The 70986-nt window shown below is 44.9% G+C and overlaps 3 protein-coding genes across 4 annotated transcripts; 1 reads left to right on the top strand and 2 right to left on the bottom strand.

The window, feature by feature from the left end:
• The first annotated feature begins 15714 nt into the window (after positions 1–15714).
• LOC115459151 (G patch domain-containing protein 4-like) lies at positions 15715–26841 on the top strand. 2 transcript variants are annotated; one of them, XM_030189024.1, is made up of 8 exons: positions 15715–15910; positions 19036–19192; positions 19736–19809; positions 20631–20723; positions 21596–21703; positions 23581–23684; positions 24089–24139; positions 25192–26841. In XM_030189024.1, exons 2-8 carry the CDS (start codon positions 19114–19116, stop codon positions 25619–25621), a joined length of 939 nt encoding a protein of 312 aa, XP_030044884.1. In that variant the 5' UTR covers positions 15715–15910; positions 19036–19113; the 3' UTR covers positions 25622–26841. The 2 variants fall into 2 exon arrangements, with proteins under 2 accessions (XP_030044884.1, XP_030044885.1); XM_030189025.1 differs by lacking the exon at positions 15715–15910 and adding an exon at positions 17627–17726.
• An 853-nt stretch (positions 26842–27694) lies between these two features.
• On the bottom strand, positions 27695–45742 carry LOC115459150 (NAD(P)H-hydrate epimerase-like). The gene is made up of 6 exons (XM_030189023.1): positions 45370–45742; positions 41889–41997; positions 38615–38725; positions 38116–38229; positions 30214–30361; positions 27695–29273 (listed from the first exon to the last, which is right to left on the bottom strand). The coding sequence occupies exons 1-6, from the start codon at positions 45645–45647 to the stop codon at positions 29071–29073; spliced, it is 963 nt and encodes a 320-aa protein (XP_030044883.1). The 5' UTR covers positions 45648–45742; the 3' UTR covers positions 27695–29070.
• Positions 45743–50682: 4940 nt separating this feature from the next.
• Positions 50683–69842, bottom strand: LOC115459152 (tetratricopeptide repeat protein 24-like). Its single transcript, XM_030189026.1, has 12 exons — positions 69708–69842; positions 65620–66416; positions 62900–63115; positions 58931–59059; positions 58283–58404; positions 57638–57766; positions 57241–57329; positions 56459–56625; positions 55825–55954; positions 55357–55439; positions 53028–53076; positions 50683–51047 (listed from the first exon to the last, which is right to left on the bottom strand). The coding sequence occupies exons 2-12, from the start codon at positions 66383–66385 to the stop codon at positions 50957–50959; spliced, it is 1971 nt and encodes a 656-aa protein (XP_030044886.1). The 5' UTR covers positions 66386–66416; positions 69708–69842; the 3' UTR covers positions 50683–50956.
• Positions 69843–70986: the final 1144 nt, after the last annotated feature.

Raw genomic sequence — 70986 nt, 5'->3', positions numbered from 1 at the left:
GGCGAGATATGATAGAGACATACTTCTGTGGCACAAATGCTCAGGAGGTGAGTCTCTTTCAATTGAAAGGAAGCTCTGGAATCAGGGGGCATAGGGTGAAGGTGAAAGGGGACATACTCAGAAGTAACCTGAGGAATATATCACAGAAAGGGTGGTGGATGCATGGAATGGCATCCCAGTGGCGGTGGTGGAGAAGAAAATTGTATCTGAATTCAAGAAAGCTTGGGATAAGTACCAACAGTAGCATCTGTAGGGGACAGGAAGAGAGAGTAGACGGCAGGGATGGGCAGACTGGATAGACCATATGGTCTTTATCTGCCGTCAGTTTCTATATGTCTAATAACTGGAAATGTATCTTGACCGTCCTACATACCTGAACTTCCAGCCCGAATGTAATTTGCTCGGACCTACTCTCTGGTCTTTACGTTGGGAGGGGCAGGTGAGATCTGAAGATGTGCCATTTGCATTCATGGGTGGGCACAGTCTATTTTCTCTCTTTATCATCTTCACAATCTGCCCCCTCCCCAAATTCTCTATAGCGACATCCTTGATATATGGCTACAAACCAGGGGCGTAGCCAGACAGCCAATTTTGGGTGGGCCTGAGCCCAAAATGGATGGGCACAGAATTCAGTCCCACCTGGCCTCCCCCCCCCCCCCCCTCCACCATCAAACACAAAATATTCAATACCTGAGTGGTGGAGATCCCCAGACTGCACCAGCGAAAGATTTCCTCCTCCTCGGGCAGCCACTGCCAAACAACAGCTGCACATGCTCAGTGCTTCCGCATGGGCGAAAACTGAGCATGTGCAGAGGGGCTGGTGTGTGGTGCCAGCTGCCGTTTGAAAGAGCATTGGCTGACTGAGGAGGAGGAAATCTTTAGCTGGTGGGGTTTGGTGATTCCCACCAGCCACAGCAAGAGTGCCACAATTTTGGGTGGGCCTGAGTCCAAATTGGATGGGCTCTGGCCCACCCAGGCCCACCTGTAGCTACGCCACTGCTTCAAATCACATACGTCCTGGTGTTAGACTCCCCCCACCCCAGACAGCTATGAATATTGCTTCTCTCTAGCACCCCGGTAGTTAAAATACAGAAAGACATTTAAAATAAAGTGTTGCTTCATTTTCATTATCTTCTGACTCTCCTAAGTCCTCAGGTCCTGGTGCGCAAGACTAGGAGGAGAAGTTATAATTTAGATAAGACACAAGCTACTTCCTGTGTCGCAAAGACAGGTTCCTACTGAAGGCACCTGCTCTGGAGTCTGCAGTATCTGGAAATGTACTGACAGGAGCAGCAGCCCAGGCCTAAAGGATTAAACCTTAATTACTCTAACAAGGCATTGGGTGCTGGGGTTTGCATTTCCAGGTCTGTTGTTAACCTCTTCTATAATGTAACAGAGAGAGGGAACAACGTACATAAAAAGTCCAAGCAGAAAAACAGCACAAAGGGCCTTTAAAAACAAAGGGAACACAGTTCTTTCATCAAAAGAGTCCTTTAATAGTAAAATTTGATTGGAGCAAGACCCGACACGGGCCGTGTTTCGGTGCTACCGCACCTGCGTCAGGGGTCACACCAATGACAAAAGAGGCTTCAACAGACTAATTTCAACCGTCTGATGTTTTCCAAAGTGTTCCTCCCAATGTCATGTAATGCAATGTTCACGAGCACCATAAGTGTGAGTCTCAAAAAGACTTATGGTATGCCCGTGTCGGGTCTTCCGCCAATCAAATTTTACTATTAAAGGACTCTTTTGATGAAAGAACTGTGTTCCCTTTGTTTTTAAAGGCCCTTTGTGCTGTTTTTCTGCTTGCCTTAACCTCTTCTATACCAGGTGCCAGAGGTCTTAGAAAGTCATAATGGCTCTTAGGCAGAGTCTGCACAGTGGCTCCATTTGGGTGGCAGAGCTGGTGGTTGGAGGCGGGGCTGGTGGTTGGGAGGTGGGGATAGTGCTGGGCAGACTTATACGGTCTGTGCCAGAGCCGGTGGTGGGAGGCGGGGATAGTGTTGGGCAGACTTATACGGTCTGTGCCAGAGCCGGTGGTGGGAGGTGGGACTGGTGGTTGGGAGGCGGGGATAGTGCTGGGCAGACTTATACGGTCTGTGCCCTGAAGAGGACAGGTACAAATCAAGGTAAGCTATACACAAAAACTAGCACATATGAGTTTGTCTTGTTGGGCAGGCTGGATGGACCGTGCAGGTCTTTTTCTGCCGTCATCTACTATGTTACTATGTTACTATTTGTCGGAAAAAGGCTGATCCAGTCCTGGGTTTAGCCCCAGTGCATGCTGGGACTTGTAGATATATTTTTTTTAATGATTCCTTTAACACATAGCGTTTACAGAAACACATAAGAAACAGTTCCTTCTCTTTAGAGCTTAGAATCTAGTCAAGACAGACAAGTCACACAACAACGATATGCCATAAAAGCAGAGATGTGCATGGGAACATAATTTGTTCCCCATCGCCATTGTCCTCAGTCAGTTTGGACCCATCCCCACCCCATCATATGCTACACTCCTCGAGTCATCCCCCCAGTTTTCTTTCCCATTCCTAATCTCAACCAGCATTTGACTGATCTTGTAAATAATCTGGTCCCCATCCCCAGACAATTCTTTCCCAGCATAAATGGATTTTTGGTCACCAATACCGCTGTTTCCTGCGGACACCATTGCTGTGCACACCTCTACTGCCAAGTTCCCCAGTTCGGGGGGGGGGGGGGGGGTGGAGAAGATTTTTTGGACAGTCCTAGGTTTGAACTCACATCCCAAAAGCTGTGTGGTATTTGTAGTCCCCAATTCTACCCATTGAAATCAGTGCTGCAGGTCCCATAATGCATCAGGATGAGGCCAAAAAGTCTCCCTCCCGGAACTGGGTAACTTGGCAGCTCTGTATATGGAGCTTTCACTGAGAGCAGCATGACAGTGACTGAGCAGAATTAAGGTAGGTGGTTCTAGGAGGGACTAATCTGAGGATATTAATTTGCTATCATGAAATATGATATTGGGGTCTGTAAATATTTAGAGAATTCTGGTAATGTATAATTTAGCACACAGCCTTTGCAGTACTGTAAATAAGTGTAGGATGTCCAGCCCTGCTCTATGTAAGAGCTGCGAAATGAACTCCCAATCCAGAGCACAGTTTCCATGAGCAGGAAGAATTAAGGTTCAACTATTAAATGCTAGGTTGCATTAAGCTGTAGCGGGGGTGGAAGCTGTGACTGATGGAAAGGGAGCCGGCTGATTATATGTAGCTGAGATGATGTTGAACACCCATCGGGCCTGGGGAAAATTTAGCATAATCCAAAAAAAAAGAGTTTTATAGGTCTCTGGCAGGGTTGATATAAGAGTATTGGGCCTCTAGGCAAATCTTCAGGTTTATGGCCCCCCATTAACTATCAGGCCTCTAGCTAATCCAATTTCCACCTTCCCCCCTCCCCCACACACACTATACTACCATCACAAGGTTTTGATAATGATCATCCTACAACAGTCCATTCATTGGCTTCACCTCACACACGCCATCAAAAAAACTCAGCACAAGGGCTAGCTGAAGGTAAAGTTGTCTCCTGTATTTACAAATCATTCAACAATTCCTTTTTCCAGACTAACGAAGGAACTAATACAGTTTGGGAGACAGATCTTAGTCGACAAAGTCAGAATATTAACTGGAAACACTTTAGAGTCATTAGGCCCAAGCAATCGGCAAGCCAACTCCAATCTTTATATTTATAGAGCACATGGGACTCCAGCTACAAAATGGAGAGTATGAATAGATATCTCTGATATCTGAATGTTCTAACGTGTACTTATTAGGTGTTTCATTGAACTATATATAGCCGGGAGATACGTGTGAATGTTTCTAATAGTTGTATATTCTTTCTTTGGATGGTTTGCTGTGCTTTCCTTTCATATATGGATTTCAGAGTATGCGTATTTTAATTGTTTTTAATGTTATATTTTATTGTAAACCGTTCTGATTTACTCTGTAATAAGTAACGGTCTAGTAAATAAATAAACGATAAACGATATTATGCCGACATTGTATTATATCTGTGTTATTTCAATATTTGAATGCATTGCCTTATTAGTTGTTTCATTCTGAGCCTGCCTCCAATTAGAGGGCTGGCTACACCCCTGGTCTCTATGATGCACTAAAGGCTTGGCCTTCACTCCAAGGGACACCAACAGGTCAGGCTCAAAGGCTGGGAGTGAAGGCCTAAGGCACTAGCAGGGTTTTCTTATTTTCACTCTCTGGGGTCTTTGTACATCTGGGGGGGGGGAGGATAGGAAGTGAGGGGTAAAGCTGGGACAAGCATAGAGGCTCCTTGGTGGTGAGAGGTAAAGAGGGTGTCTGTTTTCTGCAGTTGGAAATAAAATCGGTCTGATGAGCATGCCATCATGTCCCCCATTTTCTCCCTCTTTCCACACTGACCCTATTTCCTCCTCTGTAAGGGCCATCCTGAAAGCACCTGCATCCATGCACAACATTTCTCTATGCAGGCCCATGGTGCTCTGCCCCACAACCCCCTTGGGGTGAAAGCCCCCAGGCATAAAATCAACATCTGCATGCCCCCCCCCCCCTCCCAGGCAGACTGAGCTGCAAGAATTAACTCAACTCCGGCTCTGAGCTCTGGTTCTCAAAGGGTTTCTCACAGGTCCAGGCTCTTCTCAGCTCGCTAACTATTATCCCTGGTGTCCAAGGAACCTGTCGCTATGACAGCAAAGAGGACTGAATATTCATGGCCAGCTTAAAAGGAATGAGGTAGACTAATGGTGATGATGGACTCCCCTTCAGGCTGCGTCAGGCTTGATTAGGACTAAGAGATTTAAATTTCCTGCTTGTAACAAGGAGCAAATGAATTACTAAGAGTGGAATAATGTTCTGAAGACCAGGGAGAAAGGTAGAGGTGGGGGCAATAGGAGAGAGGAGTCAACAATGACTGGTTATAGACCAGATAAAAGGATAAGGCAACTTCCCCCCCCCCCCCCATCCCCAATTAAAGGGGGCATAAAACCTGCAATTTTGAAAGAGTGTATTGTTTTCCCTAAATCTTATTTCTTTCAATTTATGGAAGTTGGGGGGGGGGGGGGTGAGAGGGAAAATTCCACAGCAAAATGTGTGGAAGATTTGTGCAAAAAAAAACCAAACACGGCAGGGTTGTTGCTCCTGTCCATAAATACACCGTAGACCTCACATAAACAGGCGCCATACAATCTGAGTCACTTACAGTGTGTTCAAAGGTTGAATCATTTCACAAATTGCTTTTGTTGTTTTGGACCGATTATAACGTAGATTCACTTTATAACATTGGCAAATATTTTGGCCCAGTATCAGTGTTCAGGGTGGGTGACTGTACTGCTTTCCACGATTTTCTGCAATATATCGACAGGCTGAGAAATCACTGTCTCAATTCTTAAAGCTGCCATTATTTGAATGTTCCCCTCTATAGGGGATTGAATAGAATGTGTGTGTGTGTGTTTGGACTTGTGCGATACAGCTTTCTATCATTTACTGCCATTCACTTCCTATCTTCTTGTTTAATTGTTGTTATAATTATTGATCTTGTCTTATAGCCAGGCGGTAAAGCAAATTTAATAAACTGGAACTGTCTCTGCCCTGCTATGTAGCCAATTTGAATTTGAGAATGGCTTTCAAAAAATTGGCTTTTTCATCAACCTTTTAGCGGCATCCGACACTGGCAACCATCAAACACTGCTTTAGAAGATCTACCAGCTAGTCCAAAGCTTCCCAGACCTGTCTTGAACGCCCGGACACAGGTCAAAAATGAAATTACCGCACCGGGCCACGCGGTAGCCAGGCATTGGTGTGCGTAGGTGCCTACGCAGCTGAGTAAAAGGGCCCTAAATAGGGGACGGGCACATGGCCAACTGTTTGCCTAGGGTACCTAATATCCTTGCACCGGCCCTGTTGCCTCATGTAATTCCAGAGCTTAGCATGCTTGCCTGGCATGGGAAAACTCTACCCATGCACGAGAAATCAACCCAGTGTTAAGTGACAGTGGCCAAATTTTCATAGGGTGCCTGTCATCCACTGAGATCCACAATGTTTATACCCTCACTGAAGCTTCATGGGCGGTCAGTGAGAAGATCCTTCACACCTGAAGTTCTGCAAGGAACATCCTCGTGACCACAGAGAAAAATTTACACCGTACCTGTCACCCGCCCACGGAGAAGATGGGTGGTAGCTGTGATTTGGAGAACTTCTCACAGATATTAGACGTAACTGAGCAGCTTTCAGCAGAGACAGAGGAATGGACCGCCTGGACATGTCTTACATCACCCCCATACTGAAAGTCAAAAGGATGAAACTGACGGGGCAGACTAGGGATGTTCTACCAGCCCTGACATCTGGGACTATGACAGGACATCAATGAGGCTACATCCTTTATGTCTCATACAACTGACCCTGCATGGTGTGAGATCTCGCTGAGGTCTTTGCACTAGCTCTGAAACCTGCTTGCTACTGGAGACCAAAAGGACTTAGATACATTAAGAATGAGAAGCCAATAGGAACTAATTTTCTACAGGATAGCAGGAGAGGTGGGACTCCAACTGGAGAACTGGGGGGTCGTATTTACACTGGACCCTGAAAAATTATTCTCATTTACTACAGATTCAGAGAAGCCAGGGAGAGAAAACAGCTCTGATCCCTAACCAGATGGCTACAAGGACACCGTACAAGGGGAAGATTTGCCAGAGGAGTGCACACTGCACTGATATGTTAACAAAGACCAGGTCATCAAAGGAGCATGCATGATGTCAAAAACACCAAGAAGGGTCCAGTTTATTAGAGTTCCACTGCACCAGGTATGCCTAAAAGGAGCAGAAGATAAGGACCACCAATCAGTTGGGTTTGGGCTACCACATGGCTTCTGATTCTTGAGTCCAGGGATGCGTGTTTGGTTTTCAGGTTTCTAGCCTTTTTATTTATTTATTTATTGCATTTGTATCCCACATTTTCCCACCTTTTTGCAGGCTCAAAGTGGCTTACAATACATCATGGATAGCGGAAATGAGAGGGGAGTAAACATTTGGTGTTACAGAAGGATTTGGGTGGCATGGTAATGGAATACACGATAGTAATAACCGAAGGCATTATTAGCATTTCTGGATATATGCGGGAGTTTCACATGTTTAGTCTTTGTGGTATATCTTGTCGAAGAGATGGTCTTTAGTAGTGTGGCGGAAGGAAGTTGGTCAGTTCATAGGTCGCTTTTAGATTACGTGGCAGTGCGTTCCAGAATTGCGTGCTCATATAGGAAAAGGTTGATGCATGCATTCATCTGTATTTTCAGACCTTTACAGTTGGGGAAATGAAGATGAAGGAACGTACGAGATGATTTTTTTGGCATTCCTGGATGGCATTATTGCGTTGGAAATAAATCCAGTGCATTGTCAAGTCCTAAAAAGAAACCCTGCTCCTGGGTGCTTTTGTCGGCTACTTTCTACTACACATCTCACTGGGGAAGGTGAACTGGAAATTGATCACTTGTAATGGGGCTGCCTCCTTAGGTCTGTGCCTTCAGCTTTCAAGTGCAAACATCTTGTATATTTAGGATTTAAAAAAAAAAATGTTTGCCTTGATTTCTGAGAAACACTGACGCTCAGCTTGCCCCGGGGCCAACATGGAACAGTTGCCAGGGAGACAGAAGCTTTCCCCGGTGACTCTTAAGGAGGTGCATTGGGGGGGGGGTGTGGGGGGGGGGTTAATCTGTCTCTCGACACACAGGCACAACATACACAATTTACAAGTTACAGATGGAGGCAGGCAGGACATGCTTGAACTGTTGCCATTTTGCACTGGTCAATAGCTTTCTTCCTTTTGAGATGCTGCTTCTCAGGTCCCATTCTCAGGCCCTGCTTGGGGTTTCCAGATATCCTCAACAAGTATGCAAGAGGTGTAGTTGGCATATGGAGAAGCAGGTGAATGCAAATCGCTCTCAAACATATGCATTAAGGGCATCCTGAAAACCAGGCCGGCCAGGACAGTTCGCAATGGCTCAGGCTGAGTACGGCTGGTTTTAGGGTACTTGTACAGAGAGTGGAAGGAGTAGGAGGATGGAGATTATGGATAGGGCCAGATTTGTGTAGGAGCTACCTCCTCCCGGGTGACATTCTCTCACCTCAGACCCCCCCTGCCCCCCCCCTCTCTAGACCAGTGTGTTTTTTTTCTAGCGAAAAAGTGCCAGTACTCCAAATGCCAGGCCACCCCTTCAGGGGTGGGGTGATCACTGAGGGACCCACCCCACAATAGCCAGGCCCCCTGCAACCACTCACAGAATCTATGACAAGGCAGAATTGGTGTGTAGGGCCTGAGCTCTTTCATTAAACTTGGGTCCATAGGTCAATTTTAGCAGACAATGGAAAAGGAGCCGGTACTCAGTACCCCCAAGTACCCCCTCAAAAATGCCCTGCTCAAGACACAAGACACCCTTAGTCACATGCCTACTCTCCTTAATGGAAATCTTGACCCTACCAGTGACATCCATAAGACCATATCAGTAAGTGCCTCTACACTTCAGGACGTACCTAGCAGAGGACTTGAGAAGCTGAACTGGAAAGAGAATTAGAATGATCCCCTATCTCCCCCCCCCCCCCCCCGGAAATATTTTTTCACCTCCCAGTTAATCAGATCAACAATAAAAATAGAATCACGACTAGAGGGACCCGGCCAGTCTTCCCGTCTCTTTTCCTACTACAGACCCACCCTGAGATTTTGACTTTATCCCTCATTTCCCCACCATTCTGGATCCCCGTCGCCCATCTCATTTATTTAATGAATTTTGTTACGTCTTTTTCTGCTTCCATTATCCTTTTTCTGTAGATTTATATTTCTGTGTTTCACTCCTGCCCCTCCCACTCTCCAATCTCGTATCACAATTCCCTGGTTGTAGAATAAATATTTCCCCCATCACAGAGTTTCTGCACCCTTCTGCATTTATGGATGTCTTTCTGGGACTTAACTAATACAAAAACAAACAAACAAAAAAACCCAGCTCAAATGTATATAATTAGAAATTTATTTATTTAGAAAGAGACCCAGACAAGACAGAATGGGTTTGACAAGAAAGATGTTAAAAGACTGGAAGCGGTGCAAAGAAAAGCTACAAAAATGGTATGGGATTTGCGTTACAAACCGTACGAGGAGAGACTTGCTGACCTGAACGTGCATACCTTGGAGGAAAGGAGAAACAGAGGTGATATGATACAGACGTTCAAATATTTGAAAGGTATTAATCCGCAAATGAACCTTTTCCGAAGACGGGAAGGTGGTAGGACATGAATTGAGGTTGAAAGGGGACTAATGTCAGGAAGTATTTTTTCACGGAGAGGGTGGTGGATACGTGGAATACCCTCCCATGAGAGGTGGTGGAGATGAAAACTGTAATGGAATTCAAACGTGCGTGGGATAAACACAAAGGAATCCTGTTTAGAAGGAATGGATCCGCGGAATCTTAGCAGAGCTTGGGTGGTAACGCCGCTAATTGGGAAGCAAAACCAGTGCTGGGCAGACTTCTAGGGTCTACGCCCTGATTGTAACTGAATAGATAGGGATAGGCTTGAGTGTAAATTTTAAGGGGCTTTGACGTTAGGTTCAGAACTTAGAACAAGAACAGTGCTGGGCAAACTTCTACAGTCTCTGTCGTGAGAAAGGCAAGGACAAATCAAACTCAGGTATAAAGTATCACATACCACGTAAAATGAGTTTATCTTGTTGGGCAGGCTGGATGGACCGTACAGGTCTTTATCTGCCATCACTTATGATGTTATTATGTTCAGGCACTGCCGGTTTTCAAGTGTGGAAACTGAGAGGTAGAGCAGCAGAGGATAGGAGCTGGAAAGTTGGTTTTGTCACATGTTTCTAGGTTTATCCTGAGTCCTTTAACCAAAACAGCGGTAAAAGGGGCCCTGCGGCTGCATCGGCGTGTGGGTTTTCCGCACGCCGTGGCCGCCTTTTACTGCTGCCAGTAAAAGCTGTTTGTTTTTCCAGAAGGAAATGGCCGCGTGCTAAGCCAAGACATTGGCGTGCAGCCATTTTCTGGCAATTACCACCGGACGCACCCTCTGTACTAAAAAATATTTTCTAGCGCTGTAATCACCGGGCTCTCGAGCGAGCCTAGCAGTAGGGCCAATTTGGCACATGGTGTAAAAGGGTTCCTTTATTTGCTATCGAAACACAGGAGCTTACGGGACTAGCTGATTTTATATATAAGGTTATTTAAGTGTTTGGAGGTTTTTTTTAAATACTTGTTTTATTTACTGGTGAGAATGAAATTTAATTGTCTTGGTGAGTGTTTACTATCCTATCAAGGTTGGCGTTCAAAGTCTATAAAATGATTACTGTACCTCACTCTGATTGGTAAAGAAGAGTGGTTTAATCAAGATTTTTAAACTACTATATTAAACTATTAAACTGACCAAGAGAAACAAAAAATGCCTTTGCGTCAATGTTGTACCGGGGCACCTGCTCTTGAATTAGACTATGGAATATGAAATGTTGCAATGCTGAAAAAAAGTCAGGCCCCATTGTGCCAAAACTCATTTCATGAATACAGTACGTTTGTGAAGGCTGCACAGCGCAGGGTCCTTCCTGCTGAGTTCTCGTTCAAGCTGTTACACGGTGGGGTGGATTCAAGCTTCAGAAAAAAATAATGAGCTTATTAAAATGAAGTGTGAGGACTAATGAAGGCAAGTGAGAGAGTGGCCCGGTATCACCGAGATCACAGACCTGGGAAGGGGCCAGCAACCAGATTACTGAGCTATGGGAACGTTCCCTCAAGTGGTTACCTGTGGACCGAGGAGCCCAAAGAAGAGGAAGTAATCAGCCACTGATCACACGGGCCGCAGAGCTGCCAAGTTACCCATTCCAGGAGGGAGACTTTTTGGCCAGTCCTGGATTTCTGTCAACCTCATCCGGTGCATTATGGAACCTGCAGCACTGATTTCAACGGATAGAATCATGGACTACCAATACTACACTGCTTTGGGATGTAAGTGCTTTTATTGGGACATCCGATGGGAGAATTAGAACTACTAGTCCCTACATGCAATGGGGTAAAACAAGGACTGGATTACCCAGTTCCTTCTGACATGGAGTCAGATGGCAACCCAAGGTATCACCCGCCCTCTCTCTCTTGTGGTTAACTCTCACATAGGACGGTGGGGGGTGATAATCCCTTATTTCACCTCCTCAGGGATAAGCAATCCATAGAGAGATTTTCTGCTGTTTTCATTTTTTAACACAATCCCATCAAAGCTGCTATATCTAAGGCTACCAACTGGATCCAGTTTCGCAGGACTTGTAGTCTTGCTTTTCTTAGGGAATGCAACGGGGTAAATCCAGGACTGGATCAGTCCTGTCCTACAAATCTGGACCAGTTGGCAGCCTTATGTTTTATCCCGTTCAAAATAACGCACACACTATCATTTTAATCTTTTACGCTAATCTTTACAAAGCACAGACTTTTTTTAAAATCAAGGACCTCTAAGAAACGTTTAGGAGGGATTTGATTGAGGTCTATAAAATCCTGAGAGGTGTAGAACAGGTAGAAGTGAATCGATTTTTCACTTCTTTCAAAAAGTACAAAGACCAGGGGACACTTAATGATGTTACATGGAAATATTTTTATTTATTTATTTATTATCTCATTTGTACCCCACAGTTTCCCAACAGTGTGAGGCTCAATGTGGCTTACAATGCACCACAGAGGCAGACGCCAATGTAGTAAAATGAAGCTAATACAGCAGAAAAACCTACAAGAGTTAATGGGGAAGGACAGGAAAGGAGGGAAGGAGAAGGGAAGCTTTGAGGGAAGAGGGAAGGGGGATATGTCCAAATGTCTTCTAGATCGGTGTGCTTCCAGCAGTGGAGACACTGGAAGAGTCCGCAGGGTAGGCACTTCCGAATAACAAAACAAATAGGAGGAAATATTTTTTTATTCAAAGAATAGTTATGCTCTGGAATTCGCTGCCAGAAGATGTGGTAACAGCAGTTAGCGTATCTGGGTTTTAAAAAGGTTTGGACAAGTTCCTGGAGGAAAAGTTCATAGTCTGTTATTGAGATGGACATGGGGGAAGCCACTGCTTGCCTTGGGATTGGTAGCATGGAATGGTGCTACTAATTGGGTTTCAGCTGGATTGGCTACTGTTGGAAGCAGGATACTGGGCTAGATGGTCATTGGTCTGACTGAGTATGGCTATTCTTATGTTCTTATGATCTTGAAGTCGCTGGAGAACACTAATGTGGGGAGGAGAAAACCTTCTTTGATACCATCATATCACTGGAGACCTCATGGTGGTTTACAAAAAGAAAGCATAACAAAATTCAGAGACACTACATAGTCAAGAAAAACAAAACAACCAAAATGGACAAAAAACCATAAGGGCTGGAGATGTAAGTAGAACAACAGTGATTTCCTATAACAGCATTTGTGTGAGGTGCAGAAGCAACACGAGGGCATAGAAACAGGAAGACTTTCCCAGAAGAATCAACTAACTTTCTTCACATTCCCTGCCCCCTCTGCACTTCTTGCCAGTCCTGGCTCAGTAGTGAAACTCTCCCTGTCCCAATGGCAACGAGCCAACCTTGCCAGGAATTTAAGTGGAGAGGAGCTCTTCCCCCCCCCCATGACACAGAATGATAAAAGTGGACAGGATCCCCCGCCCCCAATCCATGATCCAGAGGGATAAAAATGAAGATTCCTTCCCCCACCCTTTAATCCAGAGGGATTAAAGTGGAAATTATTCCTCCCCCACCAATGTGTCCATGATCCAGAGGGATAAAATTGATGTTCCCTCCCTCCATTCTGTCCACGATGTAGAGCAGTGATTCTCAAACTTTTTACTATGGTGGGACCCCTAAAATATTTTTTCATACACTGAGGAACCCTCAATTTATTTAAACATATATATGTTCATACAAACAGATTCCATAATCTAATTTCTCGAAGAACCCAGTTTGAAAATTGCTGATCGAGAGGGATCAAAATGTGGAATATTCCTCCCTCTGCCCCCCCTCAACATTTTGTCCATGATCTAGAGGGATAAAATTGTGGAAACTTCCCCAGCCTCGGTCCTGTCCAGGATCCAGAGGGCTTTGAGTGGAGATGATTCCTCCCTCCATGCCTATGAACCTGAGAGATAAGTGCTGAGACGATAAAAGAGTTTTATTATTATTATTATTTCTGATGGATTGGGAATAATGGCTTGCTCTCAATTGGAAGGACAGCACTGAAAGCACTGTTCCTCCCTACCATCTCCAATCTGACCCACTTAACATATCTTCCATTAACTGTTTAGAGGACCAGGCCAAGAAAATTCAGTCCGCTGTTAACACTGCAGTAAATGAGCCGCAATTCAATATAATTAAGGCCTGAAGATAGTGCAGCCACTGATTGGTACTGACAGTGAAAAATTATGTGATGATTTCTGTACTAAACTCCACAACCAGCAATTTACAATTGTAATTCTCCAGAACGCTAGTCAGCTATTGAAAGATAGGGTTCAAATTCCTCGCCACAGCTCTCCATTACAGAGCAATTGGGATTAATCTAAACCTATCTGAAGAAATACTTTTGTATGGTAATACCTTCTCTGCCACACCTCCTTTACTTTCTTCCCCTCCCCCCACCCCCATGAGTAAAATCACAGTATTCTCTTTAAATTAATAATATTCCAAGGGGTAACAGGATTACATGTTCTCATAGGCTTCTGTGGCTGGTTTCATGGTTTTTGCAGCTGTTTGGGTGGTACCGCATCTGAGTTTGTTTAATCAATGTGACAAGAAACCACATGGTGGCTTGCTGATCGGTTGGCTGTTCTTTTGTTCTCTCTGTGGATTAACTTGCATACATAAAGGAATTATTCAAGCCTATCAGCTTCTTCTCAGAGAAAGTTGATTGTGACCCCTGAGGCAGGCGCTTTGGCGCCGAAACACGGACCGTGTCGGGTCCTCGATATGAATATTCTGAATAAACTGTTTTTTTAAATATCATCTCCCTGTTGGTTTGCGCATTTGTCAGCCTCTACTTTTGCTGTTTTGCTAGTCTTCAGCAAAAACATCAGACAACTCTCTTAAACCTACCACATGATCCATCCTACCATAACATCTCCTTGTATTTGCTTACCCCGGTGGGAAAGCGAATAGAATGTTGGGTATTATTAGGAAAGGTATGGAAAACAGGTGTGAGGATGTTATAATGCCTTTGTATCGCTCCATGGTGCGACCGCACCTTCAGTATTGTGTTCAATTCTGGTCGCCACATCTCAAGAAAGATATAGTAGAATTGGAAAAAGGTGCAGCGAAAGGAGACTAAAATGATAGCGGGGATGGGACGACTTCCCTATGAAGAAAGACTAAGGAGGCTAGGGCTTTTCAGCTTGGAGAAGAGACGGCTGAGGGGAGACATGATAGAGGTATATAAAATATTGAGTGGAGTGGAACAGGTGGATGTGAAGCATCTGTTCACGCTTTCCAAAAATACTAGGACTAGGGGGCATGCGATTAAACTACAGTGTAGTAAATTTAAAACAAATCGCAGAAAATGTTTCTTCATCCAACGTGTAATTAAACTCTGGAATTCATTGCCGGAAAATGTGGTGAAGGTGGTTAGCTTAGCAGAGTTTAAAAAGGGGTTGGACTGTTTCTTAAAGGACAAGTCCATAAACCGCTACTAAACGGACTTGGAAAAATCCACAATTCCAGGAATAACATGTATAGAATGTTTGTACGTTTGGGAAGCTTGCCAGGTGCCCTTGGCCTGGATTGGCCGCTGTCGTGGACAAGATGCTGGGCTCGATGGACCCTTGGTCTTTTCCCAGTATGGCATTACTTATGTACTTATGAAAATGTGGGATACAAATGTAACAAATAAATAAAATAGTTTGTGCTATGCATTGTTCTGTGACTCTCTTCAAAGGTGGAATAGTTGGCCAAACCTAACTAACACAACCCCTACAATCCAAGTTTCCACAGGGGATGGTAAGTCGTCATGGTTTTTGACACCTCTTACTCCTCATGGGGGCATAAACAGGTAGTACAAATCCCACCCTGATGCTAGGGGATACACATTCAAGCTGACTGTGGCTTTGATCCTAATTCAAGCAAATGGATGCAGTAACTGTTTTTTCTTGGGGGAACAGAACTATGTCCTTATGTGCACCCTGGGACCTGGATCAGCCAACAAGCAACCTTAGTTTACCTTAGTCTCCGAATACATACAAAATTGTATGCCAGTAAAGCTCCTAATCTGCATGTCTGCCGTCACAACAGAAGCAGCAGCAACAAAATCAATAAATATCTAGGGATGCCACTTCCCATACAATGCTCCAGTTGTGGCTCGTCACATTGCATCAGGATTTAAAGTTCTGATTTTTCCCCCTAAGGTGGCAGAAGATCAGATCCATCAAGGGAGGAGGAATCAGGGTTGGCTCACTTTATTCTGTAAACCTGGGTTGAGTTTGCAATTGCATCACCAGATTTTTATTAGACATTGTGTTTTTGTTTAGACATCCTGAGACTCCACAGGATCAAGCTTTAAAAGCACTACTAATGCACTGCAGGTACTTTCTAGCCCTCTCGGTGGCCGTGGCTGCCGCTCTGCCTTCAGTTTGCTTCTCTATGGGCGTTAAGGAGGCGGGGCCGGGGTGAAAAGAAAAGGTCGAAGGGCGTCAAGATGGCGGCTTCCATGCAGCGCTGCACGCCTGGGTGGTTAATGTAGCCTTCCTCTCCTCGCTGGACATTCCGTGTCTTGATCACTAATTTTATATTTATGCCAGGCTAGGGGGGTTGTCAAATAATTTGCTTAGAGTTTATTTTTAATTCGAACTGAGAAATTAAATCCTCTTTAATTGGAACGTACCGGTTTTGTGTATTGGGAAATCAAAAGCCAGGTTTGTAAAGTGCTTTATAAAAATCAGTTATGTCTGCACATAATTTGGAGGGCTTTGAAAGCAGAAAGCTCTCTTTTAATGCTGATCATGACTGCCTCTTCATGTGCCACTTTGTTCAGTAGTGAAGATGGGGTTTAAAGGGGGAGATATATATATATATATATATATATATATATATATATATATATACATACAGTGGTGTGCTGGAGCAGGCTCGCAAGAGCCGGTTAAGTTTTTAAGAATTTTGGGAGCCGGTTGTTAAAGTAGGGCCCTCCATGGCTACTTTAACAACTGGCTCCCAAAATGTGGGCTTGGGCCCCCTGATGAATTCTCTTTTACTTTGCTGGTGGGGATGCTGAGCCCTGCCAGCCAAGTAAATAGACTACTGCTGCTGCTCCCCGCTCCTTGTTTCCAGCTCTGAGCAGCAGGCTAGGACTTCTCCAGCATGTGTGAGAAGTTCCAGCATGCTGCTCAGAGCAAGACGTTGGGAGTGGTGGCAGTCCATTTATTGGTTGCCAGCAAAGGTACGCCTAGCGTGCCCGCACGAAGGGAGGGAGGAGAGAGAGGCAAGTGTTGCTCCCCCCTCTTCCCCCCCCCCCCCCCCCCCGGCCACCCCTGGCCCTTCCAACTACAGAGCTGGCTATGTCCGGAGAAAGAGCCTGTTAAAAAATTTACCAGCACACCCCTGTGTGTATGTATGTGTGTGTGTATATATATATATATATATATATACATACATACATACATACATACACACACACACACCATGATCGTCTCTTCAGGGCATTGGCTTTCTCCCCCATTATCAGATACTAGTAAAACATGCCCGTTTCTTGCGCAAATGAAACAGGCGCTAGCACGGTTTCCTTCCGAACCTCCCCCCCTCCCTACTCACCCCTTTGGCGTTCTGAAGGCACTGACCGTCATTGTTGCAGACCTCTGCACGCCACCTTCAATCTGCTGATTCGTTGGTTGTGAAGCCACTGACGCCATTGCTTTGCCCTCGACGTCATCAAGTTTGACACGAGGGCGGGGCCCCAACACAGTGTTTTCAGTGGCTTCACCACCACGAAGGCTTCGAACCGGAAGGAAGTGCCCGGAGGACCTGACAGTGACGTCAGTGTCCTCAGAACGTTGAGGGTGAGTTTTATTATATAGGAGGATAGGACCTTTGCTCTATAACTACTACTATTTAGCATTTCTATAGCGCTACAAAGCGTACGCAGTGCTGCACAAACATAGAAGAAAGACAGTCCCTGCTCAAAGAGCTTACAATCTAATAGACAAAAATAAAGCAAGCAAATCAATTAATGTGGGGGGAGTGGTTACAAGTCAAAAGCAATGTTAAAGAGGTGGGCTTTTAATCTACATTTAAAGATGGTCAAGGATGGGGCAAGACGTAGGGGCTCAGGAACTATAAAGTGTTACTGTCTCGTTTCTCTTTATCCCCCCATCCACTTTCACTGAGCTGTGGTGGTTGGGAGGCAGGGCTAGTGCTGAGCAGACTTCTACGGTCTGTGCCCTGAAAATGACAGATACAAATCAAGGTAAGGTATACACAAAAAGTAGCACATACGAGTTTATCTTGTTGGGCAGACTGGATGGACCGTGCAGGTCTTTTTCTGCTGTCATCTATGTTACTATATTATATGCAGACAACCTGGAACCTAGGTGCGTTTGTGCTGTTTAAACCCAGAGTAACTGCATTGTTTCTCACTGACCTGATGAAGAGAGGATAACGCTGAATAGCAAGGTCTCGCCTACAAGTTGGGAGATAAAGAAGAAAATGACTTGACATTGGGAGAAAGAATGACAGGTGTTTGTTGTATTAGTAATGTTACTTGTTGAAATACTGTGAATGTATATTTTCCACAATATGTCAATAAACAGATTTAAACATAAAGAAAATTGGAATTATGTGGCCTACCCATGCAGTGGGGTAAAACCAAGGCTGGATCAACCTCACATCTTGACAAAATGGGAATTAGCTGGTAACCAGATTTCTCAGGCGCACTAACTCAACCCAGTTTTGGGTACACATCCAGCCAGTGATGTTTTAGGAGTCCCACAAGCAATATACACAGAGCAGTGCATGGAAATTCATTCATTCCTTTTCTTTTATATACTGCCCAAAAGCTATTGAAGTGGTGTATATTCAGGTACTGTATGTATTTTTCTGTCCCTGGAGGGCTCATAATCTGTACCTGAGGCAGTGGAGTGTATGTAGATCTGGCTTCACACATTTCTAGTATGATATTCTGAAAACCAGCCTGCCAGGGTGTGACTAAGGGCTGGAAGTTGTGTGGGATTTCTGTAAATTACACAGGGTTGAAAGTAACAGTTATTTGAATACATGAACTATCGTTTGGAATTTATTTTATGAAAAGAGATTCTCTAGTTAGACATCTGTGCACTTTGCATCTCTATATATAAAAGGCACCACCAACGTTCTAAATGAAGCCTCCAGCCGGAAGTGTGAAGGGGAGAGATATCCGGTTTCCCCATGAGTGTCTGCCCCGCCCTCGCTCTCTCTGTAACACAAACAGTGAAGGAAAACACAGCAAAGCACGAAATCAAATCGCTCTATGTAACAATGAAGGACTCAGAGGGGGGAGGGGAGAGAGGGCAGAAGCCCTATCTCTGTAACACAAACACAGCACAGCAAGAAACTTAACACTGAAGGACTCTACTCCGAGGGGGGAGGGGACAGACAGCACAGGGGAAGGGAGAGAGGGCAGGGACACACACACACTCCCACATGCACACAGAAGAAAACCTTGCTAGCCCCCCCTTTCATTTGCATCAGAAACGGGGCTTTTTTACTAGTATATATCACTAGTGTTTGTTCCCAGTCTTTGAGGGATGCCAACTGTAAAGAATATACATTAAGGAGAATTGTATATAGTGGAAGCTGTAAACATGCAAATCTGTCATGCGTATTCATTAGGGATACCATGAAAATCTGACCCATTGGTGGCCCTTGAGGACTGGGAGTAAAGACCACTGCTATGTTGTAAAACTTTGACAAAACTTTTATTGCTTATCTGGATTGCTCAAACCATTAATAATTGGGTAGCGATTCGGGGATCTCAGGTGGATTAACTTTCCCCATGCTCTCATTTAAGGTTGAACCCCCGTGAGAGTCCGCCCTGTGAACACTTCTTAGGATTGCAGCTACCTTCCAATCGCAGTCTCGTGCCATCATGAGCGCCCCTCCTGAGTCCAAGAGCAGTGGGATGGAGTTTGCGGAAAGGCAATTGAAGAGGCACGGCTGGAAAAAGGGTGAGGCCCGTTCCCGTTCTCCTTATTCCAGCAGAGCTATCTAGTAGTCATGTTGACTCTGGATTTTTAGGTAGTCATTGTAAATTCTCTTATTAGGAAAGTCCTGAAAATTGTTTAAAGATGATCACTCGGACCCTTTCTTCAAATGTGTAATATTGAAGGTTCATGAACTTCCTTATCAACTTCATTTTTGTGTTGGTCAGAACTTGCAGATAATCCACTTAATAATGTTGGGTATTACAAATGTATTTATATTAATATTTAAACATTTTATTCTGAATTAGTATTAAATAGAAATATTTCTGGGCCATAATTCCAAAGACCTGGATTGGCCACGATGGGAGGCAGAATGCTGGGTTTGATGGACATTTGGACTGACCCAGCATGGCATGTCTTAAATTTTTATTTGTAGAAGTTCTCCTCATGAAGGGATGTTATTTAAGACACCGATTGTTCGGACAACTGCAACAATTATGACATCACCCGCGGAAGCCTTAAGAGAAAGTATTTAAGACGTGCTTTTTTTTTTCGCTCTTTCCCTAGGCCAGGGCCTGGGGAGGCAAGAGAGTGGCATTTCAGAAGCCATCAAGGTGAAAGTGAAATGTGGCAAGGCTGGGGTAAGGAGCAATTCTCTTCTTGGCATGAGCAGTGAGTGGTGCATCCTGTTGAGTTCTACTCCTCTCTTTGTTTTGTTTTTTTAGCTTGCCAATGTAAATCTGAGCACAAGGAGGTGATGGGATCTCCAAGGTCATGGCATCATGTTAGCTGCTCCTTATCGAGTGCATACAGATCTTTAAAAGAATCTTACAATTTCCTTTGCAGTGTCAGTTCTGGGTGTGTGTCTCGCGAAGGCTGTTTTGGTTCATATGATTCAGATATACTACTGCTACTTATCATTTTTATAGCGCTACTAGACGTACGCAGCGCCGTACACTGAAAATGTGGGAGACGGTCCCTGCTCAACCAATATGAGACCAGACCAATATGTTTTCTTGTCTTTAGATCAGGGGTTCTCAACCCAGTCCTCGGGACACACCTAGCCAGTCAGGTTTTCGGGGTACCCAAAATGAATATACATGAGAGATTTGCATACAATGGAGGTCGTTCATGCAAATTTTATCTCATGCGTATTCATCGTGGATATCCTGAAAACCTGACTGGCTAAGTGTGTCCCGAGGACTGGGTTGAGAGCCCCTGCTTTAGACTGATCTTATGAAAAATTCATAACTGTTTCACATTCTATTTGCCCCATATGGATAGAAAGTTGAGCTAGTCATGCTGGGATTTGAACTAAAGATTACAAAGGTTGGCATAAAATTATGTATGCCTCTCGAGGTTGGGAAATCCATGCATTGCTGTTACCCAACAAGGATTGTCCTATTACCAATACTTAAGCTTAATCTGGATTTTAAGAAGAAAATGTCTTATTAATACGCAGGTGGGCCACAATTCTGCCGAGCAGTTCACCTTCCACTGGTGGGATCACGTCTTCAACAAGACCGCTTCGAATATCACTGTTGAGACGGACGAGGTAAAGGGGGAGGGGGGGGGGTCTCATTTAGAGAGGGTACTACTGTGTCTGCAAAAATTAAGGGGCCCAGTATTCAACCGTCCCCAGTGCTAAACCCAGAAATTCAAGGCCGGGGCCACATCTGAGTTCCAGCATTGAATATCCGGGTATAGAGAGCCGGTTAAAGTGCAGTATTCAACCCTTAAGCAGCTATGAAGAAATGCATAAAGGAAACGTTTTTATTAAATGAATCAGAGCATCATCACAAAACAATAGAGAATCACAAAAGATTTATGTTACAGCATAAAATTTCCACCCCCTATCCCAAAGTTGTGACACCCCTCATGTTCCTTTACAAAAACACCAATAAATATGAGAAATGTTTGGTCTTATAACTTCCTATTTCTCCTGGATGTTTCAATCATTTTGAATTTTGGGACCCAGATGTTTAATGCGAGTCCGTGGCTACCCATTTTGTTCTAATACCCTGGAAAAAATGTTCTCCTGTGCCACCCAATATCGTCTTTTAATAAGAATTATTTGTAGGAATTCATCCTGCTTTTGCCCGGCTCCTGTTCGTGCATGAGGCAATGTTAATAGCACTGAAAGGCAGAAAACTGTTTAGAAACATTGGGAAGTTTGTGCATGGCCAGCAATATAACGGACAATAACGCTGCATTTTGAATAAGAGATGATGATGGGGATGGAGCGGCTTATCCTCTCATGTCTGCCATGATTCCTTCTGAGTTAATTACACAATGAAAACGTTTACTTTCAAGTTTTGGAGTGCCATAGACATGTAGAATGTACTTCAAGCTCCTCAGTCTTGTCTCAATCTCTGCATTAACAGGATGTATTCAGTTGGGTATCTTTTTTTTTTTTTTCCTTCCTAGGATGGCACTCGGATGAAACGGCTCACGGAAGGCAGTGGTCAGATTTCCAACAAAAAACCCCGGAAAGGACTCAATGGCCACAACATGCTGTATGGTCGATTTGTTAAGGTGAAGAACTCTGTGGGCGCTTTTTTGGTTTTTTTTTAACTCAATCAACGGATAACAATGTAGACATCAAGGGGTATCAAAAGCCATATTTTAGTTGTGAAAATTCAAGATCCAGACAGGTAAATGTACTTGTCTAAATCAGGGGGATTCTCAACCCAGTCTCTGGGACACACCCAGCCAGTTAGGTTTTCAGGACATGCATGAAAGAGATTTGCATGCAGATTTATCTCATGCATATTCATTGTGGATATCCTGAAATCTTGACTAGCCCCTGGTCTAGATGAGCAAGATTTAGACCACCAAGGACCCCACATGGGCTGCTCCCGAGGCCTGTTTTTCTGGGAGCATCTGCTCTGATTAGCAGCATTAGAGCAGCCTGTGATGTTAAGTTTCCTCTGCTCCCGTCTCATGTGTGTATGGGTCTTGTCAGGAAGCTGGTTTTAGGATAATCAGTGCTATGTGTGAAAAGTGACATTGGCACCCCATTTCTCTCTTGCTCAGTTGCCTTACACTGGCTGTCCAATAAGGCTTGTAAACCTGGGGGCTTGGCAGAATTGTTGAACCAGTATGATCCACAAAGGGCCTTGAGGTCCCTCCAGCATTTGTTGAGGGTACCCCCTCCGTCAGACATCAGACTGTCGAGTTCTAGAAACCGATGTTTAGGTATTGTGAGCTTTTATGGTACTTTCTGTGGCAGGACTTGAAGGCGGAATGAAATTAGCATTTTCAAGCTCCATCAGGTTTTTGATTTTATAGATGTGGGATTGTGGAGTTTTATGGGGGAATGGGTAGGTTTTATTGATGCTTTTATTTAATATTATGTATAAGGAGGTCATTTACTAATAGCGTGTTAACATAGAAATATAGAAAGCTGACCATACGGCCTGTCCAGGCTGCCCACCCATGCCATCTACTCTCCCTATCATTCCCTTAGAGATCCTGTGTACTTTTCTACCTGTTGGCCCACCTTAAGATCATCACATATGATCACACCCAAGTCCTGCTCTTCTTTCATGCACAAGTGTTCCCTCAGGCTTTGCAGTCCAAATGCATGATCCTACATTTTTTAGCATTTATTTTGTTACATTTGTATCCCACATTTTCCCACCTGTTTGCAGGCTGTGTGGCTTACGTAGTACCGTGATGGCGTTCGCCAGTTCCGGTATGAACAAATACAAGGTGTTATTGTGATAGAATAAGGTTCATGCATGGTAGAAATTTAGGGGAACTTGAGGAGGAAGAGGGAAGTAGGGGTGTGCCCATTACGATCTTTGGTTTTGTTGTGTTGCAGGTGCTCAGGCTTTTATGTTGGGTCGGTGGGATATGCTTTTCTGAACAGGTTTGTTTTTAATACTTTTTGGAAGTTTAGGTGGTTGTACGTTGTTTTTACTATTTTTGGCAGTGCGTTCCATAGTTGTGTGCTTAAATAGGGAAAGCTGGATGCATACGTTGATTTGTATTTAAGTCCTTTGCTGCTTGGGTAGTGAAGATTTAAGTATGTTCGTGCTCATCTTGTTGCGTTTCTGGGTGTCAGGCCTATGAAGCTGCCAAATTCCAGACCATTCCTCTAGTTTCACTAAGTCCTTCCTCATGTTATCCATACCATCAGGAGTGTCTACCCTATTGATGATTTTGGTATCATCTGCAAAGAGGCAAACCTTACCAGACAGCCCTTCAGCAATATCGTTTCAAAAATGTTAACAGGAACCAAACCTTGTACATACCACTGGTAACATCCTGTTCCTCAGGGCTCTTTCTTAGTTAGCAAATAATCTCTAAGTGTAATGTTATAATTTATATGCGTAATTTATATCCACCTGCATAAGGTGGCATAACAAGACTGGTTGGTAAATGAATTAAATTTCCTTTTTTTAAAGGCAGCAACCCTGATGTCAGGAGGAGAAATTCCAGAAGTAGAGCCAAAGTCGTCCGAGAGCAGCAAGGAGGATGAGGAGAAACTAGATTTCTCTTCGGCCAACAAGTGAGCACAAACCTCAGAGCAAATACTGAAAGGGACCTGGTTTTGGAAGGGAGAAACAAGTCCACACTAATTAAGTTAAACTATACCTTCTGTACACTACCTTGGATGAATCTCTTCATAAAGGTGGTTTATAAATCCCAACAAATATATATATTTTTTATATATATACACACACACATGGCCAGCGATTAACCACCTCGTTCATACATCTCCAAAGCTTGCTCCTGTGGCTGTCAGGTTTTCTCAGCTTTACTACGCGGCAGCCTGACCGGGTCCTGCAACATTTGCAGACCTTTGCTGATGGTTCATCTTATCTCTGGGCTTATTGCTTTGTATCTTATTATGCTCATCAGTATTTCTGTGTCCAAGCAGTGTCTATATGTAATGACTCTATGTTTCAACAGGCTGACTGACGAGGAGCTGATGAGAGCCTGTGGAGGTCGCACTGCGCACAAGTAAGGGCTTTGTTTCCTGAAAACGAGGAGGTTTGGAGCTGGGAGTAGAGGGGGCTTCTGATTTTCTGTGACTACAACTGGCCTTTAGGTTTGTTGTATAATTCCTAGCCTAGTGGTCTCAACCTGGTCCTCAAGTACTTCCTAGCTAGTCTGGGTTTTTAGGATAGCTGCAATGTATATGCATTAGAGAGAATTACATGCACTGCCTCCATTATATGCTAATTATATCTCATGCATATTCATTATGCCTATTCTGAAAATCAGGCTTGCTAGGGGGTTAACACACTGGAATAGATGATGCCTTAACAGACCCAACTGCCCAGGATCTATGTTGTGTGCCAGCCTTAGAGTGATCACTTGTAGGTGTCACACCTTTCCTGGGCAGTATTTGTCATCTTCCTGCTTTGATGTCTGTTCGCCTAATTAGATAAATACAGGAGCTCCCCTGTGTATTTCATCCTTTGCACCCCCCCGTTATGTTTGTTACATTTGTACCCTGCGCTTTCCCACTCATGGCAGGCTCAATGCGGCTTGTGGATAGATAAGTTACTCCAGGAGCTGCTTTACTGTGCAGGATGTGCAGGACTAGAGCATGCCTGCCTGTTCATTGGCATAATTCAAATCCAGTGGAAATCCTCTGCCTTCACTTTCCCGCAGTTCACGTCAAAGCTTTATTTTTCTACCATGTTTAGAAAGACAGTTTGATTTTGCTGCTTAGGGACTTAAACACTCTGGCCACAGCTCTCTCTCTGTATGTATGCTGATTCCTGTCTCTCCCCCCCCCAGGAAGTAATGGGCAAAACCTTTAGGTTGCATGAGTTTAATTAACACCCAAACATGTTAAATTGTGTGAGAATTATGCTGAAGCTGGTGTATGTGGCAGGGGTGGAGTAGGGTGCCTGAAGCATGGAATCGCTCATTTTGTTGGCATCTCCTGGGGGAGTGGCTTTCAGGGTCTCATTTTCAGCCTACTTTTGCTAGATTTTGTTCTTGGCTTCTAAGGGACAGATATGGCTATTCTTTGTATGCCCATTAATTGATCTGTGTTACAGGGGAGCACGTCACGGCTTCTGTATGAGTGCCAAACTCGCTCGGCTCGAGGAGCAGGAAAGAGCCTTCCTAGCCACGTACGAGGAGAAAAAGCAGAAGGTGGCAGTAGCATACACCGAAGCAGAAGCTAAGAGTTCTAAGAAGAAGAAACGGAAGAAATCCAAAAGACAGGCCCATCATGCTGCGGAAAGCTCTGAGGAGAGGGAACGCCCGAGAAAAGAGAAGCAGAGGAGCAAGATGGCAGCCAAAAAGAGAAAACAGTTTGAAGGCCTTGCTGAAGGCCAGAGTGAGAGTGAGCTATGGCCTGTGGAGCAGGAAGAGGCCAGTGAAGGGGCTGAGGTGGAGGAGAAAAAGCAAAGGAGAGAGAGGAAAACAGAAAAGGAGAGAGAAATAAGTAGACCAAGCTGCAAGAGGAAGAAACAGCCCAAATGAAATTGTTAGTAGAAGGTACACACAGCACTGCCACTGTCAGGAAGGGGCTGCCAGGTTTATTCGGAGGGTCCACCCGCTGGCACTGCTTGACCTTTGGATACAAGTGAGACATCAGTGTTTGCTGGTGCCCTCCCAGCTCTATGGACAGAAGCCTGTACTGGGGGATTACAGCCCCTTTGCTTTCAGGTGAAATTTTTCCCCTCTCGCCCAACTCAAAAGTGCATTGAAATCACAGTGTTTCACCAGTCACTTCTGTGACTGAAAGTGCAGCAGCGGCAGATCGGCTTCACCTCCCTTCGGACCTTCCCTCCCTGTGTCCTGCCCTTGTCTGATGTAACTTCCACGAGGGCGGGATACGGAGGGAAGGGCAGCAAATCCAATGTGCTGCTGCTGTGCTTTGTCATGAGCAAGGTGAAAGGTGAGGCGCTATGTTGATTTCAATGCAGAGGGCCTGGCCTGGTGGCAGACAGAGGGGGGCGGGTGGGGACTGTGGTGCGGAGGCCCTGTGCAGCTCCAAAAAGGAGGGTGAAGTTGTACAAGACCCACCCCCTTGTTGTTTTTGTTCATTTTCAAGGGAATTCTACAAATGCTGCTTAACATTGCATGTGCCATTTTAATTAGCACCACGTTATTGACAAGTTTGGATTCACATGCGCATCTTGCCAAGTTCTATTCCATAACGATGAGTGCGTACATTTTTCAGCGAGCAGCTGGAAAGGGGCTTGGGCAGCTCGGAGGCATTCACTACAGCTGTGTGCAGCATTAGGGAAGACGGGAGGTCTGGGACTAATTTAGGAGTGAGGCTTTTTACCCCAAAGTTCAGTCACCGTAAGTCTTCGTGCCCAAAATTGGATGCCACTCCCGCCCCGAAATGCTGTTGGCACCCAACTCCGAGCCCTGTTGATAGGATACTGCTTTTCCATTTACTGAAGCTAGACCTTTTGACAACCTTTATATGATTTACAGTCCAGACTGGCTGGAGGTGATAAAGAACTGTTGAAAAATAAGTTTTATTACTGCTGCTCTCGTTTCCTCTGTAAAAGGACAAGTATTTATCACGGTTCAGTACAATAAAGAGAGCTGCTTTTCTAGTGAAAATTGAGTGGACTACTACAACCATAAATGCCTTTTCGGTCTGAGGTGAGGGCTGGCTGCACGTGGTGTTTGCATGCAGGACAGCGCTTCTTTCCATAGCAGGCTGTAACCCAGCTGTAGCTGCACCACAGTTTGTAAGGGGGTGGGGGGGGGGGATCAGCACCACTATTCTAACTTCTACTTAAAATGCAACAGCAAATGAGAAAAAGATCATATGGACACGGGCCTGAGTTTCAGCCAAAAGGCCTGCCTCAGGAGTCTACAAATATTATTAAACATAAAAAGAATACAGATATATCATTAAAAAAATAAAATGTAAATACAAATAATTATACATTTACATAAAGTGAGGAAATCATATATATATATATAAAAAGAATAATAATATATAGAGGAGGAAATCTAAAATTGTATGAAACAATATGGTCAAACATTTATATAAAAATGTACATATATACTGTAAAAGATATAAATATTTCCATCAAGCATTAGTAACAATAATTTCCTGCTTGCATATATTCTGTATTCTATGAGTACAAAGGGTACATAAACCACTACTAAATGGACTTGGGAAAAATCCACAATTCCAGGAATAACATGTATAGAATGTTTGTACGTTTGGGAAGCTTGCCAGGTGCCCTTGGCCTGGATTGGCCGCTGTCATGGATAGGATGCTGGGCTCGATGGACCCTTGGTCTTTTCCCAGTGTGGCATTACTTATGTTCTTAAGATCAGCATGTGTTGGTGCCCTGCTCTGGGATTATGAAAAAAAAGATATCACTCTAATAGGTGGAAGAATCCAGCTGGCTTGTGCTGTGAAAGAGAGATGACAGCTCCAGGGTTGGGCAGACTTGTTATATCATGTCTTCTATTCTGCCACTAAATAGATCACATCAGCAAGATACCAGCCCAAAAAGTCTAGGAATTACAATACAAATCACAATTACACTCAATATCAAAGTTCAGTGACAATTGGGATCCAATAACAAAGGCTTTATTTTTTCAGAAATATTGGCCTTTCAAAGTTTTTTTCCTAAAATTTCAAATACTGTTACGACCTCAGTGATAAAGGTAATGAGTTCCAGATTTCAGCTAGTTTCTAATGTAAAGATGCAGAGAAATGCTTATTGATTTTAACTTATAGAAAGAACTTATCCAGTCTCCCCTGGAAAGAGCAAGGACAGATGAAGATTAGGTATGCAGCTGCTGTTATCATATACTATGAGTTTACCTTCATGGGCAGACTGGATGGCTCTTGCAGGCCTTGATCTGCCATCATTGATTGTGTTACTACAACAGAGCGCATTAAGGAATAGCTCGTGCCAGGTGGTGTTGTGTAGGCAGAAATACATCCTTTAACTGAAGGATGGTTTCTAGAACGTATTTGCCAGTGCAGCTCAGACAATCTTGTTTCAATTTCTTAAAAACGTTCCCTGGCTTCAGCTCACACCAAGTTGGGTCACACATGTGCAGGATGGACAATCAGAAGACAGGACAAGTCAGAGCTGCTCTAAGCTGAACTTTTTATTCCACTCATTTGCTCTAGACAAAATGTTAACGTAGAGGGGGAATGTACCACCCCCATTACAGGATCAATGAAAACTGGGCTTCTGCAATTCTTCAAAATATAGCATAGTGCTGAAATCTACTTTCCCCACATCTGGTCTATTGGTTAAAGTATCCAAATCGCCATTAGACGATACGCCCTCCCCTTCCCCGGCTTTTACACTGAGCAACATTATATCTAAAGAGTACTGGGTCTTGGCCAGCGTATTAAGAAAACTTAAAGCTTCAAGAGCTGGAGCCATGCATCTAAGAAAAGAACTTGCCCGCAACACAGGCTTTGGGATACAAAGTTCTTAATGCCAAATGCTGCTGTTTCAGGTTGTATAATTGATTATCCTCCAATTGTGTGAAGCGTCCATGTGTTTTTAACAATTTAAAAGGACAGACTATTTGGAAAAGCAAGTTTGTACTCATCTACTTCAACTCCCCCCCCCCCCCCTCCATGCTCTCTCCATGGCAGAGGCCAAATTCGAGAGAGAAGGGGCATTATTACAGTGCCCAAAAGGCAGGAACTTTTAACTCTTAATTCTCCAACATCAAAAAGAGAAAGTAGTTCTTTTTCTAGAATTGAACACATTAGGTTTGTACCTTGGCATTGCAATTCAATAGTATTGAAGATTCTGCTGGGTAGACTGGGTCCTTGCATGGGTTATATCAGAATGCATTATAAGTGCCTCAACAGTCTCCCCTCCCCCCTTCTGCAGGGGCTGGGCAGCCAGTGGCTCTTCCAGCAAACCAACTTTCTTCCTAGCTTTTAACGGCCAGGTTGCCGCTGTACCCCAGCAGCGTTACGGTAACTGCATGATGCAGTCTGTCTCCCGATACGGCGGCAGGTTCAGCTGATACTTCTTCTCCAGTGCCATGGGTACAAATCGCCCTCCCAAGAAGTGGTAACGTCCTGAGAAGTGATGGGCAGACTTTTTGGGGGCTGTTAGAGAAATGAGCATATCTGGTTGAATGCCTTCAGGGTTTCCCTTTTCAACATCCCAGCCTGTAAAAAAAGTTGAGAGAATTAGCAGAAAGGAAAAACACAAAAATCCAACTCTGCAATCATATTTATTCTTAATGTCTTTATTATTTGAAGGTTTGCTTAGTTCCACTAAACACCATTTTGTAACTAATGTAACGTGGGAGATTTTTAGATTCATAACACCTTCCAAACAGTGCTCTGTAGCTCCCACTCCCTGAAATGGGATCCCTAAAATTCTTGCATTGAGCAAAGCCTCTCTCTACCTTAGGAAGCAGGTAAAAGGTTGGCTCTTTCCCCAAGCTACGCCCTAGTCACACACACAAAAATACAATACTGTAGCTTATCCATTCCTACCCTACTTGATACTTGGATCCCACATTATTCAGCTCTATGTGGCTTCCATAAGTAAATAAACTGAACAAGTTAATGTATAATACATGCTATGAAAAGTGTAAGAATTAAAGGAACATGCAGTGAGGAGAAAGTTTAACTGATTTCACTATCTAGCGGAGGGACTTGTGGAAAAGAAAAGCCTTCAAGAACTTGCCGGAGCTTAGATTATATTCACAGAGCTTTACTAGTTCCCTTATACTTTATCTCCCATTACTCTCTTGTCTGTCTATATCTTCCACCTCAGCTTACCTTCTAGAGCCGTGTTTCCCAAACCTGGTCCTGGAGGCACCCCAGCCAGTCAGGTTTTCAGGATATCCACAACATGAGAGAGATTTGAATACCAGAGACAGTACATGCAGATCTCTTGTGTGTATCCTGAAAATCTGACTGGCTGGGGTGCCTCCAGGACCAGGTTTGGCTGTCCTATACTATTAAGATGTCGTATTAAATCATCATTAAGTAGCACACTACACCATAATGAATATTTTTTTCTACCTATGCCTGAAGTGAATTTCTTCAAAAGGCAGTAAATAAGTCCTAATAAATAAATAAAGTCACTTTTACATACCTGACGGGATATCAATGCTGGCAATGGGTATAGTAATCTGCTTCAGGGTGCGGAGGACGCTTCCAAAAGGTTCCCGCACAGCCCCTTTAAAGCTGAATCCGAAAATGGCATCTACTACCAGACAGTATGTCTCATCAATCAGCGAAGCCTGAATGAGTGGGTGATAAATAGGAATTATTCCAGGATTGTGTCAAAATTACTGTCTCACTTAAATTCAAAATAGAATAAAACCACATCACTCCCTTAGTGCAACTTTCTTTAAAATTAGTCCCTTTTGTTTTCTGACACCTATTACTCTTATTTATCTGTATCTTTCCTTACACCCTAGGTTGCCTATTAAAACATTTTATAGGGAGGCGCCAGCCTATTGGCACTGGAGAAATCAAGTACATTTGCTGGCTACTTGGGAGGCTAGGGGGGCTAAGGGGTCCCCGAAGTGTTTAGCGCGTTTTACACTGATTTGGGGCCCTTATTTACAGACATTGAGTCCAAAGGGGCGAAGCTTGCTTCTGAATAAGGGGTAAGATGACACTATCAGGAGCCCCAGAGAGCGTCCATATGATATATATGGCTCCACTAGGGGAGGGGGGGTGCCCTAGGACTATCAGAGTCCAAGCCCTGGGGCAAGGAGGGGGGAGGATGGGGGGGGGGGGATGAAAAGGTGAAAGCAAAAAATTGATGAAGGACTTACTCACTAGCTTTTTGTTATGTATGCTATGATGTTGCTATGTTATTTAGGCCAGATATGGAATGTATCTAATTTTGATTGTCATCAATAAAAATGTTGAAAACTAAAACATTTTATAGCGTATTGTGTTGACATTACAATGTAGCGCATACGATGCCATACTTGACCATTTTTACTGTTGTAAATGTCTTGCCTATGTTTGACTTTTATTCTTGCTGTACGCCACCTTGAGTGAATTCCTTCAAAAGGCAGTAAATAAATCCTATAACGGAGATCCAGCGTCGGGGGAAAAAAAAAAAGCCCAACTCTGTTTCACTCTTAAGATCTACAGGATTTGGTGTAGGCAACAAGCCTGTGTTTCCTTTACAACCATCGGGGTCTGCAAGCTGAGAAAACCAGCAATCTCGAGAGTCAAGTTCCTGAAATGCCTATAACTGGTCCCTATTTCTACTTCCCCACTATCCCCAACAGTAACTGCTGCCTCCAGCCCCCAGCTGAAAATGTTGCAGGTCTGCTGTAGTGGAGGGATTTTGTGTTGCTGTTACTAAAGTGACACTAAAATTTGAATATATCTGTTTTGTTGTATGGCATGTGAGAAATTTGGGACTGATGTGTAGGCATTGAGCCTACAAATAGGTGGGAAAATGTGGGATACAAATGTAACAAAAAGCTTTTTGATATAGGATTACAGTTAAATAATGCCTGTCAATAGAAATAGAATAAAATAAAACCGAGAAAAGAAAATAAGATATCTTTTTTATTGGACTAACTTAATACATTTTTTGATTAGCTTTCGAAGGTTGCCCTTCGTCAGATCATCTCTCTACTCAGTTAAATGAAATATTTACACATACTTTGTTCAGCTGTGAATTTTAGTTTAGTGTTTGGTGTCAGTCAGGTGTGTCACAGCAGAAGAAAGGTTAAGAACCACTGCTTTGAACCAATTTAAAACTCTACCTCCAATACCAATATTTTCATAGAAACATGATGGCAGATAAGGGCCAAATGGCCCATCCAGTCTGCCCTTCCTCGGTAACCACTAACTCTTCCTTTCCTAAGGGATCCCACAGGCCTGTCCCATGCTTTCTTAAATTCGGACACAGACCTGGCTCCACAACCTCCACTGGGAGGCCATTTCATGCATCCACTACCCTTTCGGTGAAAGAGTATTTTCTTAGATTCCTCCTAAGTCTATTTCCTCTTAACTTCATTGTATGCCCCCTCATTCCAAAGTTTTCCTTCATTTGAAAAAGGCTTTTGTGTTCAAATGTCATGGTCCACTAAATCAAATACAGTTGACAGAATGACTTATGAGGGCCAGATGACTATTACTCAGTAAGGATATAACTTTATCTAATGATCCCATAACTGTCTCTGTACTGTGCCCAGCTCAAAACCCCGAGAAGCTGGAATGGATGCCAAGAGATATGTCTCAGCTCAGTTTTCAGTTCTGTCTCTACCTGCTGGTTTCTGGACACACTATCCTACAGGTCAGGTTCTGGAATAGTGGGAAGCTACGTAATTTAGCATTACAGAACTCCAGTATATAAGGGAGGCTTGTGCACCTCTGTCTAATAAAGCTTGGGGCAGTCGTCCCTTCCAAACAGATGGGGACAACAGTCTTAGGGCGGCTGATAACAATTGACAGACATAGCTCCAGGGTGTTCTCTTTCTGGAGAGTCCTCGCTGTTTCTTGTATTTAGAGAGACCTGCACCCTCCTTGATACATCAGATACAGATCCACATTCTCTCTTGTGCCCTAACTTCCCACACCTGAAACATTTATCAAATAAAATGTATTCTGCCTTCTTGGCAGCCCCACGTTACTCCTGGCTTGGCTGTATTGTGGCCTGTCAGTCCACTCTCTCTGTGGGGAAATCCCTCCCTTTTAGGGAATCAATCCTGCTCTGTGAAGCAATCAATTTAACTTCTAATTAAATTTATTTTGCCTGGTATTCTCTCTCCCTAATCTCGGTGGAACCTTGGTGTCCTTCCCCCTTTCCTTCTGGGGTAGGGGTATTCAGACTAGGGGTTTTTGGCGTATTGGGAGGATTTTCGTATCCAGTATGACTTTCCCTTCCTGCTTATAAGACATTTCCTTTCTTTTAAAGTGACCCAAACATTTCTATTTATCTCTAGCCTCTTCCTCCCCAATTTGTCTCATCAGTGTAGCAGCTGAAGGGGGATCTCAACTCTCATCTGGCAAACCAGCCCCGAGCAGAATCCAATCTGAACAAAGCCCATCTGAAAATCTGTTCAATTCTAGCTCTGTGCAGATCCTGTGCCAGGACCAGCACCTTTTCTGAAGATCTAAGCATGACACCTTCCAATCATGCCACATAATTGGGAAAGCTTGTTCCCAGCCCCCTTGCACAGTGGTTTTGATCTGAATAAAACAATCCTGTTGGATCAGCTGTACTTCCACAGACACTTATCCAGTGTTCAAATTTTTCCTCACCAAGAGGAATAGTTTTCATCCCTGAGAATCCTCTGTCTTTTATATGGACTGGTGTCATAGTGTGGCTGTAAAGCTTTTTGTATTACCCTTCCCGTTACATCCAATGTGTCAGAATAAACTGCTGAGCCTCACCCCCCCAGGGGAAAAATGTGTCACATCCTGCAAAGTTTTCCCTTCACTTTTCAAAAGTCTCAGCATCTTATCCTGCCCACTGACAGGAATCTGGGGCAATGTGCGTTCCCCCCCCCCCCCCCAACAATTATTATGGGAGCAGAAATTCCCTTATCTAAAGGCACAGTAAGGGACAGTTGTCATGAATTATTTCCTCAGAGCAGGTACAGAGAACTTTTCAATTCTTTTGTGCCTCATAGCTCTGACTTTTATTCGCCCCAATATCTTCAAAGCCTGTTCAATATCAATTGATTCCATATATTCAGGTACACTGCTGACTAACAATACCTGAACTGGATCAATTCCTTCCCCTTTACACTACCTTCAACACCACCATAACCTCAGACTCCATTATCTATATAAGTGTGAACTGGGGGGGGGGGGGGAATCGCCTGACTGATGCCCCCACTGGGGCCAGCTGTTTCCCCCCCCCCCCCTTTTTTATATATTGCTGGTGCTCTGATGTCTCCACCCAAGGAGAAAGGGGATTACAAGGGTGGATTCCCTTCCCTTTCCCCCAGGAACTACTGTAAAATCTCAGTGAATTCAACTGTCAAATCTCTCACTGCTTTCCCTCATCCCTAAGCTCTGTCCTATTTGACAGCCTCTCACAACTAAGAATCCTTCACCCCTTTGCCATCTGCACTTTTTGACAGACATCACACAACTCCCTCCCTGAGGCAAGGAGACACCCATTGATTTTTCCCTCCTCAGAAAACTCCTCCCCTTTATTCATAGCCCCAATTATACCCATTGGTTTTTTTCCCCTCAGAAAACTCCTCCCCCTTTTTCATAGCCCCAATAATACCCATTGGTTTTTTTCCCTCCTCAGAAAACTCCTCCCCCTTTTTCATAGCCCCAATAATACCCATTGTTTTTTTCCCTCCTCAGAAAACTCCTCCCCCTTTTTCATAGCCCCAATAATACCCATTGGTTTTTTCCCTCCTCAGAAAACTCCTCCCCCTTTTTCATAGCCCCAATTATACCCACTGATTTTTCCCTCCTTAGAAAACTCCTCCCACATTACAGCCTCAGTTGCTATGCAGAAGACAAATCCACTGAATATTGATTTACTGGCTCTGTCTCAGGAGAGATCAAGTCCTGACAGGAAGATCACACACATCAAAAATGCCAGCTTCACTACCCCTATCAAACCCAATTTATATATGGGTTAAACAAGGCAATTAAAAAAAAAAAATCCTGTCCAAAGGAAGCTTTCAGAAAGAAAAAAAGATGCTAGGTGCAGTGGGGATCTAAGAAAATGTCACCATTTCTATAATGTTTTACAATACTTTGGGGCAAGGGAATCGTAGGAAAAATGCGACTGCTAAAAAGCCTTCCTCTTCTCCGACGTAGCTTTAGCCACATCTGGAATAAATGTCACTCCTTGACCACAAAATACTGTATCTGCAAGCTTCAACTAATCCTTAAAAAAATAAATATTTATCCTCCTCAAACATAACAAAACGTGGCCCTAGTTGGAATATTGTTAGACAATTCCAAGAAGATAAAATAAATCCAAAATGTCCACCAACACCATAGTGTCCATTCCTCCTCCTGCTAAGCTATGAAAGACTTGTTACTCGCCAATTCTCTTAATAGATACGATTAACCAGTAAATAACACATAACTGTAAAGTACAAAATTTAAGGTTATTCCAATAAATGAACAGCTGAGAAGAAAAAGGAAAAAAAAAGTGAGAGAAAGCAACTTTCAACCATATATGTTTAGTTAAAGGAAATGCTAGCATCAAATAATTATAACTCCTGGAGCTTGTCCTAAATTTTAACAGGCTTATTAAGATCCTCCTTCAAGGGCAGTACCGTCCAAAAATTTGAATACAAAACTTATTTTAAAAATAATTTGATCCATGTAAAGCACTCAGCAAAGGAGTTACATGATCCATTCAAGATTTCTGCAATATTAGCCTAGCTCCTTCTACCCTCTCTCTCATCCCTGCTGGTAGGTAATAGTTTGGACATAGCAATTTTGAAAATGTCTTTTAAATCCATTCTCCAAAAGGTCACAGGAGCCCAGTTTTTGTTTTTTTTTTAGTTTTTGGAAAGTTAAGCATTACATTCCTGCTCCTAGCCATTCTCCAGAGCCTTCAATGTAACAAAACCAAAACTCTTTCACAAAAGTTATTCCTGCTGTTATAACCCCAAATGGACCCGCTGCTGCCCCAGTTCTCCCAGTCTGTCTTCATGGTCTCTACACTCGGCCACTGATTAATTAGTAAATTCTGAGGATTTATCGCTGCCTCCCAAATGTGCTTGAGGGCTACTTTCCTATTCATGGAAGGCCTGGGTTCTTCACAGTGCATTTTTTTTCTAGCAAAAAAGGTGCCAGTACTCAAATGACAGACCACCTTTTATGGGTGGGGTGATCACCGAGGGATCCACTCTACAATAGCCAGGCCCCCTGCAACCACTCACAGAATCTATGACAAGGCAGAATTGGTGTGTAGAGCCTGAGCTCTTTACATAAATACATAAGTAATGCCACACTGGGAAAAGACCAAGGGTCCATTGAGCCCAGCATCCTGTCCACGACAGCGGCCAATCCAGGCCAAGGGCACCTGGCAAGCTTCCCAAACGTACAAACATTCTATACATGTTATTCCTGGAATTGTGGATTTTTCCCAAGTCCATTTAGTAGTGGTTTATGGACTTGTCCTTTAGGAAACTGTCTAACCCCTTTTTAAACTCTGCTAAGCTAACCGCCTTCACCACATTCTCCAGCAACAAATTCCAGAGTTTAACTATGCGTTGGGTGAAGAAACATTTCCTCCGATTTGTTTTAAATTTACTACACTGTAGTTTCATCACATGCCCCCTAGTCCTAGTATTTTTGGAAAGCGTGAACAGATGCTTCACATCCACCTGTTCCACTCCACTCATTATTTTATATACCTCTATCATGTCTCCCCTCAGCCCTCTCTTCTCCAAGCTGAAAAGCCCTAGCCTCCTTAGTCTTTCTTCACAGGGAAGTTGTCCCATCCCTGCTATCATTTTAGTCGCCCTTTGCTGCACCTTTTCCAATTCTGCTATATCTTTCTTGAGATGGGGCGACCAGAATGGAACACAATACTCAAGGTGCGGTCGCACCATGGAGCAATACAACGGCATTATAACGTCTTCACACCTGTTTTCCATACCTTTCCTAATAATACCCAACATTCTATTCGCTTTCCTAGCTGCAGCAGCACACTGCGCAGAAGGTTTCAGTGTATTATCGACGATGACACCCAGATCCCTTTCTTGGTCCTTAACGCCTAACGTGGAACCTTGCATGATGTAGCTATAATTCGGGTTCTTTTTTCCCCACATGCATCACCTTGCACTTGCTCACATTAAACGTCATCTGCCATTTAGCCGCCCAGTCTCGTAAGGTCCTTCTGTAAAACTTGAGGTCCATGGGTCAATTTTAGCAGACAATGGAAAAGGTGCTGGTACTCAGTACCCCCAAGTACCCCCTCAAAAAAAAGAAACTCTGGTTCAACACAAATTGAGGGAACTCCACTAGCTTCTCTGGTGTGAGCAGGGTTGTTACTACTACCGATTTCTATAGCACTGTACACAAACACGTAAGAGACAGTCCCTGGCCGTCTGAGCTTACAATCTATTCATTACTCCTCTCCATCTCTGAGGTATGCCCTAACTTCTCCCTTGGGAGAGCCACTAATGCAGCACCACCACCCTCCCCAGCAGACTTTCCAGCGCTCACTACATCAACCTGCATGGATGAAGTGGTGCCAAATTAATGGTACATCACTTTGCTGCAGAAGACAGTAAAGGCCACTTGACCTCTGATGGGACTGTTTGCTCCTCCAGCGACTTGAGCCGAGGACATTGCAAGATGAACCAGGTCATTGGGCCCTGAATTGCCTGGGGCTTAACTCCAGCAACAAACAGCCGCTTGGCTTTCCTCTTATCCATGAACAGGGAGGTTACAAAAAAAAACAAAGCACACCTGAGGTAACCAGTGTCCACAGCTGCAATGCACTCAGCCCTGACAGCACTCTCTGCCCCCCCAGGTCACATGAGCCAAAAATCATTTTTTTAATCAAACAGTTCTGTGCCAGAGTATGGCACTGTCCCAGAACAATTACATGGAGATGTACAGGGTTGTACAAATGAGGCCCAGCCCGCAACACTACCAAATGTCCCTACACACTTAACAAAACCTAGTTCAATAGTCTCCTGAAATTCTGCTTCAATGTGTTGGACGTGACACACTGCATTCAACATCCAAGCGCCAACATGGTCTACGCCACAAGCATAGTGAATGATGGATTCTAACCCAGTTGGAGTTCTACGACCTGCGAGACCAATTTAGAGCAGGGGTTCTCAACCAGATCCTCGAGAGACATGCAGCCAGTCAGGTTTTCAAGCTAATCACAACGAATATGCACGAGATACATATACACACAATGGAGGCAGTGTATGTAAATCTGTCTCATCCTGAAAACCTGACAGACCGGGTGTCTCCCATAGACCCGGTTCAGAATGTTGACTGGGCCCTGCTCAGGGAGTCTTAGCACTGGAACTGCACAAATTGATGAAATATTACATATACGACATACCTCTGAAGGAAACTCTGGCAGGAAAGGGATGTCCATCTTCTGGCACTGAGTGGTTAAACTTCCAAACAGAGGCTTATTGGATCGTTTGGGGTAAAATATGGTTGGTTCATACCCCTGTTGAGACATACAAGGCAGAATTAATTTAGTATTTACAAATGAGGCTGGCCCAGTGCCATTGCAAAAGATGTGGGAACCCTGCAAAGCCTTACAGTGGGGGTGACAAAGCAAGCAGAATGAAGGGCCACTTCTGGTCACCTGGGTGTCATCAGAACATGACAATGCCAGGGATAGCCAGGGTCAGAATGGATCTGAAAAGCACACCAGTGCCTCTGACTCGCATTTCCCGGCGTGGAAACTGATCAACGAGCTTGGCCCTCTCTCATGTGGTGCTGATTCCCTCTTCTCCAGATTCAAAACACAACTTGTAAGAAAAATAAAAAACTGGATTTGGTGATCGGCCCCAAAAAGCTAAATTCAAAAAAGGTTGGAAATTACTCACAAACAACTTCAAGTGCCTTGCACACACCAGTCCATCGCCTCCATTGTTCCCAGGCCCACACACAACCAGGACAGCAGGTATATTTCTGGCAAAGGAACTCGTGGGATAAGCCTAGACAAAAGAGAAAAAAAAATATATTTTAATGTTATCAATCCTCTTCCTCTGTTCCCTTGTGTAAAGGAGCATCATAGGGTATGTCCAATTTAGTATGTTAAAAAATAAATAAAACACTGATTTAAACCCTTCAAACTATCTGAACATAAGGAATAGCCATACTGAGTCAGACCAATGGTCCACATAACCTATTATCCTGCTTCCAGCAGTGGCCAATCCAGGTCACAAGTGTCTGGCAGAAATCCAATTAGTAGCAACATTCCATGCTACACATCCCAAGACAAGCAGTGGCTTCCCCATGTCTGTCTCAATAGCAGACTATGGACTTTTCCTCCAGGAACTTGTCCAAACCTTTTTTTTAAACACAGATTAGCTAACCATTGTTACCACATGGAATTACAGATCAAAAATGTGGTTTATATTTTTTAAACTTACAGTTGTGATTACTTGTTCTTATTATATACTAGTAACGAAGACCCGTTTGAAATCGCAATGAAACGGGCGCTAGCAAGGCTCTCCTCCGTCCCTGTGTCTCCGTGTGTCGCCGGCCCCCCTGCAGCCTCCATGCGAATGTGCTGAGACCCTGGCCCTTTAGGCACGCCCCCCCAGCGTCCGTGACCGTTCCGTTCCCCCCCGATGTGTGTGTTGCCGGTGCACCCCCTTCCACCCCCACCGATGTCATCGCTGCCGGCGCTCCCCCCTCTCCGAAGGCCCCCCCACCCCACTGACCTGGCGAAACAGAAGATTTCTGCGTCATGTGAATGCCCCTGCAGTAGGAACCGATAGAGTAACGTGTGCTCCGCCCTCGACGTCATCGCGTTTAGACGCGAGGGCAGAGCAGAGCTACAGTGCAGTACAACGTTGGAGCTGAGAATGTGCTCCGCCCTCAACGTCATAACGTTTGACGCGAGGGCGGGGCCCACAGACTGTGATTTTGTGTGGCTTCAGAGCTTCGAACTTACGAACCTGGCTTCAGTGACGTCAGTGCAAATAGAACGTTGAGGGTGAATTTTATATATATAGATATGGTCATTTTTAAATAATTGTTCAGTTAACAATTCTTTCCTTATTGGATTATAGGAATTCCTTATATTTAGGAATAACGACTAAAAAGCTTACTAGGCTTCAGATGATTTAAAATTCAGCAGCTAGGTTGATTTTTCATTGTTCTAGGTACAAGAGTGCATCTCCTTTGTTGACTAGGCCTGCTGGTTCAAGCCCAGGATTCATTTTCAAGTTTTATGTCTTAAGTTTTTATATGGTATCTGCTCTGCAGACCTTTTGGATAGTTTTAAGATCTTATGTTTAATTTCTTTATTCATTTTCATTTATACAAAGATATAAATCTTTGATGGATAATCCAATATTAAGTAAATATACAACATAATAGGAACATATAACAGAAAAGGAAAAATATTGGGATTCAAATAGTCCACAAATAAAGAGAACCAAGGTTTTATCCATGGAAGTGAAGTTCAGTATTATATTATAAAAAGGAAATATATGTAGGTGGTAGTCCTATATTTAAATTATCCAGCATACATTTCTATCGGTCAATCATTCTTGATCTCATGCGTATCTAGAAAGGCTCATAATTGTTCTGGCTCATAGAATATATATCTATTATTTTCAAAGAAAACTAAACATTTGCAGGGGAATCTTAACTGGTAGGAAGCTTTAATCGCCAGAGTTCTCTGTTTTAATTCCAAAAATTTCTTCTTTCTTTGTTGTGTCCAACGAGAGATATCTGGGAAGATTAGAACTTTACTTCCCATAAACTCAGGTTGGATATTTTTAAAGTACAAACGAAGCAATGCTTCTTTATCCTGCAAAAACACAAATGTAATAATCATAGTTGCAAAAGTCTTAGTTTCTTCCTTAGATTGCTCTAAGAACTCCGATAAATCCAAAGTCTCTGAGATCTTAAAAAATTCTTTCTTGTCTCAATCTTGTAACTTTCCGCTTTTGACATTTCCGTCTGTCAAATCTATTTGTTTCAAAGCATTATTTTCTGTTTTCTTTTGGAATAAATTTATTCAGATTCATTCGTTAATGAATCTCTTTGCTTTTCAAAAGGTATTGAAAACATTTTCTGAAAATGGAAATGGATGTTCTTAGTTTATTTAATTTTTCTTTTTATTTAGATATTTTGTTACATCCTGATTTATGGTTCATTACTACTTATGTTGTTACCTTGCCTCAAATTCCATTTGGAAGATTTGGTGGGTTATAAGACTCTTGATAATATAACATCCTCCAGCAGTGAGTTCCAGAACATAACTGTTCTCCGAGTGAAAAAAAATATTTCCTCTTATTTGTTTTAAGTTTATCAAGTTGATATACTGCCTCTTTCTAAGCACGAATCGAGGCGGTTTACAAGTACTTACACTGTCCCTGATGGGCTCACAATCTAAGTATGTTGTACCTGGGGCAAAGGAGGGCTAAGTGACTTGCCCAGGGTCACACGGAGCTGCAGAGGGAACTAAACCTGGTGCCCCATGATCTTAACCCACTGCACTAACCATTAGGCCACTCCTCCACGTTTCCATGTAACCACTGAGTGTCCCCTCTACCCGTTCTACACAACTCAGGATTTTATAGACCTTAATCATATCCTCTCTCAGCCTCCAACTTTTCCCTCATATGAGAGTAGTTCCATCCCCTTTATCATTTTGGTCGCTCTTCTTTGAACCTTTTCTAATTCCGCTATATCTTTTTTGAGATACGGCAACCATAATTAAACGCAGTACTCAAGGTGAGGTTGCACCATGAAGTGATACAGAAGCATTATAATATTCTTGGCCTTATTTTGCATCAACTTTCCTAATTCCTAGCATCCTATTGGCTTTTTTGGCCGCCACCACGCCGATTTCAGTGTATTGTCTAAAACTACACCCAGATCTTTTTCTTGAGTTCCAACTCCTAAGGTGGACCCTAGCATCAGGTAACTATGATTCGGATTATTCTTAATCTATTATCCCTTCCCAGCATTCTTTAGCCTGCCTCAACGGCCCACACTGGTCTGTGCCTACAGGGAATACAGCACCCCTCCCCTTCTACCAGGCAAGCAGTCAAGCTAAAGGGGGTAGGGTGGTCCAGTCCTTCCCACTTACGTCATATCCTTACGTCACTAACCAAAGAAGTTAAACCAAGCACATACCTTAGCGATGGCTGTGGCACAGCTGAGGCCTGCCAGCTCCATAAGCTGATCCACGCTGAATTTGTATTCATTGAAAAGCTCCTCATCAACAGCCTGGGCCTCTTCCTGACTGACAGAAAAAAAGCACCACCACTTACAGTCTTGAAACAGTAGTCGGGTATTATTTAAATTTATATCCGGCATTATCTGACCCCCATCTAACCAGGTAACAAAAGAATATACATAAATCACAAAAAGATACAAAATAACAATTCCAAATTTAAAAAAAAATTCACAACATAAAATACAAAATCATTACATTACATCTTACAAAACATCATACATTTATCTGCCCACTTCCCTAAATTAATTTTTTTCATCACAGTTACTGTCAATACTTCAGCAGTATCAACACACAGTCCTGAAGGGAGATTATTATTATTAGCATTTGTATAGCGCTACCAGACGCATGCAGTGCTGCTGAACACCTGACACAGAGAGACAGTCCCTGCTCAATAGAGCTTACAATCTAAAGTAATACAGACAAGACAATAAGGGCAAGTACTGGGTGAGAAGGAACAAGGAGAGGCAAATGAGATGGTGGAAACTAGACAAGCCCAACATCAGAGGTTACACTACTACTACTATTTAGCATTTCTATAGCGCTACAAGGCGTACGCAGCGCTGCACTACCTTTCCCAGGGGACCACTGGAGCTTCAAAACAAGCTAGTGCTTTGAGATTAGGCAGCTGCAAGAGGAAATCCAAGCAATACCTTGAAAATGAGTATGTTTTCAAAGGTAAGAAAAAGGGGGTGAGCACGTAGGGCTGGATGTGCTAGAATTACGCTACCGTGTTAGCTGCCTTATTCATAAACAGGTCCCAATTCATATAATGCAAGTTGCAGTAAAATAATGAGCTTTAGTTTTAACATTTTTTATTTCTAGTTATTACAGTTTCATCTATAAACAGCTAAATTCAGTATAGTAAGTCCTTAATAAACAATGTCCAGTGGCCAGGGTTTATCTTTTGCCACATACACCAGAATAACTGAGTAGACTGAATGGGCTTGTGGATTTTTCTCCCATCACCTGCTCTGTTACCAGGTTACAAGGTGCTCAGGTCAAGAAGAGACGCCAAAGCCACGAGAACAGTACTGAGGGGGGCTTTTCCTAAAGGTTAGTTCGAGTTATCTGCAGTAGGTCCCATTTTATTCTTATGGGCCCTGCTGCAGATAGCTCGAGCTAAAGCTAATCTTTAGTAAAAGACCCCCTGAATGTCAGATGCCCTAACACTGAACAGAAGCCAAACGAACAAAGTTCACTGGAAGCATAAGACAAAACTAATATCTCGAGACTAAGAGACCTGAAAAAAATCCCGGCAATTCCATGAAATTAATCTGTCGGTGGGGTACCAAGGGCCGGGCCATTGGAGTCATCCATTCTGAGTGCAAGCAATAAAGAGGTGCATAAACAAATTTAAACATAATAAAATCAACTCAAAGCCAATCTGCTTTTTATTAATCACAATACGCCAGCAATTCTACACAATGTCAATGATAAAATAGCCTCCCTGAAAAAAAACCCCTTTTTTTGGCCTAAGTTCTAAACAACTGCTGCAGTCATTACTGAGTTTTAATATATATGCAAGCTTCAAATGAACACACTTTTATTAGGCCTAAACCTACACCACCCAAGCTGCAAAAGAATTAAATACAAATCAACCTATGCATCCAGCTTCTCCTTTATAAGCACGCAACTATGGAACGCACTACCAAACACCTTGAAAACAACTCACGGCCTATCAAACTTTCGGAAATCACTAAAAACGTACTTATTCAAAAAGACCCAACTTCAATGCCTAGATACCACAATGAAACTAAGACTCGAATTCATCACAACTCAACCCTTCCTCCTTATTCCCTGATGTGTTTATCCTGCACGAACCTTCTACATTGTCACTCTGTATCTGCTATACCGGAACTGGCGATCGCCATCACGGTTACTATGTAAGCCACATTGAGCCTGCAAATAGGTGGGAAAATGTGGGATACAAATGCAATAAATAAATAAATAAAATTGAAAATAATTTTGTCGTATGAAGGGGGTGTTGTGAACGAACAAAAAAAAAACAAAAACGATCTGCTCCACCACTGATCCATATTTTCAAGACTACAATATTTTAAAATAAATGAATTAAGCAGGTAATTATACAGGGCTTCCCAGAAAATATTTCTACTGCTGAAGAGAAAATGAAAAAATCTGTTATTAAAAGGAATAAAAATTAAAAATATGTATATCAATGAACAGCCTTAACCCTCCCCACCAACTTCACACCCATTTCACAACATAACACAAGTAAGTTCACCACTATAACCTCACCAAACTTTTCCCTGCCCGTTTCAAACACACTGAACATTCTCGGAGTTACCATTGATCGAAATCTCACACTTGAAAACCATGTGAAGAATACAACTAAGAAGATGTTCCACTCAATGTGGAAACTCAAAAGACTAAAACCTTTCTTCCCAAGGATCATTTTTCGCAGCCTGGTACAATCAATGGTGCTGAGTCACCTAGACTACTGCAATGCACTCTTCGCTGGCTGCAAAGAGCAAATCCTTAAGAAACTTCAAACAGCCCAGAACACCGCAGCCAGACTCATATTCGGAAAAACAAAATACGAAAGTGCAAAACCCCTAAGAGAAAAACTACACTGGCTTCCACTTAAAGAACAAATCACGTTTAAAATCTGCACTCTAGTTCATAAAATCATTCACGGAGATGCCCCGGCCTACATGCTAGACCTCATCGACCTGCCACCCAGAAATGCCAAAAGATCCGCACGCACATTTCTTAACCTATACTTCCCCGGCTGTAAAGGTTTAAAATACAAACTAACACACGCAGCCAGCTTTTCCTATATGAGCACGCAGATATGGAATGCCCTGCCACGTAACCTAACAACAATCTAGGAAATAACTAACTTTCGTAAATCTCTGAAGACCTATCTCTTCAAGAAGGCATACCAAATGGAATAATAGTTATTTATAACACATCAACACTCCACCTAGTTTCTATTTTCTTTTTACATCTGTCTGGTCCCTACGGACTACCACTTGTATCTTTCACCCTGGAATGGCGATTGCCATAACGGGACCTTGTAAGCCACATTGAGCCTGCAAATAGATGGGATAAAGTGGGATACAAATGCAATAAATAAAATAAAATAAACAAACCAAACTCCAGGCCCAGTCTTTATTCTGTTACCAGAACACAAAATAAAAACTACAATTCCCTGCATGCAACGGGCCAAAACCTGGCCCAAACCACCAAGCTTGCTGGAGTCGTTTTGCAGACGCAAAAGAGCAAAGCACACGTTTACAAGTCACGGATAAAAGCTGAATCAAGCAGAGGATTCGGAGGCGAAAACAACGTGATCATGATTACTGATCTTATATCATTAATGTAGATTGGAAGTTTCATTTTCGGGGTGTTCTTCACCTGAGATACTTGGGACCTTCCATGCTGGCGGAAGCGGAAGAGCTCCGCCTGCTGTTGCAGTACCGCCCCTTCACCTGCGCAGGCGCTCCGAGAAAGGCGGCGGCACGTCCCCAAGAACAGGCCGCACGGGGGTGGTTGACGCAAAAGGCGGCCGCCGCGCGCCTCTCTCCGCCTCGCGCTGCTGAGAGGGCAGGCAGCAGCAGAGGCAACAGGAAAGAGCGCGAGCCCGGAGGGGGGAGTAGCGCGCTCAAGCTCAGCAGCGTCTGCACGAGGCGCATCCCACCCTCACACCCCTTGCCTTTGCGCGTGGGTTCAAAGGAGCTCAAAGTGGCGATGGCGACGTATTGTGCACGAGTCACTCTGCTGGGGCGGGGACAGGAGGACCACGCCTTTTGCTATCCCAGAGAGTGCGTGCAGGAGGCGGGGCTGGGCTGCGCTCCAGGCTGGTGCTTTCTTTTCCCAGTCCCCAGCCTCTCAGAGGGAATTGAGCATGCGCGATGAGCTCAGAATGTTGGGTGCACATGGTTGCAAGCTCTTGCATCGGCAGCTCAGCTCTCTTCTGTATTTGCATAGTTGCATGCCTATAGATTTATTTTAATTTAACATACACAGCTTCCTTTCGTTAGAAGACTCTTAGCATCCTCCGTTTACCTCTCAAAAAGATGCTGGCAGCTTTTTCTTTGACAGGAACAGGCAAAGAGTTGTGGGAAATAGACCAAGCAATCCAGAGATGGGCTGTTCGACATGGTTACGACTTTTAATTTATAGCTGTGGTTCTAAGCCCAGTCCTGTGCTGCCTTCCTGTGTGGTTTTCTTATCTTTTACTTGTGGTTTCTACCTTGTGAGTCTAAGTGGGGTTGTCTTTTCCCGTTCATTGTGCCTGTGGGTAGGGTCTTTTGACCCCTTGTTTTTGGCTCTGTTTAGTGCAGTGTGTGTGCACTGCTTGAGTAGTACTTGCTCAAGAGATTCCGTTTTTGATGCTGCTTTTAACTCCTAACCCTTATTCCCTTGTTCAGAACCCTTATTTTATCATCCTCACTTTAATATTCCCTTATCTCTTGTTTGTCCTGTTTGTCTGGCCTAATTAGATTGTAAGCTCTGTCGAGCAGGGACTGTCTCTTCATGTTCAAGTGTACAGCGCTGCGTACGTCTAGTAGCGCGATAAGTAATAGTAGTAGATGGACAGGAAACTTCGAATACTTGAATAATGTTGATTGACAGGAAACTCCACACTACTGTGTTTTGGCCACAGGCCTGCCTTTGGAGTCAGAACAAGCATGGATCTTTATGATTGTCTTTTTCAAGACATATCTTTGGTTTCATTTTCTAATGATACATGTCTCGTAGTTTTGAAATTGTCATATGAAAGATCATTTACAGAGACTCCTGAGACTGGCCTGTGGCCGAAACACAGTACAGTGTTGAGGCTCCAGTCAGTCAGTTTCCTCATCTGGATTGCTTGGTGTATTTCCAGATCATTTATATATAGCTCCGGTCCCAGTACAGATTCTTGCGGCACTCCACTATTCACCCTCCTCCATTGAGAAAAATGGGCAACTAAAACCAGGGCTTTTGGTTTCAGCTGAAACTAAACCTATGGTCAAAGTTTGTCACTCAATTTCATCCGGAACCAAAACTATTGCCCCGCCCCCTGGGTCGACCACTCGAGCCACCCTCCCACCATCTGCAGGCTCTCACCGATACTACCTTCAAAGCCCTGGCAGTCTAAGGGCCTCTTTGGGACAGTTCCATAGACAAACATGTTTAATAGGACAGAGTCAGCATGCAGTGCAAGGGGATGGGTGAGTGAGGGGTGGGACTGGGAAGGATCATTTGTAGATCATGGGACCTAGACTGGGGAGAAGCATGGGTAAAAACGGGCCCGACACTTGCCTGCACGACCGCAGGACACTTTTTACTGCGGCTTAGTAAAAGGACCCCTCCAACTCTTCATTCACCTTCTGGTACATCACTTGGGACATTGTGGCCAACGTGGAGCAGTCCACAATGTCCATTTCTGACATTATTTCCAAGAAGGGCCGATCCAGTCCATCTTTATTGCTTGGCGAGCTAGAAACATAAGGAAAGACTGGATTTAAGATGTTTTGTTTTTGTTACATTTGTACCCCGTGCTTTCCCACTCATGGCAGGCTCAATGCGGCTTACATGGGGCAATGGAGGGTTAAGTGACTTGCCCAGAGTCACAAGGAGCTGCCTGTGCCTGAAGTGGGAATTGAACTCAGTTCCTCAGGACCAAAGTCCACCACCCTAACCACTAGGCCACTCCTCCACTCCTTGACACCCCTAGGCAGGACTGAGAGAAGGAACTGGAATCCCCTTGGAAGAAAGTGTGTTCCTGTCCTTCAGGTACTTGGCACTTTCAAAATTTGGTGCCTGAGGCGTGGCTTGTGTTGCCTATGGCTGACTCGGTGCCTCTGTCCGGTGAATTAGAAAAAGGGTATTATTACACTTTTATCAGGCTGTTACGTCTGAGACTTGTTATGTCTCAGATGCAAAGCAGGAATCAGGCTGCCTAGTACCTGGATGAGGGATAAGCAGGTGCTTTGGGCTGCAGAACCCATCGTGGCAGACCCCTACTGTATCCTGCCTAGAATGTGACCATCATCTTGGTGTAGAGACTGACCGAATTTCAGCTTCAGTGCAGAAATCAGCCCAAAGTTCAGATTTGGCTATATTTCAGCTGAAAATGCTGGTGCCAGCCACTCTCTGCCCCCCCCCCCCCCCCAGACCAAAAGCAACGCTCTCCCACTACAAATATGGTCTCTCCAGGCCTACCTTAGAAACCCTGATGGGTTAGTGGCCTAGTCAGGGCAGAAGGTGATCACCAGACACTCCTGCTACTGCTGAGATGACAGGGGCAGGAGCGACTGGGGATCATTTTTGCCCCAGTTAGGCCACCAGGGTTTAAGGTAGGCCGGGGGGGGGGGGGGGGGAAGGAAGGCTCTGGTCGAGACTGGGCCACTCAGCTGAAACTGAGTGACAAATTTCAGTTGAAACCGAAAAAACCTGGTTTTAGTTGGCCTTTATCGTGGTGGGACCACAATTCCATACGTTGAAAATGGTGACGGTATTTCCCACCACTGCCACCATCAAACTGCCAGCTTTTCAGGTATGTGCTATACCGCTCTTATTTCAGGTGCCTGGCAGGAAAATCAAACAGGCTGATCCAGTCCCTGGCTTAATTTCCTTAGAGCATTCTGTGGTAAAAGGTCAGAATTATGCCTAGTGCACCCTGAAGCTGCATTGAGCAGTCTTGATTCCATGCCAGTTGGGCTGTGATCTGGGGTGGCACGTGCCACCTTCAAAATTTGGGCAATTAATGTGGGCAGATGCTGGGCTCTGGCAGTGAGCAGGAGTTTGGGTTGCCCCAATGGGCATCTGGTGATTGACCATTAAAGGTGGAAAAAGGATGGGATTTGAGATACCACCTTTCTGTGCTTACAATTAAAGCAGTTTACATATTATAAACAGGTACTTACTTTGTACCTGGGGCAATGGAGGGTTAAGTGACTTGCCCAGGGTCACAAGGAGCTGCACTGAGAATCGAACCCAGTTCTCCTGGCTGCTGCACAGGTGGGATCTCCTTCCGAATGCAGGTGACTTGGTAGGTCTGGTAAGATTTGGGGAGGTAGGGGGTGGAAAAAGAATGAAAGAGAATATTGATGCACTAGTGCCTTCTCCACTGTTTCAACACAGTTAACTGGAGAAGCCTGGTGAGGCAGGAGATGAAATGGTGACATCTGCTGGTCACTGTGGGTATTACATGTGTGTGCTGTGGATTTTGTTTTCTAATATTGACTGGTCTCCCATGCCTTGCTCTTTGCATTGCTACTGCACATGTGACATCTGGAGTGACACTGTCCTTCAGAATTTATACAAACTATATTCCTTAAAAAAAAAGCAGTTCAGCTGATCTAAAGGCTGAGGTCATTATTAAGGTGTTCCCTGTATCTTTGCACAGACTGGTATTATGTAGTGGTGTAAAATTCTCAAAAGGTCTAAATGAATTCATAGATTGACTATCTTCTTTTTTTTTGGTTTGCATGTAACTGATTTCCCTTCCTCATGCGGGACCCCCTTAGGGGTCTTGGACATTGTCAGTGGCCCCTTGTAAGGCAGAGGTCTGGTTTGTGCCTTATCCTAGAAGTCCAAGTAATTGACTTGGTTTTCAGATGGAACTTTACATACAGTGAAAGCCCTGTGTATATAAAACCTGTCAATAAATAAAATGGAAGACTTTAAAGGGAGTTTGTTTGGTGCAGCATTATGAAGAGCAAGATTGGATTTCATTTCCATTTTTAATTCACACACACAAGCACATTTGTGCCCCAAAGGGAAGCGATTATTTCTTTTTTTCCATTTTTTGTTATGGTATAGCTGTTATGCATGTAGGGTGTTATGTGTCTTAGACTGTATGAGCCAATATGTTATAATTAGGTGTGTGCAACATCAGGTTTATCTTTATATTCATAGTACATTATCACATTTAGTCTAGAATGGAAGTCTAGTTATTTAAAAGGTCTTGAATTGTATGCACATACATTTGAAAGGAGGTGGAACATTCTAGGTGCCATGATGGTTCCCACACCAACACTGCCATATGTTACCCTTAGGGGCAAAATGGTTGTAATGGGAATGGACTGAGTACATTTATACACAAAAAAAATAAATTAAAAAATTGTTTTATTACTTGTACACATTTAATGTAGAAATAAGTAGCCTACAGTATATTATTAATGTATAAAACCTTTGTCAAGTACATTCAATGTGGTTGTCAGGAATCCCAGAATTATTACCCATACATTCAAGACTGGGATGAGAGGCATTTCTTTAAGGGTTTGACAGAGCTCAGATCAGTGTAGCACTGAGAAACTCACTGCGGGCAAAAATAATTGCATTCAAATAACACAAGGGTACATTTCAGAACAAGGGGCTGTTGTAATGGGGCTAGGAGAGGGGACTCAAGGCTAACAGAATGACATATTTCTCCACCAGAGGGTAAAGGATATGTGGAAAAGCCTCCCACGGAAGCAGAGGGTTGGAGGAAGGGCAGGTATGTAATAAGATGAAAAATAGCACCTGGGTACTGGGTGTTCTACAGATGCTGTTTTTCTGGTCAAAGTAATATATTGATGGAAAATAAATACCTCAGTGGTCCATCCAGTCTGCCCAACAGTTGCATTCATTGTCTCCCTACCCTTCTACTCAGCTATGCAGCCCAGAGCTGCCAAGTTACCCAGTTCCAGGAGGGAGATATTAGTCCAGTCCTGGATTTCTCATAAACCCCATCCTGGTGCATTATGGGATCATCAGCACTGATTTCAGTGGGTAGAATGAAGGACTACAACTACTTTGGGATGTAAGTTTAAAACTTACAGGACTAGTACTGAAAGGGAGGGGGTAACTTGGCAGTGCTGTGATTTGGGGAGCCTGTCCTTGCACTTTCTTCTGCCGAATGTGACTGGCTGGTGATCATAACCTGGCACTGTCTTTCCTGCTGTTAAGAAAAACAGTTTAAACATCAAAGGTTAGCCAGGACCTCTGCATTTTAAATATGTGTCCCAAATCACATGATTGCACACATTCGGGATTCCAGTATCCTCTTCCTTGGTTGGACACCAGGCTCTGGTTTGCTTTCCCATACCTCACCATTTCCTCTGGAACAAGCAAAAAAAGAAAAAAAAGTTAGCCAAATATTGGCAGGTCTTGGAGCACCATCAGCCCAAACAACACTGCATAAGGGAATGAAGCTAATGTATTGATTGTTCATAGTTCTAGGTAAAGTACATTCATATGCACCATATTCAACAATGGACAGGGCAGGAGCATGAGCAGCAAAGAGGGAAAGGGAAATGAGACTTGATATACTGCCTTTCTGAGGTTTTTGCAACTACATTCAAAGCGGTTTACATATATTCAGGTACTTATTTTGTACCAGAGGCAATGGAGGGTTAAGTGACTTACCTAGGGTCACAAGGAGCTGCAGTGGGAATTGAACTCCGTTCCCCAGGATCAAAGTCCACTGCACTAACCTCTGCTCCATGTGAAACACAGGACTTAACATAGTAAGTGAGGGCAGTTAAGGATCTGAACAGTCCATCCAGTCTGCCCAACAGTCTTATTCATTCTCAATTCTAGATTGAATCAACAATGAATGTCATATATACTTGATCATGGTCTTTCATTGGTGTTTCTGGGGCACAGACTGTATATATTTAGATTTTGCTCACATCTTTTTCAGTAGTAGCTCAAGGTGAGTTATATTCAGGTACTCTGGATATTTCTCTGTCCCAGGAGGGCTCACAATCTAAGTTGGTACCTGAGGCAATTGAGGATTAAGTGACTTGCCCAAGATCACAAGGAGCAGCGGCGGGATTTGAACCGGCCACCTCTGGATTGCAAGACCGGTGCTCTAACCACTAGGCCACTCCTCCACTCAGCAACATTCCGTGTAGAATCACCAATAATAGCAACATTCCATGTTCCACTGCACTAACCACTAGGCCACTCCTCCACTAGCAACATTCCGTGTAGAAGCCTGCCCTTGCAGATCAGCAACACGGTCGCGCAGGCTTCTGCTTCTGTGAGTCTGACGTCCTGCACGTACGTGCAGGACGTCAGACTCACAGAAACAGAAGCCTGCGCGGCCGCACTGCTGATCTGCAAGGGCAGGCTTCTGTTTCTCTGTCCCAGGAGGGCTCACAATCTAAGTTTGTACCTGAGGCAATGGAGGGTTAAGTGACTTGCCCAAGATCACAAGGAGCAGCAGTGGGATTTGAACCGGCCACCTCTGGATTGCAAGACCGGTGCTCTAACCACTAGGCCACTCCTCCACTCTAGAAGTCTGCCCGGCTCTATCCTTATGTTCCAACTACAGAAGTTGCCATCAAAACCCACTCCACAACCCATATGCAGCACAGCACCATTAATGCACAGATACCACCTAACAGAACCAAAGGTCTGGATGAAGTGCTCTGCTGCAGGAGAACACACACATGCTTTCCATCATGGCCTGTTGCTCAGGTGGCATGTGCAGGTGGCACAAGTACCCCGAAAGGGAGCCTCCTCTGAGTCCAGCCCTTTCGCTATTCCCCTGGCTGCGCCATCTGCTTTCCCTCTACGAGCTGTGGGACATCAGCAAGTCATTTCTCCTGCATCAAAGTTATTTGGCCCAGGCCAAGGGGAAGTGCAAATGGTTCTTTTGCCACTACATTTTGGCTTGTTCTTTTACAGTGGAAGAGATTGGATTGTGCAATTCTACAGTGAGATGCTGAGAAAGAGGAGATGGAAACACAGGGACAGGTGGAGGGGAGGGGAGGGGAGAAAAAAAAGAGACAGAACCCCTAAGAAGATGCACAGATTTAGGATAACTTGGGGAGTTTTATTAAATGTCTGTGGGACACTGTCAGAGGTTCAGATATAAATGCACCTGGCACACAACAGATAATGTGTGTCACCTGCGTTCCAGGTAATCTCTTTCCCCCCTCACTCTGGCTGTCAGTGATACGCACTGAACTCTGGGTGCCAGGTGGAGATCCTGGTCTCTGTGCTCCTCACCCCTGGACGAGGCATTTCGGAATGAAAAGGGAGCTGGCATACTAAAAGTCACCACTCTTTCCTGTGCTGCTGAAACCTACCTGTCTGTGGCTAGTGTTCTCAGCTTCAGGGTTTCATAGACGTGATTACCTGTAACAGACAAACAAAAGGTTAGACCTCCCTCCTCAGACTCATGTCCTCACCTTCATATCTTTACACATTTACCATGCCAGTTAGGGATGAGCTGTCATTTGCAATGGCATGAGAAATGTTCAACAAAAACAAGCAAAAAAAAGACAAGTTATGGTTTTTCATGTGCCGGTCATAGTGCGCTCTGTTTGCAAAAAGGGCACGCTCTTTTCTGATAAAAGTTTGTGCACACATGCATGCGTTATCAGGAAAGAGCATGTCCTCTGCAAAGAAGGTGTGCTATTAATGATTTTGTCCCCAAAATGAAAATTAAGACTAACCAAAACGTATACTGCAGATACTGTAGCAGGACATGTTTATCCACTCCTACCCTAGCTGAAATAATATTTAAGCACCTGACCTCAGGTGCAACTTTCTTTGAATTAGTCTCCTTATTTTCTAACTTCTCTATGTTCCATCTTTTCCTGTCTATTAAAAGTTTTTATTACGTATTGTGTTGACATTGTAAGTAGTAGACTATCAGGGGCATAATCGAAAGAGAAGGGCGCCCATCTTTCCACACAAATCGGCGTAATCGAAAGCCGATTTTGGGCGTCCCAAACTGCTTTCCGTCTCGGGGACGACCAAAGTTCACAGGGGCATGGCACCGTAGCGAAGGCGGGACTGGGGCATGATTAAGAGATGGGCGTCCTCGGCCGATAATGGAAAAAAAGAAGGGCGTCCCTGACGAGCACTTGGCCGACTTGGTCCATTTTTTTCACAACCAAGCCTCAAAAAAGTGCCCGAACTGAACAGATGACCACGGAGGGAATCGGGGATGACCTCCCCTGACCCCCAGTAGTCACTAACCCCCTCCCACCCTCAAAAAAACAACTTTAAAAACTTTTTTTGCCAGCCTCAAATGTCATACTCAGGTCCATCGCAGCGGTATGCAGGTCCCTGGAGCAGTTTTAGTGGGTGCAGTGCACCTCAGGCAGGCGGACCCAGGCCCATCCCTCCATACCTGTTACACTTGTGGTGGTAAATGTTGAGCCCTCTAAAACCCACCACAAACCCACTGTACCCACATGTAGGTGCCCCCCATCATCCCTTAGGGCTATGGTAGTGGTGGGGAGTGGGTTTTTGAGGGGGTTTGGGGGGTTCAGCACACAAGGTAAGGGAGCTATGCACCTGGGAGCAATTTCTGAAGTCCACTGCAGTGCCCCCTAGGGTGCCCTGGCATGTGAGGGGGACCAGTACACTATGAATGCTGGCTCCTCCCATGACCAAATGACTTGGATTTGGTCGGTTTTGAGATGGGCATCCTTGTTTATGGGTGAAAGCCCATCTCGACATTTAGGTCGACCATCTCTAAAGTCGACCTAAATGTTGAGATTTGGGCATCCCCGACCGTATTATCGAAACAAAAGATGGCCACCCATCTTATTTCGATAATAAGGGTTTCCCCGCCCCTTCGTGGCGCCGTCCTTACAGATGGACGCCCTTAGAGATGGTCGTCCCCGTTCGATTATGCCCCTCCACGCCATACTTTGTATTGTTTGAATATTTTCACTGCTGTAATTGTCTATTGCTTATGTTTAGTGTATTCCTTCAAAAAGGCGGTAAATAAATCCTAATAAGTTAAATAAGTAAAGAAAATGAACAATGCTGCCAAAGGCATGGGAAATGGAATGAAATGGAACATTTTTGAGCTGCCCTCACCCCTGATGCCCATACTGAAGTGACTCATTAAGCAAAGTGCAGCTGACGTCAGGGCCAGCCGTATCTGGAAGGACAAAGAAACCTAGCACCAGAAATTCTGCTGAAAACTTGAAGGGTTTTGCTTTCTCTAGAGGTGTGAGGGTAACTTTCACCATTCCATCAAATGGGGTCCTCTTATGGAACAAGAGGGTTATGGGGGAGGGTAAAAACAACGCCCACTGGCTGCCACTCAATTCATGTTACATACCGCAATGGAAGGTAGTGATCATGAGGAACCTGGGATCCTCAGGCTTAAATTCCTCCCCCCCCCCCCCCCACACACACCTCGTAATCTGGAACAAACATTCTCAGTTCAAATTTATTTAATTTACCGCAAATCATAACAACTAAGCGGTATCTGCTTTCACTGTAAGCACTTCGGATCAGGTGTACATGTGTCTGGATATGAATAATGCTGTCAGCATCCATTATAAAGGCAGACTAACACCCCCCCCCCCCCAAAAAAAAAAAAAAAATTACAAGTCTTTAACCACTCCCTTGCGCCTGGTTTTAAAGTGCGTCAGTCCCCCTGGCACTTACTGAGCTGTGTATTCTGTGCCGTCCCAGTCCGGAGGTAATTCTGGTAGAACGGATCCGGATACAGGTAAGTATTGTTGAAATTGCTACATTAAAAAAAATTCACAAGATATTTTAATAGAAACGTAGAAAAATGTAGGCAGATAAAGACACTGTGGCCTATCCATTCTGCCCATCCATGCCATCTACCCTCCCTATCACTCCCTTAGAGATCCTATGTACTTGTCCCAAGCTCTCTTTAATTCAGACCCCAGGACACTTTATTGCTTCTGCTGTTCATGGAGAAAGTGAACCTGCAGCTCCTGAGGATACACTGGGAGGAAATCCAGGCCTGGATCACCCTGTCCTTTTGGTAACTCTATGATCATCATGGCCTGAGATTGTAAACTGGCTTGGATGATTCATGTGAAGCCATCCTGATTTTGCCTGAAGCACCACCCTCCCAGTCCAAGCCCCTCCCCAAACACCCACCTGTTGGCCTGTGACTGGTGACGGTAGCAGATGGGCCTCATGTCATGTGGGTCTCCTTCTTCAGAGCAGCTGGGCACTGTGGTGAGACTCTCAGAATCTTCTTCCACCGGCTTAACAGCATGTAGTGAATCTGTAGGAAGTGCAAAAACACCAGAGAATAAAGTGGTGGTGGGAGGGCATTTGTTGACCATCATGAACTTCAGGCAGGACAAAGTGATATCCCTGGTTCAGGTGTGTCTAGGAGGTCCTCAACAAAATACACAGAGGTGGGGGGCGGCTTCATTTTAACTGACACTGCAACCTGGTTCTCCCTTATTGGGAAGGTACTGAACTGATCTTGATGCCCTGGATTCCTTCTATAAAACACTGACCCAATCAAGGTTGCAGAATGTCAAGAAGCATATATGAAGTTTATCCCATAGAAGGTGGTGGCCCCTATTTTTTTTGCCTGCAGAGGGAATGTTCCTCCTGATCCATCACAGGGCAGTGGGAAGGCTGAATGCCGGATCATTCTCCAAAGGCCTGTGTGTCCACTGAGCTTACCAAAATTACAGTGAAAGCTGAGTCTTCATAGCTCTGAACCAGGGCTCCAGACCTCCAGAACCTCCAGAAGGATAGGACTATCTTCTCTTACCCGAGCTCCTGGCATCCAGTCTCAGGTGGGGCTGTTTGTTCATCCTTTGGGAGCTTCCTGCTGCCACCATATGTGTTGCCAAAGGAGCCTGGTCCAGCGGTGCAGGTTGTCCTCTCAGGTTCTGGTCTTCAGGAGCCCACGGTGCAGGAGCTGGTCTCACAGGTGACCTGCATATTGGACATAACCAGTCAGATGTGCCATGGTCCTGACCTATTTTCTTAAGGGCTGTGGAGAGATAGAGACACTCCAGTACTTTCACAGAACTAATGGTGAGGTGTCTGTAATGTTAATACTCATAAGGATCCTGAAGTGATATTTCTAGCCTTCCTCTCCCCCCATCCTGAACCCACACCCCATGCAAGATCACCCCTTTGCAAAGGGACATAAAATGAGCCCTGCTGGGTTGTGCCAAAGATTCAAGCCCAGCATCCTGTCTCCAACAGAGGCCAGTCCAGGTCACAAGTACCCGGTAGGATCATTGTCCATGAACCCTCACCAAGACAGAGCACAGCTGTGATTCAAGGGTCACTCCAATGCTATCTGCATATTCCCTGGACACCAGTGGTTCCCTTGGATCATAGGGTCAAAATGTCTCACCATTCCCATTCAAACAGATTATCTTTACTCATCTTCCTCTCCCCCCCCCTTGCTTCCCCAGTTCTGGTTTATGAGGTTTAATGAACTTGTGTTAAACCTTAGGGGGTTCTAAACTGGCCTGGGTGTTGCCTTCCTTAAATACTTGGGGTGAAGGAACAATTTTTTTTTCTATTCTTGTTACTTACACATGGTTGTCATGTTGGGGGGCCTTGGGGGTGCTGGTGATCTCCAGTCGAGCTGGATTCGTGCTCTGCTGCTTCCCAGGGAGCTGCTTCTGCAACAGAGGAACTGACCTTTAACATGTGGAAGTGTGGAGGGGGGGCACATTTCCCTCTCAGTGGTTTTGTTGAGATAAACATCCCTCCCCCCCAATATTTTTAATTTCACTTGCTATATACACCTAGTTCTGAGGTTTAAGGGTCATTTTTCTCATACACCCAGCTCCCTTCCATTAAAATGCACCTGGGTGAGGAGACCAAGGTGGGGAAATTTATGGGACCCCAACAGGCAGATATCAGCTCTTCCTCTGGTGCCTTTTTTCCCCACTACACTGACTCTGTCCCACTGCAGAGACCTCCTTACCATTCTTACAAGGGGAGCAGTGGGTGCTTTCCCACCCCCATGGCAGAAGCTGCTCTTGGTGGACAGTTTGTGCTGGATGGCGTCTGTCAGCTTGTCCACAATCCGCTCTTGTGCCGTGTTGGAGACCTCCTGGAGGTGGGGAGAATAAGGACACGGTCATTCTTGTATGATACAGAAAGGCAGAAGTTCAACCTCAGTTATACAGACAATGAAAGAGTCAGGTACAAAGGATCCTACTAGGAAGCTACTAAATATTTAAAAGGGACTTTGAGAACCTTCTTTAAGCATTAGAAGTACCTTCCAGAGAACAGAAACAGAGCTTTTGTCATTTCAAAAGTTTCATCTAGGCAATTTGTTGATTCATTATGCACAAGTGTGACCCTTTCAGACTTCTCAGGCTTTACAGGTGGTCCTGCCATGATTCAGTTTATTTTCCACTGGCTCCATTTTGATGGAATCAGCTCCTGAAAGGAACTCATTGCATTTTGGTTGAGGTGTTAATGATGGTGGGAGTGAGGTGTAGAGTTTATGAAGCAGAGGCTCAGAATGTTTGGTGAAGGGATCTACAGAGTTTCAGAAACTCAAGCTCAACACTGCACATGCATGGTCAAGCCAGGTTGTTATTTGTTGAGTGGAGGAACTGACCTTGGTTTTGGAGATTAGGGACAAAGCTTGCTTGTAATACTGTATAGCCTTTTCAGGGTCTCCCAAGTGGAATCTCACAGCTCCAAGCCCTTCACAGGCCTGCCACTGGCCATGGGTATCCTCTGCGAGAGACACAGGGATATAAAATCATTCCCTCCTGTAGATAACAGCAGATTTCAGTCACATAGCTGACCCTAAGTAGCTGTTTGTAAAACATGAGGCTGGGATGGGGATGGAGTGGAGAGGGAGATCAGTAATCCAATCATACTCAACATTTCTAAAAAAGCTATAACAGTAGAATCTATATGTGTTTACTAATAAGTTAATATGTCTTGTGAGAGATACATCATAGAAATATAAGGGTGTCACATCATATAAGACCCAAGAGAATGCTAGATTATACTGTGGCCTTTGATAACCTCATTGACCCGGAAGCTCTCTCTGAGCACAGTACTATCAGGGTGTCTGAAGGCCTCCATGTCAGGGAAGCTCTGCTGGGTGGAGGAAAATAAACTTTTGCCCTTGACAGCTACAGAAAAGGGGTACAGCATCCCATGGGGCACTCCGGCACTGGCTTCACCTTTCCACAGTGCCCGTAGGAGGGATGCAGTGAGGTACAGAGGAAGGCCTAGTTCTGGGTTTGATTACCTGAGTCCTTGAAGGCCTGGAATGCATGCAGGTAGTGTTCACCGGCTGCCTCATGGTCCCCCAGCTGGCTGTAGGCATAAGCCAGGTTTCCAAAGCACTGACCCTGGGCCTGCCGATTCCCCAGCGTGCCTGCAAAACACGCCACCATATAGGCATTAGAATAGCCTTCAGCAATGAGACGGAGAGACCTATAAAGGTGAGGGTAGATTTAATTTTTTCAGTGGGGAAAGGTGCCCCATCCCAAAAGCAGTGTGATATTTGTAGTCCATGATTTTAAGGTAACAGCACCTTTGGACACCCACCCGTATAATAATAATACAGTCCACACAAACCAAGTGGAAAAATACAGCACAGTACTGACTTCAATCATCAGTCTCAAAATGTCCTAACCACCCTTTTTTTTTTAGTGGCTCCTGTCCAGGCTCACATGCTCTCCATCTGGCCTCACTGGCCCTAAACTTCTGAGCAGCTTGTACAGACACCTGCACTTCCTGTTCTCTGCCTGGCCTCTGGGCTCCTGATCAGGACTCTGGCTGGTTCGCTCCATAGTCACTTGCAAGCACCAACCTCTATATCCTGGGCTCCTTCCTTACTCAGGGTAACTGCTCTGCCATGCCTTCCTCCTGCTGGAAATCCTTCCCTGTTTTGTCTAGTGTGCCCCGGTCACTCCTCTGGTTCACGGGCAGTGACCCACTGCACTTTTCCTGGTACTCTAACTCGGATTCTCCAGACTTCACAAATATGCAGATTAGGCACTCAACATATGCAAATTCACTTAGTTCCATCCCTGTGGGAACAACTTCTTTCCAGTAAATACTTTCTCACAAATTTACTCACTTCTACTGTGGGAACCCTGGGTCTCAGTGTATAACAGCCACCACCACTGGCTAGGACTTTCTTCACTCTAACTTTACTGTCCTATCCTCCACCCCATGGCTGTTAGTCCATTTTCAAATAAACCACAGTGTCCTTAACATATCCTTAGTCAGGTAAGTACCTTCTGGGGCTTTGAGGTCACCTTCTCTCTCATCTTCCAATTCTCCAGCAGGTCTCTTCCTTCACTTTCACCTCCTGACTTCAGACTCCATTCCCTTCCAGGTCCACCATCTCCTCTTCCAGGCCTCAGGGTCTCCAGGTTCCCATCTCTTCTCCTCTGGGCAAAACCCCTTCCTCTACTAAGAGGAAGCTATTTATGAGGTGTCCAATAAACCACCCCACCTCCTTAGACCGCACCCCTCCAGTTCCAGAAAGATCTGGGTCTAGAATTCTCTTCTCAATCCCCAGCTGTCTCCCTGGAGCTCCCTCTACTGGCACATGCAGACCAATACTCAGCTATCTCCCTGGAGCTCCCTCTAGTGACCAGAATGGGCATTTTCCATGTTTTCAGTTGAGGAGCGCCCTCTGGCGGCCTCCTCAGGGTATATATATATATATATATATATATATATATATATATATATATATATATATGTTTTGGTTCTTAGCGGCTAGAATACACAGCTACACCCATTGAGGTATAATGGAAGTCATAGGAGCTGACTCTGTGGGTGCTCTGGGTGCTTGAGCACCCCCAGTATTGAGAAAATGCCATGTATGTGTCCACAGAGAGATTATTTCCACTGGGCTTAGCACCCCCAATAATTTTAAAAAGTTGGCTCCTATGATGGAATTTGCTCCTCGTGTATTTCATTTTTGTATTTACGAGACTGGGCTGGTGACTCTTTCTACTTTTTAATTGTTCATTTTGTTTTTTTGTAGCATCCTCTAAATACAATATAGGGCGGTGGTGGAAGTAGCTATTTAATCACATATACTGGCAATCACAGCTCCCACTGCTTTGTAGAAAGGGATGGTATGTACTCTCACAGTATAACCAAACATGATATGTCACTTGTGACTAGTGCGGGGGGGGGGGGGGAAAGCCTCAAGGTGCCTGGATCACAATGATCTCACAAGCAACAGTCGATCCTGTTGACCAATCACTTGGTCTTAAGGGGATCCGCTCCTTATCATGGGCAAAAAAACCACCCCAAAGTCTCAAATGCAAAACAAAGGAGGAAAAGTCCCTCATTAGTCCTCAGTATAGGTTGCTGCTATGTTGTGTCTACCAACTCTTTTTGTTTTTATGAACAGCTTACCAACAGCGATGGCATCATAAAGTCCCCTGAGGAAGCCATTTTTGGTGAAACGGGTCCCCGTTGGGATGTTTCACTTATGCCGCAAACTGTTGCTCAAAAGATAAGTACAAAAAGCGACATATTTTTCATATTGATGTTTTAATGCAGTACGATTTCATTGCATCACCCTATAAATTAGAAACTTACAAAATTGGGTGGTTAGGACATTTTCAGACTGACGATTGAAGTCAGTACTGTGCTGTAATCTTTATTTTTTGTTACATTCGTACCCCGCGCTTTCCCACTCATGGCAGGCTCAATGCGGCTTACATGGGGAAATGGAGGGTTAGGTGACTTGCCCAGAGTCAAAGTAGCTGCACTGGGAATTGAACCCAGTTCCCCAGGATCAAAGTCTGCTGCACTAACCACTAGGCTACTCCTCCACCTCCACAGGACTTCATCAAAATCTCCAGCCTGGAACTGGGTAATTTGGCATCTGTGTAAGACAATATGGCTGAGGATCTCAAGATGGCGAAACAATGGGCATCAGTGTATAAGGACTCGAGAGCTATTAGTAGTGAATAAAATCTGCAATTCTACACCATCTGCTCTTTCTTTGCCAAAAGCCAGGAGGGCCTAAACATGGGTATTTTAGAGGAGGAGAGCTGGGGGGGGGGCGGGGGGGAATACTTTAGAGACATTAAAATCTCACAAAAGAATTAATCACTGAGAAACACATCTTTATCAGAGAAAAGAATGTTCTAGAAATAGAAGTCACAGTAACACAGTGGCTTTCCTAGGGGGGGGCGGTCCGCCCCGGGTGCACGCCGCTGGGGGGGTGCCGCGCGCGCCTGTCCTCCGTTGGTCCATGCTTCTTCTCTGCCCTGGAACAGGTTACTTCCTGTTCCAGGGCAGAGAAGAAGCATGGAACAACGGAGGGCAGGCGCGCACAGCACCCTCCCCCCCAGCGGCGTGCACCTGGCAGGGGGGGGTTTCCTTTCACCGGGGGGGGGTCGCTGCACCCGGGGGCGGGGCGCATCGGCGATCCGCCCCGGGTGCCAGCCCCCCCAGGAACGCCACTGCAGTACCAAATCTCAAAGGAGGTCAACTCAGCAGTAGCTTTGGGAGATGTTTGGAGTGGAGATGGAAACATAACTGTAGCAGAACTGAGGATCCTCAGTTATGAAAAAGGTGAGGGGAAAAATCAGGGATCACCTGGGGCCTATTCAAATGCTAATAATTTCTCACCATGAGTGAGAATTTAAAAATCAGACCCTCAGCTTCTGGGTATTCCAGTTACCAGGGCACACAACCTTTTCTACTGCTACTTAACATTTCTAGGGTTACGCAGCGCTGTACAGTTTAACAAAGAAGGACAGTCCCTGCTCAAAGGAGCTTACAATCTAAAGGACGAAATGTCAAGTTGGGGCAGTCTAGATTTCCTGAAGAGAGGTAGGTGGTTATGTGCCGAAGGCGACATTGACGAGGTGGGCTTTGAGTAAGGATTTGAAGATGGGCAGGGAGGGGGCTTGGCGTATGGGCTCAGGGAGTTTATTCCAAGCATAGGGTGAGGCGAGGCAGAAAGGGTGGAGCCTGGAGTTGGCGGTGGTGGAGAAGGGTACTGAGAGGAGGGATTTGTCTTGAGAGCGGAGGTTACGGGTAGGGACGTAGGGGGAGATGAGGGTAGAGAGGTAAGGAGGGGCTGCAGATCGAGTGCATTTGTAGGTAAGTAGGAGAAGCTTGAACTGGGTGAAAAAGCAAGCCACACGGGCGCCAGCAGGCCACTGATCTCCAAGGATCATTCTATGGCATGTTAATATTGACCGGGATCCAGTGCTTCAGAGCCACTTACCATGGAGAGAAGCCGCTTTCCTGTGGAACTCCAGAGCTGTGCTGAACTGCTCCAGGGTGTTATAGACTGAGCCCAAGTTCTGCAGGACCACGGCCTCTCTCCGTTCATCTGTCCCGTCAGCCTGGCAGAATGGCAGGGCCTTCTCAAAGCACTCAGCTGCCAGGGAGAAGATCTTCAGCTGGGAATAACTGAGGCCGATATCATTGTACAGTTTCCCTGTGGAGGAGAAGGGAGGATTTCACCGCAGGTCTTGTAGGGAAGGCCAGTGTGCTCTCTGGGCTCACAGTTCCCATCGCCTCACTGCTGCCTGAAGTGACTTTCTTACACAATAAGAGCCTCTGTGAACCATATAAAGCTACAGTAAGGCAGGGGTGTGCTGAGGGTTTCAAAAATAAGGGGTCCTTTTCCAAGGCTGTGGTTAAAAGTGGCCTGCGGTAGAGTGGGAGCTTGATAACTGCCACACGCCAAGGCCACTTTTACTGCAGCAGGAATTTCTGTTATTTTAAATGGATATCTTAAATGACCATGCATTAATAAAGAGATTGCCACATGGCAATTTACTGCCTCAGCCCTCAGCACCTCCTGTTTAGCTGTCGGTCTGGGCTCACACGCTAACCCGGTGGTAATCAGACAGCGAGTGCAGCAGGGGCGTAGCCAGACCTCGCAGTGGGAGGGGGCACGTTTTGGTCTGCCGCCCTGTCGCTCCCCACCCATTGCCACAGCAAATACCTTGGCTGGTGGGGGTCCCCAACTCCCGCCAGCTGAAGCGTTGTCCAGCGCCAGTCTCCGGCGCCACCGCGTTGCCTGCCCTGCTCTGTCTTCCCCTCACGTCCTGCACGCTCTTTTTACTGAAATTGAGCGTGCTCAGTTTCACTACAAGGAACGTGCCGGATATGAGGGGAAGACAGAGCAGGGCAGGCAACGCGGTGGTGCTGGATGGGACCCCCGCTAGCAAAACCAGGGGCCTAGAGGACATTTGGGGGGCCCAGGCCCCCGTGGCCCCACTTAGCTACACCACTGGAGTGCAGATGGCCAATTACCGCTGGGAACACCTACTCCCTGCTCTCCCCACGCCATTTTCTGGCGCGGGGAACGCCAAGCCCCAAACACAGAACTACCGCAGGTGCCGTGTTTTGCTGTTTTGCCACGTACTACCCGGGGGTAGCCTACCACACCTTTATAAAAGAGCCCCTAAATGTTCAAAACATGTAACAAAATCTGTTTTTGCGTTATGTCTTTCTAATGCTAACAAATAACATAACAACGACCAAAAAAAAAACCATAGTAACATAGTAGATGACGGCAGAAAAAGACCTGCACGGTCCATCGAATCTGCCCAACAAGATAACTCATATGTGCTAATTTTGTGTATAGCCTACTTTGATTTGTACCTGTGCTCTTCAGGGCACAGACCGTATAAGTCTGTCCAGCACTATCCCGGCCTCCCAACCACCAGTCCCGCTTCCCACCACCGGCTCTGGCACAGACCGTATAAGTCTGCCCAGCACTATCCCTGCCTCCCAACCACCAGCTCCGCCTCCCGATCTTAACTAAGCTCCTGAGGATCCATTCCTTTGGCACAGGATTCCTTTATGCTTATCTCACGCATGTTTGAATTCCGTTACCGTTTTCATTTCCACCACCTCCCGCGGGAGGGCATTCCAAGCATCCACTACTCTCTCCGTGAAAAAATACTTCCTAACATTTTTCTTGAGTCTGCCCCCTTGTGCCAACCGATAAATAATATATACAAGAATATGTCAAAGGATGTTTTTTCTTCCCTCAAAAAATATTTCTGGCTACCCCCTCATCAGAAGACTTTATTACTCTGAGAGAAATTGGTCCTGGAGGAGGGACATATTTATCCACTCCTACCCTAGCTGCAGTGGTGTTCCTTGGTCGACTGCCACCCGGGGCGGATCGCTACTGTGTACCCTCCACCCCCCCAACGCATCACCTCCAAACACCCCCCTGGTGCGTTGCTCTTACCTCCTGGGGTGCTGGGAGCAGCCGCGTGGCTGTTGGCTCCACCGGTTCCCTGCTCCCTCTGCCCCGGAACAGGAAGTAACATCAGAGGAAGCAGGGAACCGTCGGAGCTGACAGCCGCGTGGTTGCTCCCTGCACCCCTTCTGCAGCATGCACCCAGGGTGAACCGCCCCCACCACCCTGCCTCGGTACACCGCCCCTAGCTGAGATAATATTTCTCCACCTCTCTGACCTCATGTGCACCTCTCTTTAAATTAGTCACCGTATTTTCTAACTCCGCTTACTCACCATCTTTGCTTATACCCTACACTGTCAATTAAAATGTTCTACTAAGTGTTGTGTCGACATTGTAAGTAGTAACTTTGCCATTGTTATTTGAATATTATTACTGCTGTAATTGTCTACTGCTTATGCTTACTGTACACCGCCTTGAATGAATTCCTTCAAAAAGGTGGTAAATAAAGCCTAATTAATAATAATAATAGACAGTATGACAACCTGGTGGCCGCACCCTTTGCCTTGTAAGGTGTAGACGTCTTTACAGCCTGCAAAAGCATGCAAAACCCCTGAGGCGGGAAATAACCACAGCATTGGTGACAATGGCAGCTATAATGGTGGCATTTTATACATTGCAAACTTCAAATGGAGCGCTTCCGGTGCTGGGTGAGACCACACCTCTGTCAGAAAGATGTTAGAAAAGCGACTTTGCCTTGCATTCAAAGATCTTGGCTTACCTAGAAGGCTGTTGCTAGGGAGGTTCTCACACAACAGGTAACATTTGTGAAGCGTCTTGAGAACCTCTCCCGAGCCGTACTGCTGACTCTGTAGCATGTAGCACCCGGCTTCATTCAAAGCCACTGCCGCAGATTCCAGTCTCCCAGCTACCGTGTAGGACTCTCCTGCCTCCTGAAAACACTGAGCAGCTCGGGAGGCGTCCTTCATCCTCACGTAACAGCGGCCCATTTTCATACAGGAATCGGCCACGCTCTGCGCCTTGGATGGCCGGTAGTGGCCAGCCGCCTTGCGAAAATATTCAAGAGCCTTTGGGAAGTCCTGCAGGCCCTCGTGTGCAGTCCCTATGTTGAAATAAAGGTCACCCACGTTGTCTCCCGCTTCCTTGTCCTTGGCCTGCGACTTGAGTAGGAATTCAAGGCCTTTCTTGAACTTCCCGATCTCCACGTAGGCCGCGCCAAGGTTGAAAGCGCAGGCCCTTTGAACTTTCTTGGTTGGGGTTTCTAAAGAGAGAAGGAAGGCCTTTTTGAAAGAGACCAAGGCCTCCTGGAAATCACCAGTCACTAGGGCCTGGTGACCTGCTGCAGTGAGGGCCTCTATTTCGGCCTGTGGGGAGCTGCCATGTGGTGTTTTTGCTTTCTCTGCTTCCTCAGGGGGTTTTGCCTTCTCCTTCCATTTCTTCTTTTTCTCCTTCCTGGAGGCCAGGGGCTCAGAGACCACTGACTGTGCAGGCGCAGGCTCTGCTTCCAGGGAGGATCCAGAAGCCATCAGGAGGAGCTCAGGAACCTGGACAACAAGCCTGCAAAAGAAACAGGAAGGTGGCATTTGTCATTGGAGGAGCTACACAGAGAGGACTCGACCCATCTTATGATACCTGCTTGGATTTCTACTCCCTAAGTGCAGAGTGATGCACTTGGAGAGTAGAAATCCAAGGTTAGAGGGTGAGAGGCTGATATGCACAGACAGGGAGAGGGACCTTGAGGTGGTAGTATCTGAGGATCTGAAGGTGATGAAACAGTGTCACAAGGTGGTGGCCGTAGCTGTATAGAGAGGGATATAACCGGCAGAAGGAAGGAGGTGTTGATGCCCCTGTACAAGTCATTGGTGAGGCCCCCACCTGGACTATTGTGTTCAGTTTTTGAGGCCGTATCTTGCTAACGATGTGAGAAGACTTGAAGCGGTCCAGAGGAAGGTGACAAGAATGATATGGGGCTTGCGCCAAAAGACATACGAGAAGAGACTGGAAGACCTGAATATGTTTACCCTAGAGGAGAGGAGGGACAGGGGAGATATGATACAGACATTTAAATGCAGACATTTAAATTTCACGGAGAGAGTAGTGGATGCTTGGAATGCCCTCCCGCGGGAGGTAGTGGAAACGAAAATGGTAACGGAATTCAAACATGCGTGGGATAAACATAAAGGAATCCTGTTCAGAAGGAATAGATCCTAAGGAACTTTAGCCGAGATTGGGTGACAGAGCCGGTGGCGGGAGGCAGAGATGGTGCTGGGCAGACTTATACGGTCTGTGCCAGAGCCGGTGGTGGGAGGCGGGGCTGGTGGTTGGGAGGTGGGGATAGTGCTGGTCAGACTTATACGGTCTGTGCCAGAGCCGGTGGTGGGAGGCGGGGTTGGTGGTTGGGAGGCGAGGATAGAGCTGGACAGACTTATACGGTCTCTGATGGGGCTGGTGGTTGGGCGGTGGGGATAGTGCTGGGCAGACTTATACGGTCTGTGCCAGAGCCGGTGGTGGGAGGCGGTACTGGTGGTTGGGAGGCGGGGATAGTGCTGGGCAGACTTATACGGTCTGTGCCAGAGCCGGTGGTTGGGAGGCGGGGCTGGTGGTTGGGAGGCGGGGATAGTGCTGGGCAGACTTATACGGTCTGTGCCCTGAAAAGGACAGGTACAAAAGGTAAGGTATACACAAAAAGTAGCACATGTGAGTTTATCTTGTTGGGCAGACTGGATGGACCGTGCAGGTCTTTTTCTGCCGTCATCTACTATGTTACTATGTTACTAAATACTTGAAAGGTATTAATATGGCAACAAATCTTTTCCAGAAAATGGAAAGTGGTAAAACTAGAGGACATGAGCTGAGGTTGCAGGGTGGTAGACTTAGGAGTAATGTCGGGAAATTCTTTTTCTTGGAGAGGGCGGTTGATGCCTGGAACGGCCTCCCGAGGGAGGTGGTGGAAAAAAACCAACTGTGGCAGAATTCAAAAAGGCATTGGAGGAGCACAGAGGATCTCTAATTAGAAAATGAATGATATTAAAAAAAACCAAAACTTAAAGGGTTGCATATGTGTTTGGATGTCAGGCGATGCTTAGATGGTGACTCTGGCTGCATCAACTAAGGCCAGTGCTGGGCTGATTTGTACGGTCTGAGTCTCGCATATAGCGATCCAGTTTAGGGCGGGCTGGAGACAGCTTCGCTGGAAAACTCCAGTAACTTGGATCATGAGGACAGTGCCAGGCAGATTTTTACGGTCTTTCTCCTGCAAATGACAAGATGGATTTGGATAAGCTGGAGTGGGCTTTGACGGCAACTCCAGTGGTTGGAACACAAGGACAGAGCCAGGCGGACTTCTATGAAACACCAAGACCATGATCAAATATATAATATCACGTAAGACGGCTGAGGGGAGACATGATAGAGGTATAAAAAATATTGAGTGGAGTGGAACAGGTGGATGTGAAGCGTCTGTTCACGCTTTCCAAAAATACTAGGACTAGGGGGCATGCGATGAAACTACAGTGTAGTAAATTTAAAACAAATCGGAGAAAATCTTTCTTCACCCAACGCATAGTTCAACTCTGGAATTTGTTGCCGGAGAATGTGGTGAAGGCGGTTAGCTTAGCAGAGTTTAAAAAGGGGTTAGATGGTTTCCTAAAGGACAAGTCCATAAACCACTACTAAATGGACTTGGGAAAAATCCACAATTCCAGGAATAACATGTATAGAATGTTTGTACGTTTGGGAAGCTCGCCAGGTGCCCTTGGCCTGGATTGGCCGCTGTCGTGGACAGGATGCTGGGCTCGATGGACCCTTGGTCTTTTCCCAGTGTGGCATTACTTATGTACATTTGGGAAGCTTGCCAGGTGCCCTTGGCCTGGATTGGCCGCTGTCATGGCAAGGATGCTGGGCTCGATGGACCCTTGGTCTTTTTCCAGTGTGGCATTACTTATGTACTTATGTTCATTGTTGATTTAAATCTTGAATTGATAATATAATTGATAATAAAGCATTGAGCCTGATTTTAGTGGGAAAGTGCGGGATAAAAAATATAATAAATAAATAATGAATGTGACTGTTGGGCAGACTGGATGGACCACTAAGGTCTTTATCTGCCGTCACTTACTATGTTACTAAGCACCCAAGGGCAGCTGGGCACTCAATTCTGGCACTGACATGACCTATTTCACGCTAATTTTCATCTTGCATATTAATGGAATAGAAAACACGTCCCACTAAAAGGCACAAGCTGGCTGCATTGGGTCTGTGTTCTCTGAGCTCCTTCTGCTTTCACGCCCCAATCTAACTCGACCACACCTGAGCACACGCAGTTATTTTCTCATTCCACTACTGAATTCTACAACATTCTGGTACATGCACCGGGTATATGTCAAGGAGAACTCTGCAGATGCGAGTTCAAATCAATCACTGACTGCATGTGTGCAATAAAGCAGGTTGTTTTAGGAATTTGAGCTGTAGTTTGTCTGGATAATACAATCATAATGCCACCAATGTCCTTCCATTCTTTCCCATTCCGAAGTTATCCTGTAGCTCAGCAACTAAACTTTTCAACGTATCATAAGCTCTTTGGGTTAGAGACCGAAAGCCCTACTTCAGTAATTCTGGACAGCACCAAGTATGATGCTGAAGAAAAGCAACCAGTTGCCTAAGTCTATCTAAAACTTCATCCTAGGAGGTGGAATGCAGCTAGCAAGTGGAAAAGAATCCACTGCGAAAATAAAACTGGACAACGTTTAAAACATTTATTGGGGTGACACTGTGCTGGGGCATTATCCTGAAAAATTAAACAGAGTCACCAGGGAAGGAAGATTGGAGCCAGACTCTGTTGGAACTTACCTGGAGTGCGGGTTCTTAGCCCCCCCACAAGCTCCCAGAGGGTGATTTCTGGACTCCGTAACCTTCCTGGGGGTGGCCACATCCTATCTCAGACAGATTGGGCTCTGTAATGGGCTTCAGGTGTTTGGTTTCTTCCCAGCCCGCTCCATGGCTTTCCACTATTTGTCTACTGGGCACTATGGCAACTGGTTCCAACACTGTACTGGCCAGCCCTCCTCTGATGGATGGACAATCCCTCCTACCAGAAGCCTTGGAAAGAATGATTTCTGTTTAACTGTTCAGTTGCTGTACATGTTAAGCACATAAAGTGCAAAGCTGCCAGGAACAATCACTCTGCTGATTCTGGACTTTACAAACATTTTTTGTTCTTGTTGATATTAGATTTTAAAACATTTTTTTTGCCAAACTTCTTTCTCTTGGTTGTTCTCTGTTTATCCATTAGTCTAGATTAACACACACAAGGTACGTTACAACCTTACAAATCTTAAAACCTGACATAATGGAAATCATCTATTAAACAGAAAAATCTAATATACAATGAAGATTATTTTCAAAGCACTTAGACTTACAAAGTTCCATAGTTTACTTTGCCTCTATGTAACTTTGTAAGACTAAGTGCTTTGAAAATACGCCTCCACAAGAATAATCACACGAGTACATTACTACTACTACTACTATTTATCATTTGTATAGCGCTACTAGACGTACGCAGCTCTGTACAGTTGAACATGAAAAGACAGTCCCTGCTCGACAGAGCTTACAATCTAATTAGGCCACACAAACAGGACAAACAAGAGATAAGGGAATATTAAAGTGAGGATGATAAAATAAGGGTTCTGAACAAGTGAATAAGGGTTAGGAGTTAAAAGCAGCATCAAAAAGGTGGGCTTTTAGCTTAGATTTGAAGTTGGCCAGAGATGGAGCTTGACCAACCGGCTCAGGAAGTCTATTCCAGGCATATGATGCAGCAAGATAAAAGGAACCGAGTCTGGAGTTAGAAGTGGAGGAGAAGGGTGCAGATAAGAGACATTTACCCAGTGAACGGGAGTTCAGGAAGAGATGAGAGTGGAGAGGTACTGAGGAGCTGCAGAGTGAATGCACTTAGAGGTCAATAAGAGGAGTTTGAACTGTATGCGGAAACGGCTAGGAAGCCAGTGAAGTGACTTGAGGAGAGGGCTAATATGAGCATAACGACACTGGCGGAATATTAGCAAAAAGGACCCCACAGTTTCATCAATCTGAGAAAAAAAACCCAACCTCACTACAAAAGAGTTTATTT

Source organism: Microcaecilia unicolor, unplaced genomic scaffold (genome assembly GCF_901765095.1).
Source record: "Microcaecilia unicolor unplaced genomic scaffold, aMicUni1.1, whole genome shotgun sequence".
NCBI classification, from domain to species: domain Eukaryota; kingdom Metazoa; phylum Chordata; class Amphibia; order Gymnophiona; family Siphonopidae; genus Microcaecilia; species Microcaecilia unicolor.
The sequence above is the reverse complement of the archived record's forward strand: the minus strand, read 5'-3'. Positions and strand labels throughout refer to the sequence as shown.

Excerpts from the sequence above, each read along its gene's own strand:
- LOC115459151 (XM_030189024.1), top strand. The coding sequence starts at position 19,114 with ATGAGCGCCCCTCCTGAGTCCAAGAGCAGTGGGATGGAGTTTGCGGAA. Across the intron at positions 19,810-20,630 it reads TGAAATGTGGCAAGGCTGGG|GTGGGCCACAATTCTGCCGA; the intron begins GTAAGGAGCAAT and ends ATTAATACGCAG. Across the intron at positions 24,140-25,191 it reads GGAGGTCGCACTGCGCACAA|GGGAGCACGTCACGGCTTCT; the intron begins GTAAGGGCTTTG and ends TCTGTGTTACAG.
- LOC115459150 (XM_030189023.1), bottom strand. The coding sequence starts at position 45,647 with ATGCGCCTCGTGCAGACGCTGCTGAGCTTGAGCGCGCTACTCCCCCCT. Across the intron at positions 38,726-41,888 it reads GTGCCACAGCCATCGCTAAG|GCTTATCCCACGAGTTCCTT; the intron begins GTATGTGCTTGG and ends TCTTTTGTCTAG. Across the intron at positions 30,362-38,115 it reads TGCCAGAGTTTCCTTCAGAG|GCTTCGCTGATTGATGAGAC; the intron begins GTATGTCGTATA and ends CCACTCATTCAG.
- LOC115459152 (XM_030189026.1), bottom strand. The coding sequence starts at position 66,385 with ATGGCTTCTGGATCCTCCCTGGAAGCAGAGCCTGCGCCTGCACAGTCA. Across the intron at positions 56,626-57,240 it reads CCCCAACATGACAACCATGT|GTCACCTGTGAGACCAGCTC; the intron begins GTAAGTAACAAG and ends TCCAATATGCAG. Across the intron at positions 53,077-55,356 it reads GGCACAGAATACACAGCTCA|GTAATCACGTCTATGAAACC; the intron begins GTAAGTGCCAGG and ends TGTCTGTTACAG.